At 42.7% G+C, this 72,089-nt stretch overlaps 1 protein-coding gene and 1 long non-coding RNA gene across 3 annotated transcripts in view; one reads left to right on the plus strand and one right to left on the minus strand.

Moving 5' to 3' along the window:
• NMS (neuromedin S) overlaps positions 1 to 189 on the plus strand; it is a 13,092-nt gene extending 12,903 nt beyond the window's left edge. For both annotated transcript variants that reach the window (XR_004261836.1, XM_032255281.1), the window contains one exon: positions 22 to 189. Coding sequence is in view for 1 of the 2 variants with exons in the window: in XM_032255281.1 (XP_032111172.1) it covers positions 22 to 34 (13 nt within the window). In the remaining variant the exon portion in view is untranslated. The remainder of the gene's footprint in view (positions 1 to 21) is intronic.
• Positions 190 to 40,069: 39,880 nt separating this feature from the next.
• On the minus strand, positions 40,070 to 58,958 carry LOC116534784. The gene is made up of 3 exons (XR_004261873.1): positions 58,948 to 58,958; positions 56,785 to 56,790; positions 40,070 to 40,227 (listed from the first exon to the last, which is right to left on the minus strand). It is a non-coding gene; the product is annotated as an uncharacterized LOC116534784 (long non-coding RNA).
• Positions 58,959 to 72,089: the final 13,131 nt, after the last annotated feature.

A 72,089-nucleotide genomic window follows, 5' to 3' on the forward strand; every position in this document is an offset into this window, starting at 1 on the left:
CATTTCTCTTTTATTTTTTAGGATTCAACGGTGAAAGCAAGCTGGATCTGATGAGGCTGTCCAGGGATTATGTTGAACAAAAATCAAACTTCTTTCCACAAACATTTAAAGATATTTCTCTTGCTCTGTATTCACTAGATATTTAGCTTTATAAAAATAAAGTATCATTGTGTGATATTGTGAAATAGATATTTGGTCTTTGTCCATATTTCTTGACATACAAGTTCTGAAATTCTTTTTTTTTTTTTTTTTTTTTGAGACAGAGTTTCACTCATGTTACCCAGGCTGGAGTGCAATGGCACGATCTCGGCTCACCGCAACCTCCACCTCCTGGGTTCAGGCAATTCTCCTGCCTCAGCCTCCCGAGTAGCTGGGATTACAGGCACGCGCCAACATGCCCAGCTAATTTTTTGTATTTTTAGTAGAGACGGGGTTTCACCATGTTGACCAGGATGGTCTCGATCTCTTGACCTTGTGATCCACCCTCCTCGGCCTCCCAAAGTGCTGGGATTACAGGCTTGACCCACCGTGCCCGGCCAAGTTCTGAAATTCTTGAAAATTCCAAAATGTTTAGTGTGTCTTTGTATGCTGATGATTGGCAGTGAGTGGCAGTCCCTAGGTAGCTTTGGGATGGGGTTGGTCACCAGGAAGACCAAGGCAGGACTGGAGGATTGGGAGTTCAGCCCAATCCCAATCTCCAGGGAGAAGAGGCATCGAAAGTTGAGTTGGTCACCAATGGCCAGTGTTTTAATCAGTCATGTCTACTGTGAAATTAAAAAATTCAAACTTAAAGCTACTGGAATTTTAAATGATTTGCGCCTTGAGAGAAATGTGACTGTGTGGTCTCAGTCCTATAACATGCAGCTGCCACTTCTGCTTCTCCAATGATAGATGAACTTCTTTTCTTATTTTTTGTTCTGTAAAATGACTAAGAAAGACTGGATGGCACCAGAGATAAGACCCCTCCCCTCTTAATTACTGACCTTTGTTAGAGATTAACTTCTCCCTTTATTATCTTGCTCTCAACTCAGGCCAGAGGACGCAGACGACCCCATGATGATTATATCCTCAATGTGGAATGTTAAATACCCATTCCGAAAAATAACACAGCCTAAAACCAGTCCAATGGTTGTAACTATGCACTAACCATGTACGGACAATGTTAACATCCTATTGAACTTCCTGAAACCTTGCCAATATCAACAACCTTCAAACCTCTCCACTTCAGAATGCCAATTTCATTAACTTGGAGTTGGCATTTCCGGGTGGCTACTTTCGAGCTTTGAGCTCAAATAGAATAAACTCTGTATTTAATCATATTTTCTTAATCTCATTATTTAAGGAGGACACTATGTAACCTTAAGCTTCCATAAAAACCCCAAAGCACAGGACTTTAGATAGCTTTTAGATAGCTGAACACATGGAAGTTGCTGGAGGGTGGTACACCCAGAGAGTGCATGGAAGGTTCAAGCCTTTTTCCACATGCCTTGCTCTATGTATTTTTTCATCTGTATCCTTTGTAATACCTTTTGTAATAAACTAGTAATGTGTTTCCCTGAGTTCTATAAGCCACTCTAGCAAATTAGTCAAACCTAAGGAGGGGGTCATGGGAGTCCCAATTCATAGCCTGTTGGTCAGAAGTACAGATAAAATAACCTGAGGCTTGCCACTAGCATTGGAAGTGGGACACCATCTTGGGGACCGAGCTCTGAACCTTTTGGATCTGATAATCTCCAGGTAGATGTTGTCAGATTGAATTGGAGGACACCAACTGATATCTGCTGCAGAACTGATCGCTTGCTTGGAGGAAAACCCCACAGGCACTGGGTATAAGAGCAGAGGAAACACTGTTTTTTTCACTCACACTGACACATCATTTTAATTTCCTATTGGAAAGTCTTGGGTGGGGGCGGTGAGAGGATTGGGTATATTTTTTTTAAATAATAGGACATATCTTAAAAATTCACCATTCTTGGCATTGGCTTATCATGGCCTACTTATCTTGTTATTATTGAGGATAGAGGGCTGGGTTTGGGATAGGCGGGATGGCCTCAGATCCTGACTCCTCTGCTTTTAGCTGGATGACCCTGGACAGGTCACTTCCTGTCCCTGTGCCTTAGTTTCCTCCATGGTAAAATGATGTTGGTATGGTAATAATAGTAACTTCTCCACACAGACTTTGTGAGGACTAAGAAGATGGTCCATGTGGGAGCATCTTGGCATGTGAGACACAGTGAACAGTCAATAACCATTGGCTCTGATTACATTCAGATGGTTTTCATCATGCAACGTGTACCAAAGGGACTCGAGAGCTGTTTCTTTATTGCTGACAAAATTAACTTAAGGCACAGCAACCCCAGACTCTCTTAAGAAGCCACATGGCTCATGCAATTGCCCAATGGGTTATTCTTGCCCACTACACAGAAAAAATCAATTCATTGAAACTGGGACATTACAGTAGGGAAGGAGTTTAACGCAGAGCTAGCCAAGTGGAAGGATCAGAGTTATTACTCAAATCTGTCTCCTCAAAGACTCAGGGTCTAGAGTTTTTATGGGTAATTTGGTGGGAAGGGGGCTAGGAAGTGGGTGCTGCTGGTTGGTTGGGGATGAAGTCATAGGGTTATGGAAAAGGGTCCTCATGCTCTGAGTCAGCCTCTGGATGGGGGACACAAGGCGAGCTGAGTCATGAGTCAGGTCTGGATGGGGTCAGTCAATTGCCAGAATGCAAAAGTCTGAAAACCATTTCAATCTGAGGTTCTACAATAGTGTTGTTATCTGTAGGAGCAATTGGGGAAGTCACAAATCTTGGGACCTCTGGCCACATGACTCCCAAGCAATAAGAAATTACAGAAATGACGCAAACATTTTAGCAGAATTCAGGCCCCTCGCAAAATCATAAACTCATGGCAAGAAGGGGGTTAGTTGGAAGGAGGAGCTATTATCCTTGCTTCAAACTACGGGCCTGGTGCGGTGGCTCACACCTGTAATCCCAGAACTCTGTGAGGCTGAGGTGAGCACATCACCTGAGCTCAGGAGCTCGAGAACAGCCTGGCCAACATGGCAAAACTCTGTCTCTACTAAAATATACAAAAATCAGCTGGATGTGGTGGCACGCACCTGTAACCCCAGCTACTCAGGTGGCTGAGGCATGAGAATTGCTTGAACCCAGGAGGTGGAGGTTGCAGTGAGCTGAGATTGAGCTACTGCACTCCAGCCTGGGTGACTGAGCAAGACTCTGTCTCAAAACAAAACAAAACAAAACAAAACAAAAACAAACGATGAACTAAATTTCTCCCATGGTTAGACTGGCCTATGCCCAGTAAGGAATGAGGGCATCCGGCCTGTGGGGTTAGAAGCAAGATGGAGTCATCCATGCTAGACTTGTCTCACTGTCATAATCTTTGCAAAGGTGCTTTCACTCAGCTTTTCTTCCCAGCCTCCTCTGTAAATACCTGTGTTTGCATTTGACTAGAAGGAGTCTAGAAGACCTCCCAAGATTATCCTATGGAGGAGACAAGGCAGATGTGTGTTCAATGCAAGGAGGGATTCCAATGACATGACCTAAATAACACTGGCTAGTCCTTCTTTTAACTTCTCAAGTGCTTCATCAGACTTAAAAGTCCTCCTTTTAAAATGTCTGTTAGAATTTGTTTTTATATTTTAGCATTTGTAAGCCTCTGTACTAAGTCTGAAGCCTATTTCTCGAATGGGATGTTTTAAGATCCCTCAGTAGATCTTGCCACACAGAGATGAGATGAGCAAACCTAGTTCTTCCTGGTATTTTTCTGAGTGCACAGGTGCAGGAGACGGGACTAAGCCACTGGCCCAGTGCTCGGCATCTGTAGGGAGCAGCGCAGGTTTGATGAGCAGAGCACAGTGTTTGTGTGAGAAGCTGCTAACACCAATCTTCAGAAACAATCTCAAGATACGGAGGTTGACCAAGGATGGTAGTTTCTACCCCAAACAGAGCCTCAGAATCTTCTTTGCTAAACCAGTAATAATAAATCCCACCTTAATGCCCTTGGCACAAGGCCAGGGGTATGATGATTAAAGAGGGTGGGGCAGGCCAGAAGACCCCTGTTTCCAGGAACACTATTTGAACTAAGAGCTCTTCTTTGGCCAAGCCTCTGTGTGATCCTGGGAAGCTGGAGACAGACTTTGCCTTCCCAGACATCACATCATTCCTTTGCCCACATCAGTGTCCAGCGACATTCTACCAGTGCCAATGAATCCAAAGATGAAATGAGACTCTAACTGACAGCTTCTACACTCTGAGAACTAGGTCTCCCCACCTATCGAGCTGGGCTGCTTTTGGCCTGGTTTCCCATAAAAAGGAGGCTTATAAGTTTACTCTGCCTTAGTGTCCTTTCTAATAAGTTTGAATCCAAGGCCCGGATTCAGTCACTAGACGGGGGATGCTCCCCTACTTAGTGCTGGCTCTCACTAGACCAGGAAAGGCCACGCCTCAACCCATTGCACAGGGTCACTGTGTGACCCTCAACAAGATCAGGGTTCTATATCTGGCCAGGACAGAGCTGTGAAGGGAACTTCTTAGAACCTTGCAGTGGGCAGAGGTCTCATTGATCATTCAGCCCTGTCTTTTCATGGGCTGCCAAGGAAAACAGCCCCAAAAGGCAAAGTCACCTCCCCAAGGCCACACAGCAACAGGCAGCTAGGATGAAGCCTGGGTCTTTTATTCAAAAGCCTAGGTGCTTTTTCCACTGTAATATTACTGCCCTGTATTATTTAATAGTTTTCTAGGACTGCCATAGCAAATAAACAAGACTTGGTAGCTTAAAACAAAAGTAATTTATTCTCTTACAGTTCTGGAGCCTAAGAGTCCAAAATCAAGGTGTTGGCAGGGCCACACTCCCTCAGAAGCACCGAGAGAGAGCCTGTCCTTGCTCCTCCTGACTCATGGCAGCATCACCCCCATCTCTGCCTTGCCCTCCTGTGGCCTTCTCTCTGTGTCTGTGTCTTCTCCCTTTCACGCCTCTTGTAAAGATACTCATCATTGGATTTAGGCTCTGCCCTGATCTAGGATATTATCATCTTCAGGTCTTTCACTTTATTACCTTTGTAAAGATCTTCTTCTCAAATAAGTTCCCATTCACAGGTTCCACAGGTGAGGCTGTGGACATATCTTTTGGGGGCCGCAACTCAAGCCACATCCTTAAGATTATTCTTTGTTGCTCCTCTCTGGAGCTCAGAGCCCTCTTGTCGGCCCCTGTTCCAAGAGTTCTCTGCAGTCCCTCACATCCCCAACCCATTCTTCCACTCTCTTTTCAAATAGGTCCGCTCAGTATCTCACTTATGCAAACACTTATTCATTAATTCTTTCTTTCAATATTTGAATGCCTGCCAGATACAGAGTGTATTAATCGTTTATTTTTACTCTGTGTTTTTGATGTTTTGCCATCTTGGGGCCTTGCTGACGCTGGAGAGACTGCTTCTCCCAGGGCTAATCCCTGAAAATGGCAAGCACCTTGTGTAGGAATGTGCCTTTCAAATGCACACTAACCAATCCAGAGCCCACACCCCCGGCTACCTTCTCTACAAGGCTCTCACCCAGGGCCAGGTGCCAAACAACTAGGGACAGTCCCTATGCACCTAAATTTGCTGAAGTTATTTAAATTAGCCAATGCCAAACCCTCTTAAACTGGCTGGCTTTTTCCTTCCCATGAAAACCACAATAAAGGCTCTCATCCTTTATTGGGAATGGGAGGCAGCAAAAGGTCCGCTCTTGTTCACTGTGCCACACAACTCCTGAAAAATTGTGTATTAACTGCATTGGTATGAATATAATTCTATCTATTCTATTTGAGCTGCTTTCAAAAGGGATCCTCAGTCTATAGGGAGATTCGAAGAAGGTAGAAAGTGCCCCCAAACAAGGCGCCTCTGAAAATTCATGGTAAGGCTGGTTCAAGGCTAGTCTTGGTTTTGGAATGAGGGAGGTTCTCATGAGAGAAACCTCTCATGTTTTCCTCTCATTACTTCTGCCCCCCGACTGATCCTAGGACTTCCCCAGGTCCCCTCTACCCCTCTGCATGGCATGGAAGGCCCCTTCCTCTTGGGAACTGTGAGTATAACAATCTTTTCAATGGCAATTTTCCCCTGATCTCTTGGCCTCACCATATCTGAATACTAATAAAACCTGTATTTTAAACTACCAATCCCAACCGGGATAATGGAGCTACATAAGGTGTAGGCTGTGCTCTTATCCAAGCCGGTCCCGAGTAAAGCCCGGTGGCTTATTGCAAGTGAGTGGGTATTCTTCTCCCTGTTATCCCCAGAATCAGAAGGAGAAGAGACCCTGAAAACCTTGGAGGACTTTGTAAATCCAAACCCATGGCCAGAGCAGACAGGCCCCCCAGTTCTGGTGGGGATTATCTGTGTTCTTCTTCAGCATCTCTGGGGCAGGAGCTCACAGCTTCATGGGACATTCAGTTTGTCTTCAGACAGATAAAAATAGTGGGACTGTTCCCAGGAACCAAACTGACCTCTAGTGATCACTTCTTGTTTCCATTTATTCAAAAATGTGCTGTTTAATGATTCATTCTAGAAATTGTATTTTAACAGGGTACCTGGGCTCTTGAGTACGTCAAAGCAACATTTCTTGACTTTAGGGAGTGCAGGTACATCTCTTGGAAGAGATGTTTTGAGGTGCAGGCCCTGGCCACTCCTTGCCCCAAACATCGCACTCCAGAGAACCTCTCTCATTCCAAAACTAAGACTGGCCTTGAACCAGCCTTACCATGAATTTTCAGAGGCGCCTTATTTGGGGGCACTTTCTACCTTCTTCGAATCTCCCTATAGACTGAGGATCCCTTCTGAAAGCAGCTCAAATAGAATAGATAGAATTATATTCATACCAATGCAGTTAATACACAATTTTTCAGGAGTTGTGTGGCACAGTGAACAAGAGCGGACCTTTTGCTGCCTCCCACTCCTGCTGTGCAACTCACCTGTGTGTGCCCTTAGCTCTGGAGTCAGAATGCCTAGGTTTAATCCGGGCTGTCAGACCTCTGTTAAGTTATTGAACCTCCTTCTCCACCCTCAATTTCTATCACTCGTAAAACTGTGCTATGCTACCACATAAACTTGGGGATCTGAGTGATGTGCCCCATCACTACACAGTCCGCTGCAGGCATTTCTGGCTATCCCGAGTCTGGTTCCTTTTGCCTTATAGGCTCTGCCCAAGACGGGCTCAAGAGCCAGTGAGTCCTCAACTGTTTTGTGAGTGGATGGGGAGAGATGACCGTATGTCAGGAGAGAGAATTTCTACGGACCAGGCTATTTCTTTTACTAGAACACAGTCATATAACCGTGTCTGCAAAGGAAGCTGAAATCACAATCTACCTGTGCGGGCTGGAAGGAGAGGCCAAGTAGGCAGACAGCGAGTCAGTCTCTGCATAGCGAAGTATTATCCCTAGGGGATGAGAAAACTTAGACTCACAGAAATTAAAAACTTGCTCAAGGTCTTTCACTAAATGGCTGAGGGAGACTTCAAACCCAGGTCCAACTGGCATCAATATCTTTAGCTTGTCACCATCTAGACTGTCTCCCAGGGGCACAGAATCATCCCTGGGCTGGGCCCAGCAATCGGATGAGATGAGGGTACAGGACCCAGTTGGATGTGAATTCACAAAGCCCCAAGCCCTATCATCTGAGTCTTTGACTTGTTAGGTGGAGGTGATGTATCTTGCGTAAGAGCACAAGGCATGGGTTTGGCATAGCCAATAAAGCCAGGGTGGAGTCTGATGTGGGGCTGAAAAGAAACCCTGGTGGGCAGCATATTTGGGGGAGGTTAAGCAGGAACCCTCCTCCACTTTTGCTGAGAGTTTCAGTCTGGCTTCCTGAGTCTTTCTAAAAGTATTTATCTAGTGTAAGATGAGAAAGAAAACAAACATGCCTGGCCTGAACCAACCCGTTTGGAGAGTTGGAAGAATTCCACTTGTGGACAATTTTATTTGCTCTCAATTCTCTGATTCCCTTGCTAACTCTCTGTATTTCAGTTTAATATTAAGCCCATCAATTTGCCTCAAGAGATTAAGTCACAATCAATAGAAACTGAAGGAAAAGATGGTAGGAATGATTTTATTTAGACAGTTCATCTCTGTCTTCTGGATGTTGGTGAAATAAAACTTAGGAAATTGTTGTAATAAAGCAAAGCTCAGGGGAGGAAGCTTTCAGCGCATGGCAGCAACGTGGATGCTGGGACACTGGGCAGCAAGCTGGTACACCATGTGGCTGCAGACTCAGAAGGGGAGGTGGCTGAGGGACGCATTCCCATTTGCAACCAGGACCTTAAGCAGGTAGAGAAGAGTGAGAAGAGTTTGTGGGAAGGAGAGCTACAGAAGAGTAACCTTACCCTTGACTGGCACTAAGATGATGGACAGCAATATAAAGTGTACGTTTTTATCAGGGGATAGGTTCCTCTCTTATAACTGAATCCAGGTTTGGCTGCTCGCCACTCAAAAGGCAAACTCAAGAGACAAAAGTTGGTGAGAGGAAAAGCAGGCTTATTCAGGAGCTGACAACCTGAAGAGATGGTGGACTAGTGTCACGAAAGCCATCTCAAGTTTTTCAAGCTGGCCAGAGGGTTTTTATGGGAGGGAGGATTTGGAGGAGCTATATGCATGGGTTGACTATATGTGGGTTAGTATGTCTAGTCTTGATGACCATCTTAAGCAATGAACCATCTGCTGATCCGGCTGGCACCAGCTTGACTGCAACAGGAATACACATTAACGGCTCAGCATTCTTCCCAGTGTGGAATATTCTGCAACCTTAATTCTGTGCTTCTTTCTTCAAGACCAGTTCCTGAAGCTCTTTAAGCAGAGCATATAAATAGCTTTGCTATTCTATTCATTTAATGCTGGACATAAAAAGCCCAGCATAAAATGAAGCGGGAAAAAAAAGAAAAAGAAGAATTGTTCTTCAAGATGGGGTGGTGGTTTTTCTGTTACACTCTCACCCTGCTAGAATACAGAGACATTTTGGTAAGACTTGTATTATCCAGAACAAAAGATCCAATAACATTGAGGGTTAAAGAACAAGGTCCAGGCGTGGTGGCTCACGCCTGTAATCCCAGCACTTTGGGAGGCCGAGGCAGGTGGATTACCCGAGGTCAGGAGTTTGAGACTAGCCTGACCAACATGGAGAAACCCCGTCTCTACTAAAAATACAAAATTAGCCAGGCATGGTGGTGTGTGCCTGTAATCCCAGCTACTCAGGAGGCTGAGGCAGGAGAATCGCTTGAACCTGGGAGGCAGAGGTTTCAGTGAGCCGAGATCGCGCCATTGCACTCCAGCCTGGGCAACAAGAGTGAAACTCTATCTCAAAAAAAAAAAAAACAAATAAATTTTTCTCTCTAGCTTACAGTCTGTATGTAGATGATCCAGATGGGTGGAACAGCTCTATTCTTTAAGCCATTCAGAAGTGCAGGGCCCTGGAAATCATTGCCCGATTCTACCCTGTATTGTGAAGGCTGGATTGCCACACCAGTCTGTGCTCCAGCTTGGCGACACGCATGCAGAGTGCTTTAAGACCCAGACCTGGAAAGGGCAAATATTACTTCCTTCCCATGGAGATAAATCAGCAATAGGACCACACTCGGGAAATGTCCGCACTGGGTGGCCATGTCCAACTACAACCCTGTTGCATTCGATTTAGAAGATAAAGGGTTTTGGTGGGTTACCAGATGACTAGCACGGATCTCAACACTGAGGAAGGGGAAAGGATCCTTTTAGCATGGAAACGATCTTGTGATATAGTAGGAGGAGCTTGTGGGTAGTACAAAAGTCTGTCAAGTGGCTGGTAGGCACCCTACCAGCAGGATGCACAGTGGTCCCTCTCCACCTCATCTGAGTAGAATCTGATGGAATAAAATGACTGTCTACTAAAACCAGGGAATAGGGAGAGAAGCAGAATTCCGCAGACCAGGCTGCTCAGAAGAGGAAGAGAGAGACTCTAAAGGAGATGGTTCATGGCCCAGTGACTGCAAGAAGAGTTGGAGATGTGATGTGGAGCTTCTCCAAGAAGCCGAGTGAAGGGCCGTGTCTGCTGAAGAGGTCCTACGTGAGGAAAGACAAGCTGAGCGGTCAAGAGATCCCATTTCTGAACATCCCTGTGACTATTCTCAGAAAGGGCGAAAAGGGGTGATTGGACCTTCAGTAAAGAACTGTTTTGAAATTATTTTGGGGCCAGACACAGCGGGTCACCCCTGTAATCCCAGCACTTTGGGAGACTGAGGCTGGTGCAACACCTGAGATCAGGAGTTCAAGAACAGCCTGGGCAACATGGTGAAATATGTCTCTACTAAAAATACAAAAACTACCCAGGTGTGGTGGCAGTCACCTGCAATCCCAGCTACTTGGGAGGCTGAGGCAGAAGAATTGCTTGAAGCCAGGAGGCAAGGTTGCATTGAGCTGAGATCACGCCACTGCACTCCAGACTGGGCGACAGAGCAAGACTTTGTCTCAAAAAAAAAAGAAAAGAAAAGAAAAAGGCATTATTTTGGATCCTGAGTATGTGAGTGACTCATTTATGAATGAACCGTTCTTCCCCCTTCCACCATTGCACCATGGGGAGGGTGCCGTGGTGCTGGGGCTGCACTTCTCTACTCCAGCTTAGTGAGGAAGAGATTCTCAGTAGAAGCTCTGTGGACCCACACAAGGTTGATTACCCTGGATGTTTTCCTCTGGTAACCTGGACTTTACTCATATCCCCCTACCACTCTTATAGTTCCCGATCTAATGTCTGTCTTCATTTCCGCACATTTAAACACCATGAGAGCAGGAATCCCAACGTTCTAGGTCAGTACCGTGCACAGAGTTCTTAACACCTGCTCAACACATAGCAGGCAATTAATAACTACAAATTGAATTTCTATGAGGCCCTCTGGATTGCTGCCAAACAGAATGGCTTGGGTTGGCACTAAGGAAGAGGCAGGTCACATCACTGTCAGGGCAGCTAGAACACTCCAGGGTTTCAGAGCCACATCAGGGCTTTAGGCAGAGCATCCCAGCTTCCGAGGCCTTGCCTGTGGCAGACTCAGCACTCCACCCAGCCAAGCACTACTGGGAGCTCAGGCTGACAGCCTGGCCGAGCCCCTCAGTCACTGGGATTCCTCAGAGCAGACCCACCCCATGGATCCATGCAGTACCCTGGGACACGGTCACTGCACACACTGCCAGCTGCCACAGCCTGCACTGAAAAGATTAGTACTGTACTGCCCTGGCATCCCCTACCACCCTCCCACTGCCTCCCTCTCCTCCACCACCCTCAGACCAGGAGGAAATCTCTCTTCATCTCCAATCTCATTTCTGAAAACTGCATCTCATTTCTTTCTGTTCCCTGAGAACTTCCCTGGGAAGAAGATGGGGTTGGAGAGGCTGCCTAGTCTCCAGTATGCCTTGAAGGGAGATATTCCTCACTGCCTTAAGTATTTCCAGACCAAGTGTCCTTCATTCTCCCCTAAATGTCTACTTTCTTGTTGATAAAGGAAAAGTGATCATTTTTTCTGGTGAATCCATCCTGTATCTCCTCAGTTCGGTCATCTACAGCCAGCCTGGCTGTACCGCCTCTTTTCTTGAGTGATGTGGCAATTTGTTCATGGCCTGGCTGTCTTCATGGCCTGTGCCATCCAGCTTAGCCTCCGTGACCTGTGGATACACTGCTGACACTAGGGCCTTGGACTTCTTGATCTCACCAACAGAGGCTTTCACCCCTTCATTCTGGTGCCCACTGGCTCTCTGCCCAACCTCAGGACAAGCCTCTTGAAGACAAGGGCTGCATCTGATTCATCTTTAAGTTCTGAGGACTCAGAACAGCATTCACCTTCATAGTGTTCGCCAGGTTCTTGATAAATGTTTGAGTGGATGAATAGATGAATATGTGAAAATGAGTGCCCAGTCCACGTTTGAGCTGCTGAAGTAATATACTAGCTTAATAATCCAGACAGACTAATTAATCAAGTCACAAAGCTCTTAACAATAGTTTGCCTTAAGTATCCATGCAAGTTCCTTAGGTGGGGAATATTAGTATTATTAATAATTTCAGAGACGGTAACTTGATTAAATGAAAGATTACTGTGCTTGATTCATGGCTGAGAATATCTGGTCTTTGGGGGGAATTGTTACAAGAAAATACCTAATGATGTGAGGATGTGAAGGTAGGGACTTATCTGAAATGAAAGAAGAAGCAATTATTGAAAATTTAGTCTTTAGAAAAGGGCTGAGAGTCATCTGCCAAAGCTAGACATTGTTTGAAGATATGTTTCTGTAGCTCACAAATGATTGCACCAAGAATCAAGACCTCTGGGTTCCTTTCTGTGACCTGGGATCTGAAATTGGTAATCAGGTCAAATAAATATATTAAAAACAAACACACTAACAAAAAACATCACCACTACCCCCTTCTTCAAATAGAGGACAAAGGGGTCATTTTCCTTCTGCTAAAGTTTAAGCAGATGAAGGCCATCGGGGTGAGCCTGTAGTCCAAGAAAACAGTATTTTTCAATTCAATGCATTGAGGGTGGGCACTCTGGAGGAGCCAGAAAATTGCTGTTTGGTAAGAGGGAGAAGATTTGTTTGTTTTTTCCTACTTTTATTGTCAATTCAGAGATATATGTGCAACTTTGTTACATGGGCACATTGCATGATGCTGAGGTTTGGAGTACAAACGATTCAGTCACCCAGGTACTGAGCACTGTTCCCATTAGTTAGTTTTTTCAACGCTTGCCCCCTCCTTCCCTCTTCCAGTAGTCCCCAGTTTCTATTGTTACCATCTTTATGTCCGTGTATACCCGATGTTCAGCTCCCACTTATAAGTGAGAACATGTAACATTTGGTTTCTGTTCCTGCCTGAAATTGCTTAGGATTATGGTCACCAGCTGCATCCCTGTTGCTGCAAAGGACATGATTTCATTCTTATTTGTGACTGCATAGCATTCCACGGGGCATATGTACCACAGTTTTTTAAAATCCAGCCCACCATTAATGGACATGCAGGTTTATTTCATGTTTTTATTATTGTGAATAGCACAGCAGTGAACACGTGAGTGCACGTGTCTTTTTGGTAGAATAATTTGTTTCCTTTAGGATATGTACCCAGTAAAGATATTGCTGGGCTCAATGATAGCTGTTCTTAGTTCTTTGAGAAATCTCCAAACTGCTTTCCACAGGGGCTGTACTAATGCACATTCTCACCGACAGTGTGTAAGGGTTCCCTTTCTCCACAGCTTCGCCAGCATCTGTTGGTTTTTCGACTTTTTAAAAATAATAGCCATTCTGATTGGTGTGAGATGGTGTCTCATTGTGGTTTTGATTTGCATTTTTCTGATCCAGGATGTTGAGCATTTTCTCATATGTTTGTTGGCCACTTGTACGTCTTCTTTTGAGAAGTATCTGTTCATGTTTTTTGCCCATTTTTTAATGGAGTTATTTGTTTTTTGCTCATTCCGTTAAGTTCCTTATAGATTTTGGATATTAGACCTTCATTGGGTGCGTAGTTTGTGAATATTTTCTCCCATTTTGTGGGTTGTCTGCTTATTCCCAGTAGTTTCTTTCACTGTGCAGAAGCTCTTTATTTTAATTAGGCTGAGAAAGAGATTTGTACGGTCTGAGCTTTCACTGCAGACTCTGACTGAGGGTCTGAGGAAGCGGGATCAGTCCTGTGCCAGCTGCTGTTTCTTGTCACTCAAGAGGGAGTTGTTATTCCATTTTCCAGCTAGAGCATGACCTTGGGAGAAATGGCATTATCTAAGCCTATTCTCCCAGCTGGATTAACAGCTGAGCTGCTTTCACTTTTTTCAGCTCAAACTTCTTTTTATTCTTTAAGACCTGCATAGTTTTAACTAGTTAATTGGATTTAGTCAAATGTTAACTATTCCCTTTTAAATCGTGTTAAAGCTAAAGGTCCACATCTTCCTCTGCCATTGATCATGAACCACATACAGGATCAAAGGCCCTGTATATCCTAATTAGGCCATATGCAGAATAACTGTAGGGTGGTTCATTAAAACAATTGGAACTAATGAAATTCAGGCTAAAATCAGAGATGACTTATTCCCAGCAAAAGTGGAACATCTACCTGCAGCAGCATGACCAGCTTCTCATGACTGATTATCTCCAATAAGGCCCTAAAGCAGTCACTAAGAGAAAGTACTTACGCACCCTTTAGCTCTCATTTCTTAAAAAAGAAACTAGAAAATCAGTTTAAAGTTGGGCATATTAGAAGCCTAGCTATTATAGCTGATTAAAAAACAACTCTAGGCCGGGAGCAGTGGCCCATGCCTGTAATCCCATCACTTTGGGAGGCTCAGGTGGGAGGATCACCTAAGATCAGGAATTCAAAACCAGCCTGGACAACATGGTGAAACCCCATCTCTACTAAAAATACAAAAATTAGCCCAGCATGGTAGCAGGCTTCTGTAATCCCAACTACTCAGGAGGTTGAGTCAGGAGAATCACTTGAACCCAGGAGGCAGAGGTTGCAGTGAGCCGAGATCATGCCATTGCAATCCAATCTGGGGGTACAAGAGCGAGATTTAGTCTCAAAAATAAAAATGAAAACCTCTACTCCAGTGGTTCTCCCATGTTAACCTGCTTCTGAAACACCTACAGAGGTCACTAAAACACAGAGTGCTACATTTCATCTGTAGAGATTCTGATTCATAGGTCTGGAGTGGGGCTCAAGAATCTGCATTATGAATAAGTTCCCAGGTGATGTTGATGATGCTCGTGCAAGCACCCCACTGTCTACCTAACTGATTGCTTGCCTTAATTTAAATCACACATGACACATCCTTTGTTGGCCATTTTATTAGTTATTTATTGCTGCAAACAAAAGGCCCCAGGGAAGGACCTCCATAATGGTAGTGTGATGTATGCATTTATCTGGTCAAAATTAGCAAACACAAACATTTAAAATCTCTGGAGATTGATCAAAAAGTTTACAGTAAATTGCGAAGGATTAATTTCACAAAATCAGTAAGAACTGTGGAAGCTGACGGTTTTTAAACTAGGGACTACATCCATCTCCCTACAGCCCTGTCTTGCGGGAGAACTGTTCCAGTGGACCCAGAAACCAAGTGGCAGTTCACATATCCCTAGCTCTCTGGGTAGGAAGAGCTATTCAAAGAGGTTTTAGAAGATAGCGAACTTTGGCAGACTGCATTTTTTAAAAATCATGCTGCAGAAGGCCTAACTCAAGTGGGTGGCTGTGGCTGGGTGGCAACAATTTCTTTACCCTCAATTCCCATTATGCAGAGAGGATCCTGGAAGGGCAGCTGTTGAAAAGAGTAACCTCATTTCCAACTGAGCTTTCTAATGTGGCAGAGCTGCTCTATTGTGAGCAGATTTGGAACAACCAGTGGATTCCAGCACATCTCATTTACCAGGACTCTAAGCAGAAGATCTAGACTGAGGAATGGCAACAGCATGGGCACCAGTTTTCGGCATTCTCTCCTCACCCCTTGACAAGCATCTTCTTCTCTGTAGGGAGGACCAAGATGGGACAGGCAGAGTTCTCCATCCCTCTCTGTAGCTCCTACCTTGTAACATACATAGCACAGAGGGAAGTCAGAGAAAGCGTCAAAGACAGACAACATCTTGCCTTTTCTAAAGGGACTTACTTCAATTGGATCATACTGTGAAGCAATTTATGTTCCAGGGTGTTGTCAAAAGCAACAATTGTACAGTCAGTTTAATGAGACCCACCAGAAACTTAATCAGAAGATCAGGAAAGGAGATAGTAGGACATATTACATTTGAAAGCACAATAGTCCCCAGTGGACAAAAAAAACTATATTACATGCCCAAGGCTGCATCACGTAAGGAATTACATCAGACTCTGTAGATTGTGGAAAAACTGGACTTCACTGACTAGTTCAGCCAAGTTGCTAAACAAATAAGGAAGAACAGTTTGGGTTGGGGAAGAGATCAATATCCAGAGTTGCTACAATGTAACATCTGAACTGCTCAGTTTTCAACAAAAGTTATAAGAAATTAAAACAAACAAACAAACAAACAAACAAACAAAAAAAAACAGAAAAGCGTGACACATACACTAGCTCCTACCTAGGAAAGAAAACAGGCAATAAAAACTGTATTTGAGAAGGTCCAGATGCTGGAACTGGCAGATAAAGAACTTCAAAACAACAATTATAATATGTTCAAAGATATAAAGGAAAGCATGCTTAAAGATTAAAGGAAGGTATGACGCCAATGTCTCACTAAATAGACAATATCAATAAGCAGATAGAAATTATTTCTCGAAACCCAACTAGAAATTCTGGTGTTCAAAAGTACAATAAAGGAAATGAAAAACTCATCAGAGGGGCTCAAGAACAGATTTACACTAACAGAAGAAAGAATCAGTGCACTTTAAGATTGATAGATATAAATTATGTGATTTGGTGAATAAAGGCAATAAAATAATGGCAAAAAACCTAAAAGAAATAAGAGACACTATTAAACATATCAGCATATGTGGAATGGAAGCACTAATTTGCAATTGCAAAAATATGGAACCAGCCTAATGGTGGATAATGAAAATGTGGTATATACATACCATGGAATACTATTCAGCCATGAAAAGAAACAAAATAATGGCATTCACGGCAACCTGGATGGAGATGGAGATCATCATTCTAAAAGAAGTAACTCAGAAATGAAAAACTAAATATTGTATGTTTTTACTTATAAGTGAGAGCTAAGTTTATGAAGACACAAAGGCATAAGAATGACACAATATTGGTCAGTCTGGGTGAAAGAAAAATTGAAAAAAAAAAAGAAAAAAGAATGACTTAATGGACTTTGCAGGACTTGAGGGAAAGGATGGGAGTGGGGTGAGGAATAAAAAACTACACATTGGGTATAGTGTACACTGCTCAGATGACAGGTGTACCAATATCTTAGAAATCACCACTAAAGAACTTATCCATGTAACTAAAATAACAATAATAATGATGATGATGATGATGTCAGCAAGTAATTCTGTGTCTAGAAAAACTATTTTCCAAACATAGATATAAAATAGGCAGAGCACAGAGGATGTTTAAGGCAGTGAAACTATTCTGTATGATATTACAATTGTGAATACCTGTCATTATACATTTTTCAAAGCCCATAGATTGTACAACATGAAGAGTGAACTGTAATGCAAACTATGGACTTTGGGTGATAATGATGTGTCGATGTAACTTCACCAGTTGTAACAAATGTACCATTCTGGTGCATAATATCAATAGCGAGGGAAGTTGTGCATTTGGGGACATAGGGGTATATGAGAACTATCTCTAATTTCCATGTGATTTTGCTGTGAACCTAAAAGTGCTCTAGAAAATAATGTTTATTAATTTCTTTAAATGGAGGTAAAATAAAGACATTCTAAAATAAACAAAAACTGAGAGAATTTCTCCTAATCAGACTCATCTTACAAGCAACATTGATATGGTTTTTAGCTGTGTCGCTGCCCAAATGTAATGTCAAATTGTAATCCCAAATGTTAGAGGTAGGGCCTGGTGGGAGGTAATTGGATCATGGGGGCAGTTTCTCATGAATGTTTTAGCACCATCTCCTTGGTACTCTTCCAGTGACAGTGAGTGAGTTCTTATGAGATCTGATTGTTTTAAGTGTGTAGCACCTTCCCACCTTCTCTTGCTCCTGTTCCTGCTATGCAAGACGTGTCTGTGCCCCCCTTCCCCTTTTGCCATGATTGTAAATTTCCTGGGGCCTTCTGAGAAGTCAAGCAGATATAACTGCCCAGCATCATGCTTCCTGTACAGCTTTTGGAACATGAACCAATTAAATATCTTTATAAATTACCCAGTCACCAGGCACGGTGGCTCATGCCTGTAATCCCAGCTACTCGGCAGCTCATGCCTGTAATCCCAGCTACTCGGCAAGGCTGAGGCAGGAGAATTGCTTGAACCCAGGAGGTAGAGGTTGCAGTGAGCCGAGATTGCACCACTGCACTCCAGCCTGGCGCCTGGTGACAGAGCAAGACTCTGTCTCAAAAAATAAATAAATAAAAAATAAATTACCTAGTCTCAGTATTTCTTTATAGCAATGCAAGAACAGACTAATACATAACATTACAGTACATTCTTCAGGCTGAATGCAAGGGACACAGACTGAAATTCAAACTCTCACAAAGAAACAGAGTACTGTTAAAGGTAAGTACGTAGGTAATTACAAAATAGAATATGTTAGAGTAGTTCTTCTCCTTTATTTTTTAAACTTATTTAAAAACAATTGCATCAACTAATATTATATAATTGTATCAACAAGCCTATAACAAGTAGAAACATAACATATTTAACAATAATAGCACAAAGGAGACAAATGAGAACAAAGCTCTATTATTGTAAGGAAATGACACTAGACGCTAACTTGAATCCACAGGAAGAAATTAAGAGAATAAGAAATGGTAAATAAGAAGTTTGATATAATGAGCTCTATATATACATTCTTACTCTCCTTTCTATAGTGAAATAATTATAAAAATGTATGGATGAGTCTATAATGTACATAGATTCAATATGTTTTAAAATAATAGCACCAGAAAGAGGAAATAGAAATATATAGAAGCAAATTTTCTAAATGTCACTGAAATAATTATCAGAAATCTGAGGTAGATCTGTTAAGATATATATTGTAAACACTTACCTAGAGTGATCACAAAGAAAACAACTAAAATCACTAAAGGAATTAAAATGGTTACTATAAAATATTCTCTTGGCTGGGCGTGGTGGCTCACACCTGTAATCCCAACACTTTGGGAGTTCGAAGCTAGCGGATCATTTGAGGCCAGGAGTTCAGGACCAGCCTGCCCAAGATGACAAAACCCCATCTCTACTAAAATTACAAAAATTAGCTGGGCATGGTGGTGCATACCTGTAATCCCAACTACTCAGGAGACTGAGGCAGGAGAATCATTTGAACCCAGGAGGCAAAGGTTGCAGTGAGCCGAGAGCCAAGATCATGGCACTGCATTCTACCCCACCCTGGGCAACAGAGCAAGACTATGTCTCAAAAAAATCATATATATATATATATATATATATGTGTGTGTGTGTGTGTGTGTGTACACACATACGCATATTTTCTTAATTCAAAAGAAAGCAATAAAGGAAAAACTAAAAAACTAAAAAGACATGAGACATATAGAAACAAAAAGCAAAGTGGTAGCAGTAAATCCAACTATATTAATAATGATATTCAATTCAAATAGATTAAACAATTTCATCAAACACAGAGATTGTTAAATAGTATTTTTAAAAATTCAACTATATGCTAGCTACAGGAGACACACGTTACATTCAGAGATACAGATAGTTAAAAGTAAGTGGCTAGAAAAGGATATACCATGCAAACAGCCACTATAAGAGAGCTGGGAAGATTACACTAATTATCCGACTAAATAGACTTTAAGAAAAGAATTATTACTAAAGAAAAAGTGGCTGTTTTATAATGAAAAGTGTAATCCATCAGGAAGATGTAGCAAATCTAAAGATATATGCATCTAACAACAGAGCTCCAAAATATATAAAGCAAAAATTGACAAAATTTAAAGGATAAATAGAAATTTCAACAGCAATAGAAATTTTAATATTCCACTTTCAATAATGAATGAAACAACTAGGCAGAATATCAACAAGGATATAGAAGACTTGAGCAGCACTATAAACAAATAGACATAAAAGAGATCCATAGACATTCCACCCTCTAACAGTAAAATATACATTCTTCATAAGCACCCATGGAATAATCTCCAGGGTAGACTATATGTTAGTTCAAAAAGCAAGTCTCAGTAACTTTAAAGGAATTTCTGTTATACAAGGTGTTTTTTCTGACCATAATGGAATTAAACTAGAAATTTACAATAGAAGGAAATTTTCGAAATTCACAAGTATGTAAAAATTAAACAACATATTCCTAAGTAACTGATGATACGAAGAAGAAATCTGAATAGACATATAATGAATAAAGAGACTGGATTAATAAATTTAAAACTTCCTACAAAGAAAAGCACAGGTCCAGAGGGCTTCACTGAAGAATTCTATCAAACATTTAAATAAGAATAAAAGTCATCCACAGACTCTTCCAAAAAATATAAGAAGAGAAAACACCTCCCAACTCATTCTATGACACCAATATTGCCCTGATACCAAAACCAGACAAAGATATCACAAGAAAACTACAGACTAATATCCCTTATAATTACAGATTTAAAAAAATCTCCATAAGATGCTAGAAAACCAAATCCAGGACTATTTAACTAGGATTATACACCATGGTCAATGAGTTTTATCCCTGGAATGCAAGGTTGGTTTACTATCACAAATTCAATCAATATCAGCCATCATATTAATTAAAAGACAAAAGACAAAATTCACATAATCAACTTCATCAATTCAGGTAAAAAGCATTTGACAAAATCCAATATCCTTCTATGATTAAAAACAATCAGTAACATAAGTCTTAATTTTTAAAAATTTCCTCAACAAAAGACAACTACAAAAATATCACATCTATGTAATGGGGAAATAATGAATTACTTCTCCTTAAAGTGAGGAACAACACAATAATATCTACTTTCAACATTTCTATACAACATTTAACCAGAGGATCTAGCCAGGGCAAGTAAGCAAGAAAAAGAAATTTTTTAAAATCCAGATTTCTCATTCTAGAACAAGACAGCATAGAATCTTACTTTCTCACCTCTAAACACTACTAGATGCCCTGGAAATTATCTAAGAGGCAATGCTAAAAGGACTCTGAATGCTGGAAAGAATAAGATAGACTGGCTAGGAACTATATGACTTGAGAAGTGACAACATGGAGGAATCCCTAGGTTTTATTTTTATTTTTCATTTACTGCTGGATTGGGCACTGGAGAAACCTACCCAGAACTATACATAGGCATAAACACAAATTCTGAGAAAAGCCTCAACTCTGCCCAAAGGATCAGGAAATAAGAAGTCTAACAAAGACCTAGTAAGATACTCCTCAAGAAGACCAACCTCAAGGCACATAATCGCCAGATTCACCAGGGTTGAAATGAAGGAGAAAATACTGAGGGCAGCCAGAGAGAAAGGTCAGGTTACCCATAAAGGGAAGCCTATCAGACTCACAGCAGATCTCTCAGCAGAAACCCTACAAGCTAGAAGAGAGTGGGGGCCAATATTCAACATCCTTAAAGAAAAGAACTTTCAACCCAGAATTTTACATCCAGCCAAGCTAAGCTTCATAAGCAAAGGAAAAATAAAATCTTTTGTGAACAAGCAAGCACTCAGAGATTTCATCACCACCAGGCCTGCTTTACAAGAGCTTCTGAAAGAAGCACTACACATAGAAAGGAACAACCAGTATCAGCCTTTCTAAAAAATACCAAAAAGTCAAAAGCATCAACATAATCAAGAATTTACATCAACTAATAGGCAAAACAGCCAGCCAACATTAAATGGCAGTATTAAACTCACATATATTATTAATTCTAAATTTAAATCGACTAAATCCCCCAATCCAAAGACACAGATAGGCAAAAAAAGCCAAAACCCATCGGTATGCTGCATCCAGACCCATCTCACATGCAAGGATACACAAAGACTCAAACAAAGGGATGGAGAAAGATTTACCAACCAAAATGGAGAGCAAAAATAAATAAATAAATAAAAAGCAGGAGTTGCTTTAAAGCAACAAAGATCAAAAGAAGCAAAGAAGGATATTACATAATGATAAAAGGATCAATGCAACAAGAAGAACTAAAGATCCTAAATATATACACACCCAATACAGGAATACCCAGAAATATAAGACTTATAAAGAGACTTAGACTCCCACACAATAATAGTGGGAGACTTCAACATCAATATTAGACAGATCAGTGAGACAGAAAATTGACAACGATATCCAGGATTTGAACTCAGATCAGGAACAAGTAAACTTAATTAACATTTATAGAACTCTCCACTTTAAATACAAAAAAAATACACTCTTATCAGTACCACATCACATCTATTTACAGGTTTCAATGAAATATTGATTGGCTGCTTGTTTGTTATTTTCTTCCCTCATTTTTTTTTTCATGTCTCTATTATTAAGCACAATTATAGTCATACCCATTTTTAGACTGCATTCTAGCCCAGGCAATAAAGCAACACCCCCGTTCTTCTCTCTCCCTCTTCCTCTTTCTCTTTCTTCCTCTCCTTCCTTCAAAAAAAAAAAAAAAAAAAAAAAAAAAAAAAAAAAAACCAAGTAAGAAGCCTCTATCCTCACTCTTTAACCAGGGCCACTGGTAGGTGGACCAAGCTACCAATAGCAGTAGCAAAGTCCTGGGCCATGTAGCCACATCTACACCACCAGAACACTGGTGGGCAGCTCAATCCATCAAAAAGATATTGCAATCCTAAACGTGAATACATCAAACAACAGAGCTTCAAAATATATAAAGTAAAAACAGACAAATCCATGATAATAGTCGGGAAATTTAACACCCACTCAGAAGTGGATAGAGTTACTTGACAGAAAATCAGTAAGAATGTAGGGAAATACTAAAAAATATCATCGATCAATAGAATCTAATTGATATTTATAGAACATGCCATTCAACAGTAGCAGGGTGTGAAACACATTTCTCAAATATTCATGAAATATTTACTAAGATTGACCATATTTTGAGTCATAAAACAAACCTGAACAAATTTAAAAGACATGAAATCATATGGAATAAATTGTCTGACCATAATGGAATCAAACTAGAAATAAATAATAGAAAAATATACCCCAAAATTTTCAAACACTTGAAAATTAAGCAACATACTTCTTAATACTCCAAAGATCAAAGACAAAATTTCAAAGGAAGTAAAAAAGCATATAGAGGCCAGGCATGTTAGCTCACTCCTGTAATTCCAGCATCTTTGGAGGTCAAGGCAGGAGAACTGCTTGAACCTAGGAGTTCAAGACCAGCCTAAGCAACATAGTGAAACCTCGTCTCTACAAAAAAATCAAAAAATTAGCCGGGTGTGGTGGTGTGGGCCTGCCGTCCCAGCTACATGTGAGGCTGAGGCAAACGGATCCCTTGAGCTCAGGAACTGAAGGCTGCAGAGAGCCAAGGCTGCATTCCAGCCCAGGTGGCAGGGCAAGACCCTGTCTCAAAAAATAAACATGTAAATAAAAATTTACAAAGTACATATAACTGAGTGAAAATGAAAACACGATATATCAAAATTTCTGAGATGCATGTAAAGCAAAGCTAAGAAAAAAATTTAGCACACCAAGTGCTCAGATTAGAAAAAGATCTCAAATTAATAATTTAACTTTTTATTTCAAGAAACTTGGCAAAGAAGGGAAAAATAAGCTCAAATCAAGCAGAAGGAAGGGAATAATAAAGATTAGGGCAGAAATCCATGGAATTGGAAACAGAAAAACATAGAAAATTAGTGAAACAAAAAGCTGGCTCTCCTAAAAAGAATCGTTAAGATTGATAAACTTCTAGCAATATTTAAAAAAACTCTAGCCTGGGAATTGGAATTTTTTAAAAAAATTCCCTAAGGGATTCTAATGTGCATCTAAAGTTGAGACCCACTGTTAAGATCTTCAGGCCTGTTGACTTGCTCCTTGGCCTGATGAGAGAAGAAATTAGGATACACAAAAAACATTGTATATATCCAACAGTTTCAGCATTAAGAAAATACTGAGCCTTTCCCATAGACATGATACCAATTAAATTCTATATATATAGTATGGTACACAGTTTATCCTCTTTGACTTGCATTTTTTTTACTGTAAAATGGGGATGATAATACTTATCTTGAAGGACTATTGTGAAGATTGAATAAGTGATATGTACAAAATGTCCAGTCCAGTGCCCGACAGATAAATGTTTTTGGCTGCTTAGTAGTGGAAATCCCAAAACAATGGACAATTGTTGTCTCACAGAAGAGCAGTCCTGAAGGTTAACCTCAAAAGTGCAGGATCTTCCCAGCTTTGGGCATCTCCGTCCTCAGCAGGTCAAGACTTAACTCTTGGGTTTGCAAGATAGCATCAAAAGTAGCCAGGACAATATTGGCCTAAAGAACAAGTCTTTTCTCCCTTGTGCCACCTGCAACAAAATCCTACCCCAAACTACCCATCTGTCTGTCTCATTGGCTAGAATGGAATCTACCTCACTTTTAAACCAGTCCCTAGGTAGGGAGAATGATGTCACCATAAAGAGCTTAGAAGAGAAGGAGACTTTTAAAAAACACATGATAGTCTCAGAGATTGGGAGTGAATTGTTTGGGGTGTGGGGCCTGGCCATAGGTGAATTTTAAAGCTCCAAGGAGATTTTAATGTACATCCATGGCCAAGAACCACTGGTTTTCAGGCCTATTAATACCATCATGGCTCAGCTGGTGCGAGAGAATGCAGTGAAATGCCTGCACTAGCTGCCACAGTGGTTTCATGTCAGAGCCTCCCATCCTGGAAGAGTGGAGAATGACTTAGACATTTGCTACTCAAAGTGAGGTTTGTGGACCAGCAATATCAGCATCACCACAGAGCTTTTTAGAAATTCTGAATCTTGGCCAGGCATGGTGGCTCACACCTGTGATCCCAGCACTTTAGGAAGCTGAGGAGGCAGATCACTTGAGCCCAGGAGTTTGAGACCTGCCTGGAAACATAGTGAGACCTCATCTTTACAAAAAATTTAAAAATTAGTCTAGTGTGGTGACATGCACATGGTCTCAGTCACTTGGGAGCCTGAGGTGGAGGGGTCTCTTGGGCCTAGGAGGTCAAGGCTACAGTAAGCTATGATTGCACCAGTACACAGCAGCCTGGGTGACAGGGTGAGAACCTGTCTCAAAAGAACAACAACAGGCCGGGCGCGGTGGCTCAAGCCTGTAATCCCAGCACTTTGGGAGGCCGAGGCGGGTGGATCACGAGGTCAAGAGATCAAGACCATCCTGGTCAACATGGTGAAACCCCGTCTCTACTAAAAACTACAAAAAATTAGCTGGGCATGGTGGCGCGTGCCTGTAGTCCCAGCTACTCGGGAGGTTGAGGCAGGAGAATTGCCTGAACCCAGGAGGCGGAGGTTGCGGTGAGCCGAGGTCGCGCCATTGCACTCCAGCCTGGGTAACATGAGTGAAACTCCGTCTCAAAAAAAAAAAAAAAGAACAACAACAGACATCCCGATTCTCAATCTTCAACCCATATCTACTGAAATCAGTCTGAATTTTAACAAAATCCCCAAATGATTCTCATAGCCATTTAAAGATGAGAAACGCTGGTATCAAAGACACCTCTGCAGAATTTTGATGTTGCATCTCACTTGTCTGAACCTTGCAATTACATCACAAATCATTTCTACATCTTACCTCCCGTAACTCCCTGTGTTCATCTGCCTCACTGCCTGGAGGCAGACTGTCTGACTTCTCTTAGCCTATCTGCCTCTATTTCATTTGGAGAGGTAGACATAACCAATCCTTCTGGGCATCCGACATGAGACTCTACCGGGGGTAAATGTCATTTGGTTATTGTCTCAATAATCACGTGACACTACCTACCACAGGTCAAAATACCTATTAGATGCTTTGAAGAGTCAGAACTGAATAACACATTGTATTTGTCAGGGTTCTCTAGAGGGACAGAACTAAGAGGATACATGTATATATGAAGGGCAGTTTATTAAGGAATATTAACTCACACAATCACAAGGTGAAGTCCCACAATAGGCCATCTGCAAGCTGAGGACTGAGGAGGCCAGTCTGAGACCTAAAACATCAAGAATGTGGGAGCCAACAGTGCGGCCTTCAGTCTGTGTCCAAAGGCTTGACAGCTGCTGGCGAATCACTGGTGTAAGTCCAAGAGTCCAAATGCTGGAGAACTTGGAGTCTGAGGTTTGAGGCACGAAGCACCCAGCACAGGAGAAAGATGAAGGCTGGATGACTCAGCAAGTCTAGTCCTTCCAACTTCTGTCTTCTTTATTCTCCTGGCGCTGGCAGCTGATTGGATGGTGCCCACCCAGATTCAGGGTGGGTCTTTCTCTCCTAGTCCACTGAGTCAAATGTTAATCTCCTTTGGCAACACCCCCACAGACACACCAGGAAAAATATTTGCATCCTTCAATCCAATCCCCTGACACACATGGCTCTTCTCTCTAAGCTTAAAAAGTAGAAGACAGGATACAAAAACACAAAAACGACATATTTATAGCACTTTAAGCCTACAAGGTGCCTTTGCCCTTTCAAAACCAGACTCAGAGAAGGTCTCTGGCTACTCAGCACCATGCAGCTGAGTGTGTGGTAGAGTTAGACTTTAGAATCAGAACTTTTTACTTCAAGCCAAGATTGTCAGATAAAATATAAAATAACAATAATAATAATAATTATTATTATTTGTGAGATGGAGCTTCACTCTTGTCACCCAGGCTGGAGTGCAATGGAGCAATCTCAGCATCTCAGCTCACTGCAACCTCCGCCTCCTGGGTTCAAGTGATTCTCCTGCCTCCCAAGTAGCTGGAATTACAGGTATGTACCACCAAGCGCGGCTAATTTTTTTTTTTTTTTTTTGTATTTTTAGTTGAGATGGGGTTTCACCATGTCGGCCAGGGTTGTCTGGAACTCCTGGCCTCAAGTGAGCCACCATATATCTCAACTGTTGTATAGGAAAGAGACTAGAAAAGGCTCTAAGGATAAGTTCAAGGTGAATTTTCTTCAAAGTAATTAAGTTATCATTGGCCCAACTGAAACTCCTTGGAAAACTTTATGTTCATTCACCCAGTCTCAGCTTTTCCTAGAATAGCTGGAGCACTGGCCCCTAATTGGCACTCTGGGTCTCAGGCTGTGGGAAGGCACATCTCATAGGCCTAGACTGTTCCTTTTCCATGTGTCCTGCAGGTCAGTCAATATCCACATCCAGAAAAAAAGTAAATTCCTTCATGATTAACACTTATTGTTTTAGATGGAGTTTCATTCTTGTCACCCAGGCTGGAGTGTAGTGGCACTATCTCGGCTCACTGCAACCTCTGCCTCCTGGGTTCAAGCAATTTTCCTGCCTCAGCCTCCCCAGTAGCTGGGATTACAGTCATGTGCCTCCACGCTCAGCAATTTTTTGTATTTTTGGTAGAGATGGTGTTTCACCATATTGGACAGGCTGGTCTCGAACTCCTGACCTCAAGTGATCTGCCCAGCTCGGCCTCCCAAAGTGCTGGGATTATAGGCATGAGCCACCACTACTGGCCAGTACTTTAAAATGAATTTTTATGTTTAACTTTGTTTTAGATTTACTAATCTAATCATTCATTCAACATATTTATTGAGACCTACTCTTAGCCAAGCCCTATGCATTGTGCTTGAGGAACAAACAGAAAGTCCAGGACTTGCCCCAAATGAATTCCCATTTCAGGGTGAGAGACAGATGCACATGATATTGTGATGATGCAGAGACAGCAATGTGGACTATGGTGGAGAGAAGCGTGGTCTCCGCTTGGGTGGCGCTTCTGGAAGATTAGACAAGCTAAGCCAGTTGACAAGGAGCTGGCCAAACAAAGGTGGGGAAGTGGAGGCCAGCAGCTGGGAGTGCGAGAGTTGAGGAAGGTGTCCTGATAGAGCACAGTACGGAAGTAGAAAATAAGACAGGGTGAGCACAGAATCAGAAAGGCTGGGTTTGGCTTTTGCATGTCATTTACCAGCTCCAGCGTGCACATGGATTTTTAAGGAAAGGCTGGGAGTAGAGAGTTGGGCTGCAGCATGACACTGTCTTCTGCTGACTCTATTTCTATTCTGGGTCTTAATTTTACTGTCCATAAATAATGTTCCAGATAATCTTGCAGATTTCTTAGTTCTCATGATGGATTTTGCTTTACTCCTCTGCTCATTTGTTCATACAGCCTCGGTACTGAATTCAGACTGTTTCTCTGGTTGAAGCTGGAGAAGAAGATTCTGTTTCTGCAATTTTGAACAATAATGTTATTCTTTAGAGCCACGTTCTTTTTTTTTTTCTTTCCCTTTTTTTTTTTCTTGAAACAGAGTCTCCCGCTGTCACCAGGCTAGAGTGCAGTGATGCAATGTCAGCTCACTGCAACCTCTGCCTCCCGGGTTCAAGCGCTTCTCCTGCCTCAGCCTCCTGAGTTGATGGAACTACAGGTGTTCACCACCATGCTCTGCGAATTTTTGTATTTTTAGTAAAGATGGGGTTTTACCATATTGTCATGATTGTCTTGATCTCTTGACCTCGTTGTCCACCCACCTTGACCTCCCAAAGTGCTGGGATTACAGACATGAGTCACTGAGCCTGGCTGGGGCCATGTTCTTGAGTGGAATCAAGGTAACTCCTTTACTAAAACAAGCCCTGGCTGCCTAAAAAAAAATGTTTCTACAATTTCAGGAAATGCAATGCAGTGAAATATAACTGCTGTGATAGTCAGGACAGTTAAGACACTCTGTCATTCAGGTACCAAAAGGTAACCCATGTTTTTAAGAAGAAACAGCCCTTTCAACAAAAGGTCAAGTTGCTTCTTTAAAATTACATTAGTTTTTGTGTGTGAGACTAATAGCTATCATTCCGAGAAACTATTTGATACCACATAGATCTGAGTTTATGTGCTGGGAAAACCGAAACAAAACCACATAATTAAGCAGGGACCCAAAATTCTGTGATCTACAATAAAAAATGGTGTCAGAGGTCCTGACTGATCGATGTAAATTAAATTAATATATTTCTGGGCCCCTGGTACCTTGAGGGCCTAAAAGAAAGGTAGGATAGTAGAGTTGCAAACCTCATGCTTTAGCTTCAGAAATTGTGGATTGGAACACAGCTCTCCACAGCCGTGGCATGGCTTCAGGGGTGGCATTTGACCATCTGTGCCTCAGTTTCTTCATAGGCCAAGGAGAGAGATGAGATCACCTATTTTGTAGAAAAAGGCCAAAATTAGAGATATTTGTAAAACACATAGAATAACCCTTGGCAGATATTAATTTCCAAATAAGGAACAGCTCATTCCTAAATTAGGATTGCATCCTAAGTATCCAGTGAATATAATTTTTTTTTAGTAGACCTTTGAAATTGTTATATCTCCCACCAAACTCTGGTGGCTTTAAGATAATACATGAGTTCTGAACTTTTATTTTTTTTTTAACTTTTCTTGTATCCTTAGTTGCATCTAATTCTTTATGGTATCTTCAACAATTAACAGGTTGCTTTATGTTAATTCCTAGGAAATGTTCACTCAGGTTATCTGTACATTAAGATAAACATGAATCTTCAACATCTCATTAATGTTAGAGAATAGAAAAATCTCACTAAGCCTGTGGGATGGAATTGAAAATGAAAACAAATGAATTTGACCAGTCATTTAGCAACCTGCAGAAGAATTCTCCCTAAGGGCAATGCTGAGCAGAACTTTCAAAGTTATAGCATGTGCTCCTGCGTTAAGGAGTTCTTCTACGGAGAAGAGATGAAGGAGCTCAACAACTACTCCTTTAACTTGATTTTCTAATTTAGTTTGTGTATCCCTAGGGCAGTTCAGGCAGTGTTCTTCATATAAATCTCTTAGCTGGAAGAATACCTCTAGTGTCAAATTTCTCCTGGAGATAGACAATATTTCAGCTTCATTCTTAGATTTGCTGGGAGGAAAAAGTCCCTTGGATTAAACATATGTACCCCTGTAAATATAAATAAACTTGGAAGATTACCATACACATATAAGACAGTAAAAGGAATTTTATTTGGGGTAGGGTACAGACATGAGAACATGAAGGACCAGGGAGAAAGGTCACTGTGAAGATACTGAAGGGAAGCTCCAAAAGACCAGAGTTAGAGGAAGTAAAGTTTTACTCCACTGGAAATATTTGTGTGTCTCAGGGAAACATTATGAAGCTGCAATTCCTTCCACCTCTAATCACCAAGAAGGGCCTGAGTTAAACAGCTTTGAGGAGCATTCTGCCTTGCAAAATTTGTTCTTTGGGATTTGGGGATACAGAATAGAATGGAAATGGAAATGAGAAGACAAGAGGCCTAAAGTTTAGGTAGGATGGGGTGTTTTTCATGCTATTTTGAAAAGATAGCTGTGGGTGCAGCTACAAAAAGTATGGCAATTGATGAAACAGAAACCCTTTTTTAATGTAAGTCTTCATGTTTGGGCATGGTCGCTCATGTCTGTAATCCTAGCACTTTGAGAGGCTGGGACGGATGGATCACTTGAGGTCAGGAGTTTGAGACCAGCCTGATCAACATGGTGAAACCCTGTCTCTACTAAAAATACAAAAATTAGCCAGGCGTGGTGGCGCAAGGCTGTAATCCCAGCTACCCAGGAGGCTGAGGCAGGAGAATCACTCCAACCCGGGAAGCGGAGGCTGCTGTGAGCCAAGTTCAAGCTACTGTACTCCAGCCTGGGTGACACAGCGAGACTCCATCTCAAAAAATAAAAATTAAATTAAAAAAAAAAAATCTTCCTGTGGTCTGTGAGTTCCGTGACTAGTGTATGAGAAATACAAGAAGGAGTAAAGTTATTTTTTATTTCCTTGGTGGAAGGACTGTGTTTCTGGGATTTTGACATTTTTCTAAGACTGTGCTACTTGGGCAGTGGCTGTGTACGCATGCTAATGATACTGTGTATCTCACGTCCAAGTGACTTTACATCTGCAGAGGTAGCTGTGGCAAAGAAGAAGGAAGGCAGGACCTGGGACAGGAGACTGGTCTTGAGCCTGTCACTATGAGCTGTACGAGGGAGGAAAGGGCAATGCGGTCATAGGAAAGAGCCCCCTCTACCTGTTTGGTCACTTCTCTAGCTGCAGGAGCAGCAGCAACCTTCTCTCTTCAGTTGGCTGTTGGCTGAGAGATCAGCATCAGCTAATCAGTTGCCTTGTAACCCAAAACCAAGAGGTGTTGGGCTTTTGACACAATACGGTAATTTGTTTATTTTTATTTTATTTTATTTTTGGAGTGAGACTCACTCTGTTGCCCAGGTTGCAGTGCAGTGGCACCATCTTGGTTCACTGCAATTTGTGCCTCCTGGGTTCAAGCAATTCTCTCGCCTCAGCCTCCTGAGGTAACTGGGATTACAGGCACCTGCCACCATACCTGGCTAAGTTTTGTATTTTTAGTAGAGACGGGGTTTCACCATGTTGGCCAGGCTAGTCTCGAACTCCTGACCTCAAGTGATCCGCCCTCCTTGGCCTTCCAAAGTGCTGGGATTACAGGTGTGAGCCACTGCACTCAGCAAGAGGAGTATTTTAAGGCCATAGATTGATAGAAAATACTTGCAAAACACGTATCTGATAAATGTTTTGAATCCAAAAAAGTGCAGAGCTCAGTTAAAACTCTACAATATGAAAACAAACAATCCAGCCAGGTGTGGTGGCTTATGCCTATAATCCCAGCACTTTGGGAGGCCAAGGTGGGCGGATCCCTGAGGTCAGGAGTTCGAGACCAGCCTGGCCTGAACATGGTGAAACCCTGTCTCTACAAAAATATGAAAATTAACTAGACGTGGTGGCTTATGCCTACAATCCCAGCTACTCAGGAGGCTGAGGCAGGAGAATCGCTTGAACCCAGGAGGCAGAGGTTGAAGTGAGCCGAGATAGTGCCGCTGCACTCCAACCTGAGCAACAGAGTAAGACCATCTCAAAAAAATAAAAAAAAAAGAAAGAAGGAAAGAAGAAAGAAAACAAACAAACCAATGTAAAAATAGGCAGAGATCAGCTAGGCTCGGTGGCTAATGCCTGTAATCCCAGCACTTTGGGATGCCGAGGTGGGCAAATCACCGGTGAAACCCTGTCTCTATTAAAAACACAAAAATTAGCTAGGTGTGGTGGTTCATGCCTGTAATCCCAGCTCTGGGGAAACTGAGGCAGGATAATTGCTTGAACCCAGGAGGCAGAGGTTACAGTGAGCTGAGATCGTGCCACTGCACTGCAGCCTGGGCAACAGAGTGAGACTCTGTCTCAAAAAAGAAAAAAATAGGCAAAGATCTGAACAGACACTTCAGCAAAGAGGATATATACATGGCAAGAGCATATGAAAAAATGCTTACCATTATTTGGCATTATGGAATTGCAAGTTAAAACAACAATGAAATACTATTACACACCCATAAGAATATCTAAAATCCAAACAACTGACAGTACTAAATATTGGTGAAGATGCAAAACAATAGTAACACTCATTCACTGCTAGTGGGATTGTAAATGGTACAGCCATTCTGGGAGGCAGTAAAACAGTTTCTTACAAAGTACATAATCCTATAATTTAGCAATCACTCTCCAAAATGTTTACTCAACTGATTATGTTCACAAAAGTCCTGCTTGTGAATGTTATAGCAACTTTATTCGTAATTGCCAAAAACTGGAAGTAAAAGCTGGGCATGGCGGCTCAAACCTGTAATCCCAGCACTTAGGGAGGCTGAGGCAGGCAGATCATGAGGTCAGGAGTTTGAGACCAGCCTGATCAACATGGTGAAACCCCGTCTCTACTAAAAATATAAAAATTAGCCAGGTATGGTAGTACTCGCCTGTAATCCCAGCTACTCAGCAGGCTGAGGCAGGAGAATCACTTGAACCCAGGAGGTGGAGGTTGCAATGACCCAAGATCACATCACTGCACTCCAGCCTGGGCAATGGAGCCAAACTCCATCAAAAAAAAGAAAAAAGAAAAACTGGATGTAAGCATGATGTCCTTCAATAGGAGAATGGGTAAACAGACTATTGCACATCAATACGATGGAATAGTATTTAGTTTAAAAGGGGAAGAAAAAGAGCTATCAAACCACAAACAAACTTAAAAGTTAAGTAAAAGAAGCCAGTCTGAAAAGTCTGTATATTTTATATTTCCAGTTACATGACATTCTGGAAAAGGCAAAACTATAGAGCCAGTAAAAAAAAAAAAAAAGATCAGTGATTACCAGGGATTCAGGAAAGACTGGAAAAGTGGAATAGAGAAATCACAGAAAAATTTTAGGGCAGACAAACTATTATAAATATAATGATGGTAGAGATATGACCCTCTCTCTCTCTCTCTCTGTGTGTATATATATATATATATATATATATATATATATATATATATTTGTTGGGAAAAGCAGCAAAGGAGAAAGGACTTACAGAGTGCCTACATAAATTGGTTATGAGTAACATATAAACAAGGAGCAACAAACTGTGGAAGGCCGCAGGAGGCCTCTGAGGAGGAAGGCCTGTTTATGCCTCATGTTCCGGTGCAGGGTGACCTCAGCTTTGCTACCATAAACATTGTGCTCAAGGATGTAAAACCCCTTCGTAGCACTATGACGTAGCCAGACTTGTAGCCTCCTTGTAAGGTCCATGTTCCACCAGCTGTGCGTAGATAATAAGCTAAAGATAACTACAGGTTCTTGTTTTGTGAAACTCCCAAACTGCCACTGTTATCAGTCCTTAGTATGACACACCAGTTCTGGCTCACTGATTCACTCCACCATCACTCCACCCCTACCCTATAGATCAAAGTGATTGTAATCAATAAATAGTGTGGATGATCAGAGCTTGGGGCCTTCACTGTTTCCTCCAGAGTAATAAGTGATGGCCCCTGGTCCCACTGTCTCTCTTATTCTGTCTTTTTCTCATTCCTTTGTCACCACCAAACTTGGAACACCCATGGGTGATGCAGGGCTGGCTCCCTACATTCTGGTGCCCAACATGGATAGGGCTCATGGATGCCTACATTCTGGCACCCAGTGTGTGGGGCTCATGGATTCCCAACTTATATTTATTTATTTATCAAAAATATCAGAAAACACACATATTTATTTATTTGTCAAAACTTTACCAAAGAAAGAATAAACTTCAGGGTATGCAAATTTTAAAAAATCATTTAGTTAATCAGGGATCCTAGGATGGAATAGACTGTGACAAAACAATTTTTTAAAATTATTTATTTATTTATTTATTTTACTTTAGGTGCATACCATATCTGGCATTTCTCCCCGTGTTACCCCTCCCCATCCTCCCCTCCCTCCCCACCCCCCATTGTCTCTCCCCTCTCCCCCCAACTGCTCCCAGTGTTTGATGCTCTTCTCCCTGAGTCCATGTGTTCTCATTGTTCAACACCCACCTATGAGTGAGAACATACTGTGTTTGGCTTTCTGTTCTTATAACAATTTTTTAACTGTATTACAAATACAGATGTTCCTTGACTTAATGATGAGGTTATGTCCTGATAAACCCACCATAAGTTGAAAATATCAGAAGTTAAAAATACATTTAATACACCTAATCTACCAAACATCATAGCTTAACTTACCCTACCTGAAACATGTCAGAACACTTACATTAACCTACAGTTAGGCAAAATCATCTGAAAACACAGTACACTGTGGACAATCAGTTCTTTACCCTTGTGACTGGGTGAGAGACTAGGAGCTGCATCTTGCTGCTGCTGCCCAGCATTGCAAGAGAATATCGTACTGCATATCCCCAGCCCAGAAAAAAAAATCTGAGTTTGAAGTACTGTTTCTGCTGAATGCATATCACTTCTGCGCCATCATAAAGTAGAAAAATCATAAGTCAAACCATTGTAAGTCAAGGACAATCTGTTTAGAAAACAACCTAAAGGAAGAGGGTAGGGAGAAAAGGTACTAACCTTAGTAACTTTGGAAGTGAATGGGTCTGTAAGACTAAAGGCAAAAACCTGCACATAAGCACTGTACTCTAATTGATAATGCTGTTTCCCACAGGAGTATAGGTTAACCATTGCACTTGAACACTGGAATTGCACAATTAAACAATTGAATGGCAGACAGTGAAAGCTGGATTTCTCGTTGTCATAGGGGGAAGGTATAGGGAAGCAAGGGAAGATGGCAAGAATGATTCACATGATAATAGATCAGAATTGGAAGCATAAGTGTGAACTCATATTTACCTTAATATGTAGATGGCTGCATAAAGAAATATTATAGATGTATATGTGCATGAGTTGATATACACGCATATATTTCATTGCTCTGTTAGGTGAAAGAAATGATACCCCAAAAGCAATGAGCATGCCTAGCACCCAGTTCTAGATTTCTAATACCATTCTCCAAAAAATGAACCAGGGTTTTTGGGGGTAAATGACTGATTCTAAGACTGGAATAGGAAATACACAAGATGAGCCTGGAGCATCTTGTAGTATCATAAGATAATGGAGAGCTAAAAACAAAACAAAGTCAATGTTGATGGAGTGTGTCAATGGAACACAGGAAGGAGGAAATGAATAGCGCTCCCAGTGAACAAAGCTGGAACAATTTGAACAGCTAAAGAAATCAAGTAGTATATCAAAGTGTAAACAAATATCCTTGTCTCCATACTAATATGAAGTAATATTGAATGAATAAATAAAGTAGAGATGAAGAGACAAACCTCCTGTGCAGAATTCCAAATAATATATATAGATATTCTGCCTTCAAAAAGTTGGACTATAACTTCTAATTTCTTAAGTGTGGGCTGCATGAAGTGACTTTCTTCCAAAGAATACACTATGGAAAGGTGTGTGTGTGGGGGAGTATAACTTTACCATGGAGAGTCTAACAAATACTACCTTAGCCAGGTGATTTATGACAATATGATTTTGATTTGAAATTATGTGATGGGCCCGGCGCAGTGGCTCATGCCTATAATCCCAGGACTTTGGGAGGCTGAGGCAGGTGGATCACCTGAAGTCAGGAGTTCGAGACCAGCCTGGCCAACATGGTGAAACCCTGTCTCTACTAAAAATACAAAATTAGCCTGATGTGATGGCCTGGGCCTGTAATTGCAGCTACTTGGGAGGCTGAGGCAGGAGAATCACTTGAACCCAGAAGGCAGAGGTTTCAGTGAGCTGAGATTGCACCATTGCACTCCAGCCTGGGCAACAGAGTGAGAATCAGTCTCAAAAAAGAAAGATGAAAGAGAAAAGAAAAGAAAAAGAAAAGAAAAGGAAGGAGAAGGAAGGAAGTAAGGAGGGAAGGAAGGAAGGAAGGAAGGAAGGAAAAGAAATTATGTGGGCCAGGCACAGTGGCTCATGCCTGTAATCCCAATACTTTTGGAGGCCGAGGTGCGTGAATCACAAGGTCAAGAGATCGAGGCCATCCTGGCCAACATGGTGAAACCCTGTCTCTACTAAAAATACAAAATTAGCCCAGCATGGTGGCCTGGGCCTGTAATTGCAGCTACTTGGGAGGCTGAGGCAGGAGAATCGCTTGAACCCGGAAGGCAGAGGTTTCAGTGAGCTGAGATTGTACCATTACACTCCAGCCTGGGCAACAGAATGAGAATCAGTCTTAAAAAAGAAAGAAGAAAGAGGAAAAGAAAAGAGAGAAAAAAGAAAAGAAAAGAAAAGAAAAGAAAAGAAAAGAAAAGAAAAGAAAAAGGAAGGAAAAAGGAAGGAAAAGGAAGGAAGGAAGGAAGGGAGGGAGGGAAAGAAATTATGTGGGCCAGGCACAGTGGCTCATGCCTGTAAATCCAACACTTTCGGAGGCTGAGGTGGGTGAATCACAAGGTCAAGAAATCGAGACAATCCTGACCAACATAGTGAAACCCTGTCTCTACTAAAAATACAAAAATTAGCTGGGCATGGTGGTGTGTGCCTATAGTCTTAGCTACTTGGGAAGCTGAGGCAGGAGAATCACTTGAACCTGGGAAGTAGAGGTTGCAGTGAGCTGAGATTGTGCCACTGCACTCTAGCCTGGCACAAAGTAAGATTCTGTCTCAAAAAAAAAAAGAAATTATGTGATGAAAATGCCACTTTATTTCTGTGATCTTCTCATAACTCCAGCCTAATCATGAGAAAAACATCTAACATATCCATATTGATGACATTCTACAAAATACCTGAAAATTGTCAAGGCCATGAAAGTTAAAGAAAGTCTGAGAAACTTCCACAGCCAGCAGGAGCCTAAGATGATGTGACGGCTAACTGTAACGTAGCATCCAGGATGGCATTCCAGAACAGAAAAGGGACACTAGATAGGAGGCTAATTTGGTTTTAGGATTTTGAAGCATGGACTTTAGTTGAATAGATCAATATTGTTCATTATTTATAGCAATTGTACCATATTAAGGTAAGAGAATATAGAGGAGAATATAATGTAAGAGATTAGGGGATACTCATGAGGGAAACTGGGTTAGAGTATATGGGGGGCTGTCTGTATTATCTCTACAACTCTTCTGTAAATGTAAAACTCCTCGAAAATAAGGTTTTTAAGAAAAAGTGCACCCCCCACATATACATACACATACACATACATGCGCGCGCGCGCGCGCACACACACACACACACACACACACACACACACATACATATATACATCTCACTTAAAGAAGAGAATATTTTGGCTGGGCCCAGTGGTGCCTACCTGTAATCCCAGCACTTTGGGAGGCCAAGGAGGGTGGACTACCTGAGGTCAGGAGATCAAAACCAGCCTGGCCAACATGGCGAAACCCTGTCTCTGCTAAAAATACAAAAATTAGCTGGGTGTGGTGGCAGGCGCCTGTAATCCCAATTACTTAGGAGGCTGAGGCAGGAGACTCTCTTGAACCTGGGAGGCAGGGGGTGCAGTGAGCCAAGATCGTGCCATTGCACTCCAGCCTGGATGACAAGAGTAAAACTCCGTCTAAGAAAAAAAATAAAACAGGCCAGGCGCGGTGGCTCATGCCTGCAATCCCAGCACTTTGGGAGACCAAGGCAGGTGGCTCACCTGGGGTTGGGAGTTCGAAACCAGCTTGATCAACATGGTGAAACACCGTCTCTATTAAAAATACAAAATTAGCCAGGTGTGGTGGTGCATGCCTGTAATCCCAGCTACTCGGGAGGCTGAGGCAGGAGAATCACTTAAACCTGGGAGGTGGAGGTTGTGGTGAGCCAAGATTGTGCCATCACACTCCAGCCTGTGCAACAAGAGCAAAAACTCTGACTAAAAAAAAAAAGAAAGAAAGAAAGAAAAAGAAAAACAAAGAAAATAAGAGAATATTCTCAGCTGGAACTTCAGAATGTGCAAAAAGCCACCTCTCTAAGGGGACACTTAGAGAGGATCAAAGAAGACATATTTAATACCAGAATTAGGAATCTGATCAACTCTTTTAAAAAATAAAGTGGAAGAAAATATGTACAAAACTTCTGCAGTTACTTGAGACCCTTCAAATAATATCTGAAGTAGCAGAAATTCAATGGGACCCATTAAAGATAGGTGGATGAATTAAGACATGGATAACTACTACTTTGTTTATTGCTATATTTTATAATAAAAGTTACATCGTAACATTAATCATTTTATTAAAAGAAAGTATAAAGATTTTAAACTTTATGGTAAAGATAGGGTTTCAGTGCATCAAGATGAAAAGTAGAGAGAGAAACAGAGGGGGAATAGAAGGGAGATCCAGCAGTGTAAGTTATGTGTCCTTTAGAAGTAGGTTTCGAGTTGATGTAACTATATATAATTATCAAGAAAAGAATTAATGTCGTTTGGGCTTCATTAAGCAACTTGAGGAACATAAATTTTAGTGTATTATTCAGATAGCACTTAACCAGAAAAACAAAAGAAAATCTACTCTAGAATTAGTGTGAATGAAACAAACAAGAGTGTTAAAGAAAAAAATACCAGCTGGGCATGGTAGCTCATGCCTGTAATCCCAGCACTTTGGGAGGCCAAGGCAGGTGGATCGAGACCAGCCTGGCCAACATGGTGAAACCCCATCTCTACTAAAAATAGAAAAATTAGCCAGGTACGATGACGCATGCCTGTAATCCCAGCTACTCAGGAGGCTGAGAGAGGAGAATCACTGGAATCCAGGAAGCAGATATTGGAGTGAGCTGAGATCATGTCACTGCACTCCAGCCTGGGCAACAGGGAATGACTTCAACTCAAAAAAAAAAAAAAAAAAAAAAAAAGAAAAAGAAAAGAAAATAATACAAATACATTTAGTAGTAGCAATCTATTTTTTAAAAAAAAAAGCTAAAATTACCTGAAGACCACAAATTAAATTAAAAAGGTATTAAGAAGTGCAATGGCACATTTACAGCATGTTTAAATTCATACACACACATATATATATATTTCAGACATATATATACATCTGACAAGTCTGAAATTGCTAAACCTACAAGCACAAGAGGTATTATAAGTGCTCTGAAGGAATCTCTTTTACATTTTTCCTGCCACCTCCACAGTATCTGGCTCCCAGACACATAAAAGTTTCTCTTGGCCAGGCGTGGTGGCTTACACCTGTGATCCCAGCACTTTGGGAGGCTGAGGTGGGAGGATCACTTGAGCGCAGAAATTCAAGATCAGCCTGATCAACATGAAGAAACCCTGTTTCTACCAAAAATACAAAATTAGCTGGGCATCATAGTGGTGCACGCCTATAATCCTAGCTACTTGAAAGGCTGAGGCAGGAGAATCACTTGAACCGAGAGGTGGAGGTTGCAGTGAGCCGAGATCATGCCACTGCACTCCAACCTAGGCAACAAGAGCAAAACTCCATCTCAAAAAGAAAAAAAAAAGTTTCTCTCAAGTTTACAAATGCAGCAGCTTTGTTGATTCTCATTTGCCTCATTTTTGAACACTTCATAATTCCTTAGCACATTCTTGCAAGATTGGGCAAGGTCAAGAAATCAATGAGACTCAGAATGCTTGGGTTTGCTGCTTGCTACGACGGGAGCACACTCCTAGCATGGGAGAATATTTCATGGTGTGCCATTCTCATGTATTTAGATTTACAGCAACGTACCTTCATGCTCCTGAATAAGCATTCAGGTCTTCTGCATCTGAGCTGCTTCCATGGTAGATTTGAGAGAATGAGTAATAGTTGAGCAAGGGACTGAAGTTTGCTCCAAACTCTTATGGATTTTGCTCAAACAAGACTGCACATAAATTTGTCAAGCAGTGTACATTTGGGATGGGGAGATTGGAGTTTATTCAGTTAGTTATATTCGTAAATGTTTTCTCAGCTAGCCAAAAAGTTCTTTAAGCATATCCATTATGTTTTATTCGTAACATTTTATTCATTTTATTTAATGGAAATTTGGCCATTAGAGAAAAATATTCTGAAAGGAACAAAGTAGATTAGATCTGTGATATGGTTTGGCTTGTCCCCACCCAAATGTCATCTTGAATTGTGATCCCCATAATCCCCATGTGACTAGAGAGAGACCTGGTTGGAGGTGCTTGGATCATGTGGGCAGTTTCCCCCAAGCTGTTCTGTATAGTGAGTTCTCACAAGATTTGATGGTTTTATAAGGGGCTCTTCCCCCTTTTCTCCTCGCTCTTTGTCTCTTGCCACTATGTGAAGAATGTCCTTACTTCCCCTTTGCCTTCTGCCATGATTGTAAGCTTCCTGAGGCCTCCCCAGCCATGTGGAACTGTGAGTCAATTAAACTTCTTTCACTATAAATTACCCAGTCTTGGGCAGTATCTTTATAGCAGTGTGAAAATGGACTAATATAGCCTGATACCCAGGTCTTTCAGTCTCCCAAACATGTCCTGAGATTTAATAACAATTGAACCTGCTTCTCCTTAAGAGCAGTGGGCACAGGGGTAGGAAAGAGGAATCTTCACTGGTACAAATTGACTTGCGAAGCTATATTACATTTTGACTTTAGAATCAAAATAAAGCAAAACATGTGACTGCTTGCAAAGGAATTAAGACTTCAGAAAGTTTAGCTTATAAAATAATACAACATGGAAAGAAACACACACACGCGATGTTACAATGGTCTGATCATGGTGAAAAACAGTGGTTTGGGCCGTGCACAGTGGCTCATGCCTATAGTCCCAGCTACTCGGGAGGCTGATGCTGGAGAATCACCTGAACCTGGGAGGCAGAGGTTGTAGTGAACTGAGATCGCGCCACAGCACTCCAGCCTGGTGACAGAGCAAGCTCCATCTCAAAAACAAAAACAAAACAAACAAACGAAAATTCTTGCCCAACTAATTTAAATCTCATCCCCTCTGCATTAGTTTGTGAGAGCTGCCATAACAAAGAGCCCCAGACGGGGTGCCTTAAAGAAGAGAAAATTGGTTTCTCACTTCTGAAGGCTGGAAGCCCAAGATCAAGGTGTTAGCAGGGTTGGGGCCTTCTGAGGCCTCTCTCCTGGGCTTGTAGATGCTGCCTTCTCCCTCTCTTTCCGTGGCCTTGCCTTTGTGTGTGTCTGTCCCCTGATGCCTCTTCTTCTAAGGACACAAGTCACATTGGATTAGGGCCCACCCTAATGATGTCATGTAACCTGAATTACTTCTTTAAAGGCCTTATCTCCAAATATAGTCACATTCAGACATATGGAGGTTAGGACTTCAACATGTGAATTGAGGGGGATACAATTCAGCCCGAAACACCCTCCCTTTCCCAGCGCAGGGTTGAGGAGGTGCCTCAGGAAAGGGGAGAAGGTGGCCTAGCTCTGGGATACCACCACTTCCTCCCTGTCAGAGCCTAACTCCTCTGATGTTGGGGCCTGGGAAGGACAATGGAAGAGAAGGGGTGGACACTTCTTACCTGGTCTTCCACAGTTGGTGTCCTCTACTGCTTTTCCTGCCAGTAGTTCCCAGCCTGGCCTTGTTCCTCTTTAGGAAACAGCACACCTGCAGTTTCCTCAGTGGGGTGTAGTGAGCATCCCACTGCACAGCCCCCCAGGAGCTGGCTCCCCTTCTTCCTCCACTCCACTCCTCACTCCAGCAGAAGCTGTGGTGCCCCTCAAGTGCCAGAGACCCTCCCAGAGACCATGCCGCCCTCTTTGAAGGCACCAGACAGAGGGATTCAAACCAGGTGATTTCCAGGCTTCTGAAAAACTGCTCTTTCCTTACCAATCAGATGATGACCATGCAGGCTGCTCCCGTTCCCTGCTCAGGGTGGCACAGGGCAAACCTGCTCATCTCCCATGTCAGCAGACATCTAATTAATAAGGTGCAAAGAATTCACCCACATTTTAGAAAGTCCAATGGAGGTGTCCGGCCTCAACCCATCATTTATTGAGAATGTGAGTTTATTTCACCTCTGACCTTTGTTTAGGCTTCACATGCCAATCTCTAAATAAGAAAAGTCCCACTCCATACCCCAAAACCATCATCGTCAAGGGGAGTCAGGATCTATCCGTGCTCATTCTTGCTGTGATAAATGCGGTCCTTGAGAGTCTAGGGAAGTCAGTTAACAAGAGACTGATGCTGGTGATGAACAGCTGAATACGATGAGATCTGAGCCATATTTGGAGACTGACTTTACAGTAACAATTTCTGAATCTCTACCTTCCTTCCTTCCATCCTACCATGACTCATCTTGATATTTTAAGTCATAACAAAGCTTTTGTGCTCATTTCCCAGGGCTCAATAATGGAATCTTAATCATTTGTGAGGCTTCTAAAATAATTTGACATGACAAAGCAGCCTGTGTTCACTACCACAGAGTGGATTCAAGACTTTCAAAAATCCTAGACAAGGCCGGGCACAGAGGCTCACTCCTGAAATCCCAGCACTTTGGGAGGCTGAGGCAGGTGGATTACTTGAGGTCAGGAGTTCAAGATCATCCTGGCCAACACGGTGAAACCACATCTCTACTAAAACACAAAAATTAGCCAGGTATAGTGGCGAGCACCTGTAATCCCAGCTAGGCAGAGGTTGCAGTGAGTTGATATTTTGCTACTGCACTCCATCCTAGGTGACAGAGTGAAATTCTGTCTCAGCAAAACTAAAAGAAAGAAACAAAACAGACAAAGCAGGCCTCTGTCCTTGTATAAGTTTGAGCCAACAACGGTGTTCACAGAGAACTTTGGTGACTTTCTCACGTGGTGACAATAGCCCTGTTCTAGGTTTTGGAAGATCCTGATGTATTTTTCCCAGCCCCCAATTTTTTTGGTCTTCAACTGGGAGACACTGAGCAGGAATCCAATCAAATGAAAATGCCTTGCATTGTTGCTGTGATGATAAGCCATATTGTATTTATTATATATTTAGAAGACTTTAAGAGCCAGGTGCCAGACAAAACTGAAAAATGGTCACACATCCTGAGTCAGACAGCGACCAGAGGCAATGACTGGGACATCGACAACAAGCAAGACTCTGTTGTCTCCCAGAGCTCTGGAGGCTAAGTCCAGATGGATTTAGATGAGCAAAACCTTACTGAAGGCTCCTTTAGAGGCACTGCATGATTAAATGCCAGCACCACCCCAGTGTGAATAACCAACATAGACGATCATGACTTATGATGTCACGGTATCCACATATTCTTGGTCTCGCCTGCACACAGGGGTCTTTCCACTCAAAAGGAACACAAAATACAGAATAGGAGTCTTCCTGCTTATCACAGGATTATGCCTTATAAGTGTTAAGGAAAAATAAATCTTGGGACCCAAACTCACTAAGCCAAAGGGAAAATTCAAGCTGGGAGCTGTATCACACAAATCTGCCTCCCATTTTGTTCCTAAGTAAGATAGCTCCAAAATGAAAGGCTACATACCTCCCTCACAATTTGCCCACTAGGAAATTGCCTGTGGGCCCCAAGATCTCTACCCTAAAACAGTTCTGTTGAATTTCACCCTGACAGTGTAAATGGATAGCTGATTTTCACAGTTGCAGAACAGAAAGTCATCCTTCTGCTCACCTGAGACAAGGGCATATCTGAGATTGTTTCTTCTGCCTTCTGGTTTTTGTCTTATGTAGAAATGCAGATTCACGGAGCTAGGTGGATGCATCAGTGATTATGCTGCCAGAGGGGAAAGGGACACTAGCCCTATTTCATTTCAGATCAGGTGTGCCCCAGGTTCTTCTCCTTCACTTACCCAAGAATGGGAAAGGGGACACCTTGCTGGCAATGGTGAGCACCTTGGAGTAAATACCAGACCCAAAAAGTTTTTGCAGAAAGTGATTTATTTAGGCAGAGAGAAAGGGAAAAAAGGAGAAGGGGGAGAGAGAGAAACAGCTAGCTGTCACACTGAGTGAGGAGAAAGAAAAGCTGCTCTCACACTGAGTGAGAAGGATTCCCAGAGGGGGAAATTCAGGGAAGGAAAGCTCCTCTCACATTGAGTGAGAGAATCTAGGAAGATGGAAACCAGGAGAGAGAAAGCAGCTTCCGCAAAGGTCGTGGAAGGGGACCCACGTATGGAATCCAAGGAGGTGTGGAAGAAGGGGACTTTTAACCTAGGAGGAATTCCCACCTTCTCCAAGCCTCCTAGCCATTGAAAAGAGTTCCTTTAAACTTCCACTGGAGTGATTGACCTTTGATCCTTTCCCATAGGCGCAAAAGTTAAACAAAGCCCTTTAAGTCCCCCCAGACGAGATGTCTCAGGGAAGGCAGGTAAGGCATGCCGCTGGGAAGTGCCTGCCCTAGAAACTACGCCCCCTTGTGGACTCTGGAAGAGAACGCATTCCCTCAATTATTTCTCGACCCTCTTTTCACATGCGAACAGCTGATGGAAGACTCAAAAGAATGCAATTGCTTCCCTCTTATTTACCCATACCTTAAAAAAAAATTCTTCCTCTTTCCCAGTGTCCTCTCTTTCCACTTGAAATATTGAAGCTCTCAAAACCATCTTTGGAGAAAGACACAGCCTTGTCACCTTGTCACCCGGTGCCTGCTCAATCTTGGCAAAATAAACTTCTAAATTGCTTGAGACTTGTCTCAGCTACTTTTTTGGTTTACATAAAAGTAATGCCTTAGATTCAAATCTAAAAATGCTTACAATTAAAAGACATTCTAAAATCTAGTAATTCTTATTTAAAGCACAGCACTCTAAATTAAGATTGGGCTTGTGTGACCTGGTTCATGATCGAGAGCCTGATCACCCCCAAATCAGACCTCCTAAGCCAGGGCTTGGATTTCTTCACCACTTCATTGGGAATGAGCTCCAGAGGGATGTGCAGGAAGACATGGAGGTGCCACAAAGGAGCACGGCCTGTCCAGCGCCTTGTTGCTATACATGGCCAACTGGACATGACTGAACTTCATCTTGGACACGGTGGCCTTGCTTTCCTTGGCTTGGGAGGCACCTTGCTGGTCAGCTCCAGCACTTGACCTGAACGGACTGCAGCTTGACAGCCACACAAACATTTTTTTTCGAGATGAGGTTTCACCCTTCTTGCCCAGGCTGGAGTGCAGTGGCGAGATCTTGGCTCACTGCAATCTCCGCCTCTCAGGTTCAAGCAATTCTCCTGCCTCAGCCTCCCAAATAGCTGGGATTACAGGTATCTGCCACCACGCCAGGCTAATTTTTTGCATTTTTCGTAGAGACGGGTTTCACCATGTTGGCCAGGCTGGTCTCAAACTCCTGACCTCAGTTGATTCACCCACCTTGGCCTCCCAAAGTGCTGGGATTACAGGCATGAGCCACTGTGCCCAGCTGAATGTTTTCATTTCAAACCCTGGACACATGACCTTCATTATAACCTATTCCAGGATGCTGCCTCAGGAGGCTTATGCAACACGCCAGGTATCAGTTTGCACCTTCCTGTATCCTACACATTCAACCACCACCTCACATGGACGATGTCATGGTCCCAGGATCTTGGTAAGACAGTTGGGAAGGAGTCCTTACCAGACCATCCACAATCCACAGAAGACATACCAAATCCTGTATGTGACAGCTCTCCCTTCTGCCACATGTAGCAGACTTCCTAGCAGAAAGGGCAGTGAAACAAGATTTGACTCATAACTGAATCATTTTCGTGTGACTCATGACACAGCTGTGAGTCAGGACCCCTGGCTTCAGTCGTTTGCTCTCCGTGTAACTTGATTAGGTGGCTCAACATCTGGGGTCCTCAGCTCTTCATTAGGAAGACTGGAGGCAATCCAGCTTGCTCCACTGGGTTGTTGTGAGGTCAAATAAGAAATAGGGTGAAAATGTCTGTGGTTGGCAGGGCGTGGTGGCTCACACCTGTAATCCCAGCACTTTGGGAGGCCAAGGTGGGGCAGATCACCTGAGATCAGGAGTTCAAGTTCAGCCTGGCAAACATGGTAAAACCTTGTCACTATTAAAAATACAAAAATTAGCCGGGGATGGTGGCAGGTGACTGTAATCCTAGCTGAGGCAGGAGAATCACTTGAACCTGGGAGGCAGAGGTTGCAGTGAGCCAAGATCAAACCACTGCACTCCAGCGAGGGAGACTCTGTCTCAGAAAAAAGAAAAGAAAAGGAAAAAAGAAAATGTCTGTGGTTGGTAATCACTCAGAGTCAGTTTGATTCTTTGTGAGCATTATCAGTATAGCCAGGCTGACCTCAGGGGAAGGCAGCCGTGTCCATGGTGAGATTTTAGCAGGGAAAAGAACTGTTCCTCCCCAACTTACCTCCCCACCATTGATTTCCATATGGAATGCCTTGACTAGACATTCATACCATGGATTTCTGTCTTTTTTCTTTCTTAAAAGCCAGAGCTATAAATATATGCTTCTGAAATTTTCCCAGACATGAAGACCTTGTTCAATACTCTTAACTCAGCAGGTTATAAAGTACAGTCAAAATATTCAATAAGGATGTGGGAAAATTTGAAAGCACAATGAAATCAATTTTGTTATGTCAAGGATATACACCTGTCATGTAGAATGTCTAATTTAATCCTTTAAAGTTAAAAAAAAAAAAAAAAAAGCCCAGGCTCAGTGGCTCACACCTGTAATCCCAGCACTTTGGGAGGCCAAGGCGGGTGGATCACTTGAGGTCAAGAGTTTGAGACTAGCCTGGCCAATATGGTGAAACTGTGTCTCTACTAAAAATGCAAAAAATTATTCAGTGTGGTGGTGGGCACCTGTAATCTAAGCTACTTGCTGGAGGCTGAGGCAGGAGAATCACTTGAACCCCAGAGGTGGAGGTTGCAGTGAGCAGAGATTGCGCCATGGCACTCCACTCCAGCCTGAGCAAGAGAGTGAGACTCCATCTCAGAAAAAAGAAAAAAAAAAAAAGTGGGCAGATTCCGAGGCAGGACCAGCATTGGGTCTATATCCTGGTCTTGATATTCCTCCCTTTCCCACTCCCCACTTTCTACAGGAGCGTATTCAAGAAGTCCAAGATGGTGAAGTCAGGAGTTTGAGACCAGCCTGGCCAATATAGTGAAACTCCGTCTCTATAAAAAATACAAAAATTAGCCGGGTGTGGTGGCAGGCACCTGTAATCCGAGCTACTCAAGAGGCTGAAGCTGGAGAATCTCTTGAACCGGGAGGTGGAGGTTGCAGTGAGCTGAGATTGTGCCATTGCACTCCAGCCTGGGATATAGAGCAAGACTCCGTCTCAAAAAATCAATAAAATAAAAAATAAGAAGTCGAAGGTGGGCCTGGAGGACAAAAGAATGATTTACCCCAATAACAAGAAACATAGGCAGGGTTTTACTCAGGGGAAATGCATGCCGAGAAGGATGAAGTCCAACTTTTTATTCTAAATGTTAATGCAGCTTCTGAGTTGGTCTAAACTGATCTTGCAATCTCTATTAATCCTTTCATCCCATCTTAGAAATATAGTTCCATCAGTTGCTCATAGCTTTTCATCTTAAGATGAAAATTAATTTTGTTTGTTATATTACGAAGTTTTTCGTCATTCGATGAGATGAAGTGTTTTTAAAACTCTTCATCTCAGATTTGGCCAGGCATGGTGGTTTATACCTGTAATCCTAGCACTTTGGGAGGCTGAGGCAGGCAGATAGCTTGAGCCCAGGAGTTCAAGACCAGCCTGGGCAACATAGTGAGACCCGTGACTCTACAAAAAACTCAAAAATATCTAGGTATGATGGTACACACCTGTAGTTCCAGCTACTCAGGAAGCTGAGGTGGCAGGATCACCTGAGCTCGAGGAGATTGAGGCTGCAATGAGCCATGATCATGCCACTGTACTCTGGCTTGGGCAACAGAGCAAGATCCTGTCCCAAGAATAAATAAATAAATAGGCCAGGTTCGGTGGCTCACGCCTATAATCCAATATTTTAGGGGGCCGAGGCAGGTGGATTGCTGAGGTCAGGAGTTCGAGACCAGACTGACCAACATGGCGAAAACCTGTGTCTACTAAAAATACAAAAAAAAAAAAAAAAAAAAAAAAAAAATTGCCAGGTGTGGTGGCATACGCCTGTGATCCCAGCTACTTGGGAGGTTGAGGCAGAAGAATCTATTGAACCCAGGAGGCGGAGGTTTCAGTGAGCTGAGATTGTGCCATTGCACTCCAGCCTGGGCAACAAGAAAAAACCCTGTCTCAAAATAGGTAAATAAATACAATAAAAAGGCCAGGCAAGGTGACTCATGCCTGTAATCCCAGCACTTTGGGAGGCTGAAGCAGGCAATTCATCTGAGGTTGGAAGTTCGAGACCAGCCTGACCAACATGGAGAAATCCTCTCTATTAAACATACAAAATTAGCTAGGCCTGGTGGTTCATGCCTGTAATCCCAGTTACTTGGGAGGCTGAGGCAGGAGAATCGCTTGAACCTGGGAGGCAGAGGTTGCAGTGAGCCGAGATCGTGCCATTGCACTCCAGCCTGGGCAACAAGAGCAAAACTCCATCTCAAAAAATAAATAAACAAATAAATAAATAAAATCAGTTTATTTTATTTATAAAATAAGAGAGATCAGTTGTACTGTCTAGCTAATCCTCAGAATCGTGAGTTAAATAAAAATGATTATTTCAAGCCACTAACTTTTGAGGTGTTTGTTACACAGCAAGTGCTAACTGATATACCCTACATCATATTTGATTAAACCTATTCATTTACTTGTCTCTCTATTCAATAGTGAGTACCTTAAAGTAGGAATTTTTTGTTTTATTTATCTTTGGACCCATAGCATTTACCACTGGGTATAGACCAAGTTGGGAGCTCAATAAATGTTGAGCTCAATAAGTGTTCATTAGGTGCCTAAGTGAATGAATATAAAAATACTTGACTCAATTAGCTTCCTATTGATTAGGTGGGTTATTATGCAAAGATGAAGGGCAGCACTAATGCTTGTTATTTTTCTCCTAAATTTCTAGATTTTAATTTATTTCCTTCACAAGAGGTAAGAGTTTGAGGGAGAATAGTCTCAATTATTTTGGTTATGTTTTTGGCCACCCTGCTCCATGTCATTGGGTATTCCAATGTCATTGGCCAGGGACACCATAGAAAAAGCTGCTGCAGTCATTGGTGCTTTGGCTCAGAAAGTTCATTCCTCTTCTTGCCTCCTTCAGATCACTGGACCCTTCCCAAGTACCAGCTCCCCTCAGTTCACAAGTGCTTGACTGGGTGCCATTGACCTTGACTCAGACCCAGCCACCCTATAGAGCACTGCCACCCAGTGTCCCACAGACCAGGGAGAGGACTTGATGCAACAAGTCACAGCATGTGGCTCAAGGCCCTGCAGTGCCTCCAATCAGATCCTTAGCTGTTTGGCCCAGCTGGTTAGGACGGGGAAATGGGTCACCCCCCCCCACTTTCTGACTCCCTCAACTTTAGTAACTTAAAGCGATACCAGAAGCAACAAACCCTTTTTTGAAAATGAGTGATTTTGTTTACCTTTTTTTTTTTGAGACAGGGTCTTTACCTTTTTTTTTTTTTTTTGACGAGGGAGTGCTCTGTTGCCTAGGCTGGAGTACAGTGGTGCCATCATAGCCCACTGAAAGCTTTACCTGCAGAGCTCAGATGATTCTCCAACCCCATCCCATCAGCCTCCTGAGTAGATGAGATTACAGGTGCACACCACCACATCTGGCTTGTTTTTGTAATTTTTGTAGCAATGGGGTTTCACCATGTTGCCCAGGCTGGTCTCAAATGCCTGAACTCAAGTGATCTGCCTTCCTCAGCCTCCCAAAATGCTGGGATTATAGGCATGAGTCACCACGCCCGCCTTTTGATTTTTTTTTTTGTCAGTCCCTTAGGAGAAAAACTAACTGTTGTTTTGAATAGTACAGAAATTAGATTTAAGAATATTGTGAAAACCTTCTAATATGTATGTGATTAGTTCAAGTGGAGTTTTCTTCCTTCACGAAGTTTGCTGAACACATTTTTTTTTTTAAATAAGGGCCTGCTATCTGTCATACTGACATCTTATTGTTTGGTCAGTCCTAAGAGCTCTGTTTTAAAGTGAATGCTAATCAGTTGTGCCTGAATTCTAAAGGGAGGAGGAGTAATGAGGCTTTTTTTTTTTTTTTTTTTTTTTTTTGGAGATGGAGTCTTTCTCTGTTGCCTAGGCTGGAGTGCAGTGGCACAATCTTGGCAACTTCTGTCTCCTGGGTTCAAGTGATTCTCTCGCCTCAGACTCCTGAGTAGCTGGGATTACAGGCACCTGCCACTGCGCCCAGCTAATTTTTTGTATTTTAGTAGAGATAGGGTTTCACCGTGTTGCCCAGGCTGGTCTCAAACTCCTGACCTTGTGATCTGCCCGCCTTGGCCTCCCAAAGTGCTGGGATTACAGACGTGAGCCACGTGCCCAACCATAAGTAGGCATTCTTAATCCTTCCCCTTTCTTATTACAGCCTGAGCTAGAATTTCAGGTGAATTTTGGAAGGCCCTTTGCCAAAAAAAGCAGTCCATTCAGTTGGTTGGGGGACTTAGATTTTATTTTTGGTTAACAGAGTTTTTCCCACAAAGTAGCAGACACCAGCTGTGTACCTTCAATTCAGTCCCCACACTCTCTACCTGGGGATAGCGTCAGATCTTGTTTGAAAAAAAGAGTCAAACTCTGTAAAATATTTGGAGAGATTTATTCTGAGCCAAATATAAGTGACCATGGCCTGTGACACAGCCCCAGCAAATCCTGAGAACATTTGCCCCCACATTTTTTTATTTGAATCTTTACATATGCTACAGCAAATGAACAAAGATGCTTAAGTAACTTTCCTGGCAACATGTAAATATAAAGCAAAGCAATGGATGTAGTTTATTGAAAATGTTTGTACTAAGTACATATTTTCATTGATTAAAAGCCTTGTCTGAGGTGGCTGGCACAGGGGGAAATAGCTAGACTGTGTTCCTTATACATTAAATGTATGTAGCATTCAAAATACTTTATTTATTTAATTTTTTAATTGCATTTCAGGTTTTGGGGTACATGTGAAGGACATGCAAGATTGTTGCATAGGTACACACATGGCAGTGTGATTTGCTGCCTTCCTCCCCATCACCTATATCTGGCATTTCCCCCCATGCTATTTCTCCCCAACTCCCCACCCCCTGCTGTCCCTCCCCTATTTCCCCCAGCAGACCCCAGTGTGTGATGCTCCCCTCCCTGTGGCCATGTGTTCTCATCATTCAACACCCACCTATGAGTGAGAACATGCAGTGCTTAATTTTCTGTTCTTGTGTCAGTTTGCTGAGAATGATAGTTTCCAGGTTCATCCATGTCCCTACAAAGGACACAAACTCATCGTTTTTGATGGCTGCATAATATTCCATGGTGTATATGTGCCACATTTTCCCTGTCCAGTCTATCATCGATGGGCATTTGGGTTGGTTCCAGGTCTTTGCTATTGTAAACTGTGCTGCAATGAACATTTCATGTGCATGTGTCCTTATAGTAGAACGATTTATAATCCTTTGGATATATACCCAGTAATGGGATTGCTGGGTCAAATGGAATTTCTATTTCTAGGTCCTTGAGGAATTGCCACACTGTCTTCGGCATGGTTGAACTAATTTACGCTCCCACCAACAGTGTAAAAGTGTTCCTATTTCTCCACATCCTCTCCGGTATCTGTTGCCTCCAGAATTTTTAATGATCGCCATTCTAACTGGTGTGAGATGGTATCTCAATGTAGTTTTGATTTGCATTTCTCTGATGACCAGTGATGATGAGCACTTTTTCATATGTTTGTTGGCCTCATGTATGTCTTCTTTTGTAAAGTGTCTGCTCATATCCTTCGCCCACTTTTCAATGGGCTTGTTTGTTTTTCTCTTGTAAATCTGTTTTAGTTCTTTTTAGATTCTGGATATCAGCCCTTTGTAAGATGGGTAAACTGCAAAAATTTTTTCCCATTCTGTTGGTTGCCGATTCACTCTAATAACTGTTTCTTTTGCTGTGCAGAAGCTTTGGAGTTTGATTAGGTCCCATTTGTCTATTTTGGCTTTTGTTGCCAATGCTTTTGGTGTTTTGGTCATGAAGTCCTTGCCTACACCTATGTCCTGAATGGTTTTGCCTGGATTTTCTTCTAGGGTTTTTATGGTGTTAGGTCTTATGTTTAAGTATTTAATCCATCTGGAGTTAATTTTAGTGTAAGGTGTCAGGAAGGGGTCCAGTTTCTGCTTTCTGCACATGGCTAGCCTGTTTTCCCAACACTTTAATAGTTAACTGCCTCTTCCTCAGTTCTTACCCATACCCACCAGGGATCTTTCTGTTTTCCTTGGCATAAAGAGTTATATTTGCAACCATAGATTCATCTCTTCAGCGAGCTTCCGTCCTCACCTCCTTAATCTCCAGCCCACACTTCCCACCAATGGCACAGGCATTAGGTGCCAGGTGACAAAGTCAAGTGTCTTCTCCTTGATTCACGTTGGTGGACCAGGTGGCAAATGCAGTCATCCTCACAGATCTTTCTAACGTGGGTTTTGGTTATGCTTGCAATGTGCAGGACCCTGTGCCATGCTGGACTCTGAGCTAAATGCCTGCTGGGAAATCTGACCTAGGGAGACAGCCACAAGGGTTTTGAAGTGTCTGTTGGGGCTCCCATCTTCTTTGGAGGGGGCTCTCATCTTGAATAACGGATGCAGTAGTCCCCTCTTATCCTGCAAGAGATAGGTTCCAGGATCCCCCGCTGATGCCAGAAACTGCCCTATACATAATTTGTTTGTTTGTTTGAGATGGAGTTTTGCTCTGTCATCCAGGCTGGAGTGCAGTGGTGTGATCTCAGCTCACTGCAACCTCCATATCCTGCATTCAAGAGATTCTCCTGCCTCAGCCTCCCAAGTAGCTGGGACTATAGGCATGCATCACCACACTGGGCTAATTTTTATATTTTTAATAGAGACAGGGTTTCACCATGTTGACCAGACTGGTATTGAACTCCTGACCTCAGATAATCTGCCTGCCTCAGCCTCCTAAAGTGCTGGGATTCCAGGCATGAGCCATCCACGCGTGGCCTCAAACCCTATATATACTACGTTTTCCCCTATATTTACATACCTATGAAGAAGTTCAATTTATAAATTAGGCACAGCAAGAAATTAACAGCAATAACTAATCACTTTTAAGGCACACAACACCCTCTTGCCCTTCTGCCTACACTTGGGCAAGCTGATAACAAAGCCTGAGGCTCCCTCCTTTGGTACCAGCAGGAAATTGGAAGCATGGAGGCCCTGGCCTGCTTTCAGCAGCCTCACTCCACCCACTAACCACCACAAAAATCCCAAGTCAGTCTCCTTTCCCTGTTCTTTCAAGCCACTCTTTTGGCCAGCAGTGGAAGTCTACGCTGCTTTCCCCAGAATGCCTCCTTAGGTGAGTAATAAGTCTTTGGTACCATGTTGGTATGTGTGTCTGTGGCAGCATCAATCTTAAATTATCAACCAGATTTTGGGTGAGGCTCCCTTCTCCCTCTGGGTGACCATGACATCCCCTTTCTTATTTTTTTCAGAAAGATATATTTGGTAACGTTGGATCGTCTCCTTATTTTCGCCATGTCTCTTATCTCTCTGTATGCCATCCTCAATCATTTCCTTAGCTCCTCTAGTTTACAAACTCTCTCTTCAAGTATCTCAGTAAATCCTTAACATGTTCTTTGAGTTTTATTTCAACAGTTACATTTTTACTTCAGGAACTTTGATCATTTTCCAATATGCCAAGTCAATGTTACAGTCACTCTTTTCTTATTTTGGAACTTTTGAAATCACTTTTGCAAAACTATGACTGAGACACTGAGGGATCTAACCTAACTCACTCCATCTTGCTTCTAGCCTTTAAGCTGGCCTTGTTCCTTCCTGGGCGTAGGCTAAACTAACTTTGGGAGGAACTTAGTTTATAGTTAAAACAAGGATGATAACAGCCCTTTCCCAAAACAAACTCAGGTTTGGCCAATGGGATGTAAGCAAAAATAATTGTACTGATTTCAGGTCTGCCTTATAAACATCTCCTACCCACAATCCTTACTCTTTCTGCATCTGCCTGCTGAATGGAGAGGACTCTGAGAATTAGAAAAGGCACAAAATAGGAAGAGTCTCGATCTCTACATGACCTGCAGAAACGAGAGCCCTCCTGTCAAGACTTACTGCAGTTTGATGTGAGAAAGAACCAAGCATTTGTGGTGCAAAGCCACTGAAGTTTGAGAGTCATTTGTTATAGCAGTCAACATGGTATAACCTTGCCCATACATACTAGACAGGGGACCAGAGAGCTTTGAATGACTTAGCCCCTGAGTTTGGGAAAAGAGTTCTTCCTTGAGTACATTGCCCACTCCCTGTAGAGAAGGATGAAGGCAGGAAGGGGAGTGGGCGTTGGGGTTTAGACCTGAGCTAAACCCAAGGCATAGGAGGACTAGACTCTTACTTGGGGACTAGACTGCCATAGGACTAACAAATCAGCCACGAGATTAGAAATTATGGTTTAGGAGTCATGCAGCTGGAGGCTACAAGATCCTGATACTCCCTAAACCACTTCTAGATAAGTGCTTGAGACATTTTGCAGACCCTGAACTGGATGGATCAGCTGGCACCACCCAGATCCATATACTGGCTCATCTGATCTTGTGGCCCTCACCCAGAAACCTACTCAGCACAAGAGGACAGCTTCAATTCTCTATTACTTCATCTCCTATCTGACCAATCAGCACTCCTGGCTCACTGGCTTCCTCGCCACCCACCAAGTTGTCCTTAAAAAGTCTGATCCCACTGGGCACAGTGGCTCACGCCTGTAATCTGAGCATTTTGGGAGGCCAAGGCAGGCTGACCACCTGAGGTCAGGAGTTCAAGACCAGCCTGGCTAATATGGCAAAACCCCATCTACTAAAAATACAAAAAAAGAAAATTAGCCAGGTGTAGTGGCAGGCGCCTGTTATCCCAGCTACCCAGGAGGCTGAGACAGGAGAATTGCTTGAACCCGGGAGGTTGCAGTAAGCTGAGATTGTGCCATGGCACTCCAGCCTGGGCGACAAGAGTGAAACTCCACCTCAAAAAAAAAGTGTGATCCCCGAATGCAAAACTCTGGTCACCCACACAGCCAGCTCTGTGTGAATTACTCTTCCTTTATTGCAACTCCCCTGTCTTCATAAATTGGCTCTGTCTAGGCAGTGGGCAAGGTGAACCTGCTGGGTTACACTTTCATGTCTTATTTTAAGCATTTATTTTATAGTTAATAGTTTAATTAGCTGAAATTCTTACAGGTCGAATCTTGCTGCTTGCTTTGTAAGGCTATGGGGACATCCTTTTCTCTTTGAATAGACTTCTCTAAATCTGGAAATTGATTTAGACAAGTAGCATATATTAGAGAAAACATACTTAAATAGTTAATGTGATCCATCAAAAGGAGATTTTAGACTGTGTGGGGTGGTTCACACCTTTGATCTCAGCACTTTGGGAGGCCGAAATGGGTGGATCGCTTGAGTCCACGAGTTCAAAACCAGCCTGGGCGACATGGCTAAACGCTGTCTCTCCAAAAATATAAAAGTTAGCCAGGCCAGGTGAAGTGGCACATGCCTGTAATCTCAGCTACTCAGGAGGCTGAGGCAGGAGAACCACTTGAACCTGGGAGGCAGAGGTTGCAGTGAGCCAGGATCATGCAACTGGACTCCAGTTGCATATTAAAAGACATGAAGGCCAGCAGCAGTGGCTCACGCCTGTAATCCCAGCATTTTGGGAGGCCAAGGTGGGCGGATAACAAGGTCAGGAGTTCGAGACCAGCCTGGCCAACATGGTGAAACCTCATCTCTACTAAAGACACAAAAAGTTAGACAAGCATGGTGGCAGGCGCCTGTAATTCCAACTTCTCTGGAAGCTGAGGAAGGAGAATTGCTTGAACCAGGCAGGTGGAGGTTGCAGTGAGCCAAGAAAACCCCACTGCACTCCAGCGGGGAAAAAAAGAGAAAAACTCTCTCAAAAAAAAAAAAAAAAAAAGTTTCTTTAAAAGAAACAACTTTCCAAGGACCCCTTTTCTTCTCTATCTGCCTAAAATAATTTCTTAATAACTCCTACAGCATTACAATAATTTTTGCTGTCACACAATATAAATCTTAATTATTTTATAACACTGGTCCTATCCTTTCAAAACATCACAGCTGACTCAACACTAGTTGGGTAAGAAATTCTATATTTTGCTTCACTGATTGTCAAAACTATAAAAAAGCTACAACTTTAAAAAGTTTCATGGAGTAGGCTGGGAAACACTGATGTCATATTGCAGAAAAATCTAGGCTCTGAAATAACAGCACGTCCCACCCAACCCAACCCCTCCCTAACTGTTTTCCCTTATCTCTGATAGCTGAGCAATTATGTTAGCAAAAGCAAGAGAATTTTAAAAATGAATGTGCCTCCTAAGAGCTTTCAGTTTATCAGGGCTGATTTTTAATATTATTAAGGCTGGGCACAATGGTTCACGCCTGTAATCCCAGCACTTTGGGAGGCTGAGGCTAGTGGATCATGAGGTCAACAGTTTGAGACCAGCCCTGCCAACATGTTGAAACCCTGTCTCTACTAAAAATACAAAAATTAGCCAGGCATGGTAGCACGTGCTTATAGTCCCAGCTACATGGGAGGCTTAGGCAGGAGGATCGCTTGAACCCGGGAGGCGGAGGTTGTAGTGAGCTGAGATTGTGCCACTGCACTCCAGCCTGGGTGACAGAGTGAGATGCCATCTCAAAATATATGTATATATATGTATTATTAAAGTATTAATATTTTAATATTAAATTTTCTTTAGATGATTCAGCTCCTTATAGAAAAGGATCCAAGTAGGGCCAGACTGTTGTCCACCTTCTTCTGGGGGACCTCTTAGCAAGACAAAAGATTATTGTGGGGTTTTGGCTCCATAGTTTGGGGAAGTAACTTGGAATGAATATTTGGCATCACCCGATCTTAGACGGTCACAGCTTCAAAGAGTTCACTCAGATCCTCATTAGCTGGATGTGGCAGAGCATGATTCAGGCTTTCTTCTTCTCACAAACATTCTTTTCAGACAGATATAGCAGTTTGTCAAGCAGGTATTCTACCACAGATGCCTGATAACTGAAAGCCAAACAGCCATTTCGCTAAGTATGGTTGCCATTGCTCAAATGCTTGTGACACTAGCCAAAAGGAAACCGCAAATCAGCCCTGGTACACTGAGAGCTCTTGGGAGGCACATTCAGTTTTAAAATCCTTTTGCTTTTGCTAACTTAATCACTCAACTATCAGAGATAAGAAAAAACAGTTACGATGGGGTTGGGTTGGGTGGGACGTGGTGTTATTTCAGAGTCTAGATTTTTCTGCAATGTGACATCAGTGTTTCCCAGCCTACTCTGTCAAACTTTCCAAAGTTGTAGCTTTTTTTATAGTTTGACAGGGAAGCAAAATAAAGCATTTCTTACCCATCTAATGTTGAGTCAGCTGTAATGTTTTTAAGAAGGACAGGACCAGTGCTATACAGAACCTAGCTAGGGTGCGTTTGCCCAGCACAGTAAGACCAAATGACTGCACCATGGTTTGCAGCAGAAGAAAGGAAGATGTTTATTTGCAGGGCACCATGCAAGAAGGACCAGGCAGCTAATGCTTAAATCCTGACTTCTTTGGTGGCTTACAGGTGTCAATGAAAAGAGTCAGACTCTGTAAAATATTTAAGGAGGTGTATTCCAAGCCAAATATGAGTGACCAAAGCCCAAGGCAGAGTCTCAAGGGAACTTGTGCCCAAGGCAGTTGTATTACATCTTGGTTTTTATACATTCTAGAGAGACAATAAGACATTAACCAATACATACAGGGTATGTATGCATTGTATTGGTTTCATCCAGAAAGTCAGGACAAAGTTTAAGAGGGTAGGGGGAGGGGAAGGTCATAGGTGGATTTAAAGGTCAGCATAAAAGAATGTTAGCTCTGCTTATAGGTGTAATTTTCTCCAGGCCCCTCAGGAAGAAATGTAGAACAAAAGAGCAAGACATGGTGGTCAGAGTTCAGTCCCCAGTTCCCTTTATCTGAGGTCTGCATGCTGGTGGATCTATTTGGTAAGGATCTGGGTTTCTGAAAAGCAACTTGGAGACATATGTTATTAGCTGTCGTTTTTATAGGAAACCATATGTCCTTTGATTCTAGCTTTCTTGGCCATTGTTTTTTTTTTTTTTGAGACAGAGTCTCACTTTATCACCAGGCACCAGGCTGGAGTGCAGTGGCACGATCTCGGCTCACTAAAACCTCCACCTCCCGGGTTCAAGCAATTCTCCTGCCTCAGCCTCCTGAGTAGCTGGGACTACAGGTGCACGCCACCACACTCAGCTGATTTTTGTATTTTTGGTAGAGACAGGGTTTCACCATGTTGGTGTGGATGGTCTCGATCTCTTGACCTCGTGATCCACCCCCCTCCGACTCCCATAATGCTGGGATTACAGGCATGAGTCACCACGCCCGGCTGTTTTAGGCTACTATTAACTTTTTTTGTTGTTACTAATTTTGAGATGGAGTTTCACTCCATCTCCCAGGCTGGAGTGACCTGACCTAATGGTGGCCTTGCTCGTGACCACCATCCCGGGAAGGTCTATAGCAGTCAAATCTGTACTTATTGTGCCTGTGTATCTCTTAGGAATCTCCCCTCTTTCCTTTTTCCCTTCCTATCAGCATATAGCTAGCTACATTCTGACAATTTAACAGCGGAATGAGCAGTGACTGGGCATCTGATGGGGTATCTGGGGCATTCCTTTCTGCATAGGTATCTTCCCCTACATTCATATTTAGCCTGCAGGTTTTGGGTGGTCTCTGCAGCTTCCTCCCTGAGGTGTTCCGTTTCCTGCTCGTGTCTAACTGTGTGCCAACTCTATAAACGCGAAAAACGAGAATGCTTGCCTCCCCGACCAAGCCTTGGGTGTCAGCACCAGCGAGTGTGGTGGGCAGGGAGGGTCAGGCATGGTGCTGGCTGAAGAGGCTCAGACGCTTTCTGGGGTTTTGTGCCACCCTGCCTCCTTAAAACACCACAATTCCTATTTTTCTACACCAACCACTTAGCATTTCCTTTCCCCAAAGCTTCCATCTCTATCCTGAAGGTTTATAGCCTGTGAGATGCAGAACTTGGTCTGGGTAGGGGTGGATGAGGCACTGCAGAGACTTTGAAAAGAAACTGGGCAGCGGCCACCAAGCATTGTCTCCACACTTATGTCAACTACAGATGACACAGGCCCATTAAAAATCAGGTTCCTTTAGGAGTGGTAATGAGGTCATAGTAACTTTTGGTGATTTGATGTCTCAGTCACACCTTTCCCATGTCAGTGGAATGGCAGAATTCATTTTTTTTTTTTAGATGGATTCCCACTCTGTCACCTAGGCTGGAGTGTAGTGGCACGATCTCCGCTCGCTGCAACCTCTGTCTCCTGGGTTCAAGCGATTCTCCTGCCTCAGCCTCCTGAGTAGCTGAGATTACAGGGGCATGCACCACAGCCCAGCTAATTTTTGTATTTTTAGAAGAGATGGGGTTTCACCATGTTGACCAGGCTGGTCTCAAACTCCTGACATCAAGAGCTCCGCCTGCCTTGGCCTCCCAAAGTGCTGGGATTATGGACTTGAGCCATCACACCCAGCCAGAATTCCATTTTAGAGAGACGTTATCATACTCAAGATAGGGAGCCACTGAGATAGTTTTTAATTGGGGATTCTACTCCAAACTGTGATTTCTTCTCTTTCCTCACTAAAAGTCTGCATCTTTCCCAGTACAGTATCAACGAACACCGTAGATCCACATTGGCTCCGGTCCCCGTTTTCTTGGCTGTTGCAGAGGAAAGAGCAAGGCTTTCGTTTAAAACATATCCCTTCAATTTTCCAGCTGTGTAACCTTGCACTTACTTAAATTCTGATCATTTCTTTTTCTTCAGAATATGAAAAATCCCTGCCTACCTCCCAGAGACGCAGTGAGAATCAGGTGAGAATACATGGGAGGGGTTAGGTCATCAGTGCAGGAATCGGTATGGACAGACGCTTACATTCAAGTCAAACGAACCTGCCTCATGAACTCACTTGAATTTAAGGAGAGAAATTGCAGCTTACTCATCAAATATTCTGTCTGAAAGATAAACGCCTGTTTTCTCTCAGTCAGCTTTTAGAAGTTGGAAGACTTCCAACCTGAAGAGTATCTCTCTCATGGCCCACATGGCCGTCTCCACTTCAGGTGTGTTGACCTGAATGGAAAAAGCTTAGGCAAAATCAACATAAGCGGAGAGTTTACTTGGGCCAAGCTTGGGGACTGCAACCCAGGAGCATAGATTCAAGTTGCCCTGAATATGCGCTCAAATTTGTAGCAGTTACAAGGGATTTTTTTTTCTTTTACTCTCACACAGTGACAATGTCATATGGGAACAAAAGGATTTTTAAAGGCAAAACTTGGAGGCAGGGAGCGGACGGAAACAAAGCTGTTTATCAGGAATTCTCATTGGTTCACAGAAATGACATCATCTAGAGATCGGCTATACGTTGTTAAGCCATAGAATGTAGAGTATCGGGTCTAATGTGGCATTATCAGGTTAATTTATTGCTACTTGTGGCAATAGCAAGCAGTTGATGAATACGGAGCTGTAAGCGGCGAGTAGAGCATGATTGCTTTCTCAATTCAATGTCTCTCTGGCCCTGATAATTAAAAGGAATTGCCTTCCTCATATAAAAGTTATTTTCTTTTTCCTTTTTTTTTTTTTTTTGAGATAGGGCCTCACTCTGACACCCAGGCTGGAGTGCAATGGTATGATCACAGCTCACTGTAGCTTCGACCTCCCAGGCTCAATCGATCCTCCCACTTCAGCCTTCCGTGTACCCTAACTAAATTTTTATTTTTGTAGAAGCAGGGTCTCACTCTGTTTTCTGAGCCAGTCTTGAACTCCTGGGCTCAAGCAATCCTCCTGCCTCAGCCTCCCAAAGTGCTGGGATTACAGGAGTGAGTCCCCGCACCTCACCTAGAAGTTTTGTTTTCTCAGATGCTTCATCAATGTAAGCCTCACCCCCATGCCAGGGTTTTCAATGTGTGTGTGGTTTTTTTTTGAGACTGAGTCTCACTTTGCTGCCCAGCGTGGAATGCAGGGGCATGATCTCAGCTCACTGCAACCTCTGCCTTCCAGGTTCAAGCGATTCTCCAGCCTCAGCCTTCCGAGTAGGTGGGACTACAGGCACCCAACACCACCCGCAGCTAATTGTTTTGTATTTTTAGTAGAGACGGGGTTTCACCATATTGGCCAGGCTGATCTCAAGCTCCTGACCTTGTGATTTGTCCGCCTCGGCCTCCCAAAGTGCTGGGATTACAGGCATGAGCCACTGACCCCGGCCCTATCATCACTTTATATCAAATGGTCAGGCCTCCAAGCTCAGCCTAAGATTGACCTTTTCTTCTCCAGATTTATCATCCCTAGGTTTGGCTGAGAACTGTAGAGTCTATTTTAAACAGTAGAAAATGGATATGACTTAAATCAACATGAGACTTATTCAGTGTGATTCTCTTCCTGCCACCTTTCCCTAAAAGCTTTCTAGGAGGAAAATAGATATTTAAACCACACAGACATTTTTCTTAGGTCCCAAACAAGGGAAAGGTGCATTTCACCTTATTAAATCATTTGTTTTTACCTTGGAGACACTGTAAATGTTGAAACTGATAGAGTATTCCTTGTTTCTAGGCAGCTCAGGGCTGAGTTTTTAACCCTCTTTGGCAACTAGGAAGGACTCGTCAGCAGTAATTTAAGTAATGACACTACTCCTGGCTTCTCTGTATTTTCCTACGTTTTATGTTCCCGCAGTCTTGAGTTTCTCATTTACTTATTTTTCATTGTATCATATTGTGTGTATCTTTATAACCTAGCATTTAAGGATAGGGTGAGAGGTAGAAAATGATTCAAATACCTACTATTTATCGAATAAGTAGACACCAATAACTGTGCACTAACTCATTCAGTGACCCCCAACAATGCTTTTATGAGGTAGACACAATTATTGGCCTCCCCATTTTACAGAGGAGGAAGCTGGAGAACCAGAGATGCAAAGTAGCTTTCCAAGATTATACTAGTAGTGAGCATGTGAGCTGGAATATGAACCCAGGAGTTCTGGCTCCAGAACCAAGGATAGAATCATGTACACGTGCAGAAAAAGATGGATGCAGGGTGGTGAGGAGACCCTGGGTTTCTAAGAGAAACTTCATTATCCATGTTGTTCAGCTGTTTGAAGAGGGCCCTAAAGTATGCATGTGGGTAATAAGCATAGACACACATGAATATGCGTGCTTCTTGCATCATCAGTGTTATGGAAGGTATGCAAGAAACTGCTAATTACAGTTATGTCTAAAGAATAGGGGAGAGGGAGAGAAACTTTTGCTTTTCTCCATATATTTATTTGTGTTGTTTATATGTTTCGATATAATGTGTAACTAAAGTATAATTATCACCTAGTGTAATAGAATATTAATGTGTAAGGGATCTAAAATCATGGGAGGAGGCAGGGTGCAGTAGCTTATGCCTGTAATCTCAGCACTTTGAGAGGCTGAGGCGGGCAGATCACTTGAGGTCAGGAGTTCAAGACCAGCCTCATCAACATGGTGAAACCCTGTCTCTACTAAAAATACAAAAATTAGCTGATTATTACCAGGTACATGCCAGTAATACCAGCTAATCTGGAAACAGGCAGGAGAATCTCTTGAACGGGAGGCAAAGTTTGCAGTGAGCCAAAATCATGCCATTGTGCACCAGCCTGGGTGACAAATCTAGATTCCACCTCAAAAAAAAAAAAAAAAAGTCATGGGAAGCATTTTCCCTTCCACACACCACGAAGGCAGCTGAGTGAGTGCTCTGTGTTCTGGCACTCTTGTTTCATGGTGTGTTTGGGGAGGACATGCAGGGAGGGGTCAATATTGAGGATTCAAGGGCATTTCTTTCAATTTCAGGAACTCTCCTGAAGTCAGTCTACAGCTGGTGTTTGGTTAGGACACGGAGGCTGATAGGGAGTGAGAGAATGAAGGTGGCATGATTCGGGTGGGAGGAGTAGAAGGGGGACGATTCAATGCCGGATTACATGTAGGGTATGAGAGAAACCGAAGCATTTGGGTTGAGCTATCAGAATGGGAACACTGGAGGGAGTAGATTGGGGTTGAGGTTCCCTGAACTGTGTCTGACATGTTAAATTGACACAGCTGACAGACATCCAGGAAGGCTGTTGGGTCTATGAGTCTGGAGTTCAAGGGAGAGTCCAGGGGTGGAGGCTTTACTTCCAAAGTCTTCAGCATACTGATGGCACTTATAGCCATAGGACCTATTGTTAGATATAGTGAAATCCAAGTTTCTCTTCAAAGAATCAGTATGTCAGTATGTTCAGCTCTTTTATTCTTTAGTTCTCCATTTTAAAGCTTAATTTACTTGTAGTTTCAGTAAACAACCTTTTCCACCAGGTCTAATTAGTAGTTCACATCCCTCCCCACCCCCTCAGTCCCTTGCTCCATCCTTAACCCAGTCACCTGCTCCGGTCACCTGCCGGGTCACCTGCTCTGGTCACCTGCTTTGACCTGAGTCACCTCTGGTCAGCTGCTCTGACCTGTCCCATAACTGTCTTTTCCTGCCAAACTACCCACCCTGCCACTCCAGCTGGTTCTCTTGCTATCTTTAAAATAGCCACTTGGAATTAGCTTAGACTGTGCAGTCTAACCCTAGCCAACAGGGGAATGACACAGCAGTAGGAACTACCTGCATCAGAAATAAGATCCCTTTCCCCTCCCCTGTCCAGGTGTGTGCTCACCATTGTTCCATCTATGAGACACATCCTTCTATAGAAGTAAAACGCCTTGCTGAGGAAATTTATATTTGAGTGCTACTACTTTTGCAGCACTGAAAATTTACATGTAACACTATTGAGATCACTCAAGAAGAGGGTGTAGGGATCAGTAGCATCCAAGGGAGAGAATACAGTCACGGGTTCTTAGTTTCTCTTTCCATTTGGGTCAGTAAAACCCCTTCCTTATTCCTTTTTTCTGGTTATCACTAGAGACATAAATTAAAAACCATGATTTCAGGCCGCTAAAAGTGTAAAACAAAACAACAAAATAAGGTGGGTTGGACAAGCTTGGTAGGTAAAGAAGAGGGCTAAGTACTGAGCCATTGTTCAGTTTAGGAAGAGAAGAAGGATACAGCTAAGGGGGCAGAGGAGCAGCCAGTGAGGTGGGCCAATCAGGAGAGCCCGGTGTTTGGGTAGCCAAGCAAAGAAAGGGTTTCACACAATCTCAGCAAGTCCACTGAGAGTAGAAGAAGATATGCCTAGAGAGTGAGTTATTGCATTTCCCGTTGTAGAGGTTAAGAGTGACTTCAACAAAGGCCTATTCATTGAGTGAACAAAAGCCTAAGTCAAATAAGTTGAATAGAATGGGAGGGAGGGGGTGGAGACAATGAGCCCAGCTCACTGGTATCCTGCTGGAAAGGCTCTGAAGGAACGTATCTGTAGCTGGAGGGAATTGTGAGGTCAAGGAAAGTTTTTTTTGTCTTTACCATTGAAAATGTTTTCGTATGTTCATATGTTGATGAGAATGATGTAGAGAAGAGAAAACCTACAGCAGGCACAGAAGTGGAATGAGGGATTGTTAGGACAAAGTTTAGCTGTGATAAAAGAGACAGGGGAGGCTGGGCGCGGTGGCTCAGGCCTGTGATCCCAGCACTTTGGGAGGCCGAGATGGGCAGATCACAAGGTCAGGAGAGCAAGACCAGCCTGACCAACATGGTGAAACCCCATCTATACTAATTAGCTAGGTGTGGTGGTGCATGCCTGTAATCCCACATGGGAAGGGAAGCTGAGGCACAAGAATCACTTGAACCCAGGAGGCAGAGCTTGCAGTAAGCTGAGATCCTGCCACTGCACTCCAGCCTGACAATAGAGCGAGACTCCATCTCAAGAGAGAGGGAGAGAGAGAGAGAGAAAGAGAAAGAGAGAGATGGGGGAGAGCTCCAATGTGCAAAGAAGTGGTGCCTTTTTTCTGAAGCACAGACGGGACAAGCCCAGGGCTGGAAGACAGTCCAGTCAATGGGTTCAAGTGCATAGGGATCCGAGGAGCTGGTGGTTGGAGCATGGGGAGGTGATCTTCTGAGTGCTTTGCTCTTCTGTGTATTAATACTTAAGATTCTCTTCTGAGAATGGGGAGAGGAAGAGGCACTGAGATTTTGAGAAGACAGGAGAAGGTGCAAAATAGTTATTTGGCACAGAGTGAGAGAGAATAGGGCAGGGAAATGTAGTTTGGGGAGCCTGCTGGAGGTGTGTGGTCATAAATGAAAAGCAAGCCTAGTCAGATTGGTTAAGCGTGTTTCTATGGCCATGCTGGGGGCACCCTGGAAGTAAGTGAGGCCATTTTGGTTCCTGCAGTGATGGGTGGGGTCAGGAGGGTACTGCTGGCATTCATTAACCGGAAAGGTCCAGGATGCTAGATGTCCTGCAAGACACAGGTCCTACCTCAGCTGTAAAGCCTGCTTATATTTAAACATAAATTTTGTCTAGTTTTAACCGAATTTTTCTAGATATACACCAAATTTGCTAGGAAAACAACTTTCTTTTACATTGAGGGTAAATTGTACTTTATTGAAATTTTACCAAGTTGTTCACTATTTTAGAAAATCAAGTCACTCTTTCTAACATATTTCAGTTACCAAAGCAACACAGTGTTAGTGCACATTAGTACCAGTGGTAGTCGCAGTGATTCTACTTGTGTATAGACACATGTGCTTAGTTAGCTCTTATTTCAAAGTATTTGAAGTAAAGAAAAATGAGTACTTTTCTTTTCTTTTTTTTTTTTTTTTGAGATAAAGTCTCACTCTGTCACCCAAGCTGGAGTGCAGTGGCACGATCTTGACTCCCTGCAACCTCGACCTCCCAGGCTCAAGTGATCCTCCCACCTCAGTCTCCCAAGGAGCTGGGACCACAGGCATGCATCATCACACCAGTTAGTTTTTGTATTTTTGGTAGCGATGGGGTTTCTCTATGTTGGCCAGGCTAGTCTTGAACTCCTGGGCTCAAGTGATCCACCTGCCTCAGCCTCCCAGAGTGCTTGGGCTACAGGCGTGAGTCACCATAACACTATACCACATTTCTAAAATCCACTTGTTGATTGTTGGGCAATTGGGCTTGTTCTATATGTTTGCAATTGTGAACTGTGCTGCTATAAACGTTTATGTGCAAGTATCTTTTTTATATAATGACTTTTTTTCTCTGGGTGGGTACCCAGGAGTTGCATGGCATTTAAAAGTCATTGAGAAGCCACTGGCAGGTTTAAACAGATGAATGAACACTTCTGTTTCTTTTTTTTTTTTTTTAATTTAATTTAAATTTTTTATGAGATTCTTTCTTTCTTTTTTTTTTTTTTTTTATTTTTTTTGAGACGGAATCTTGCTCTGTTGCCCAGGCTGCAGTCCAATGGCAAAATCTCTGCTCACTGCAACCTCCTCCTCCAGGGTTTAAGCGATTCTCCTGCCTTAGCCTCCTAAATGGCTAGGATTACAGGCACCCACCACCATGCCCAGCTAATATTTGTATTTTAGTAGAGACGGGGTTTCACCATGTTGCTCAGGCTAGTCTTGAACTCCTGTGCCAGATACTTTCTGTTTTGGAAGATTTTCAGTTATTGATTTAATTTCTTTTCTTTCTTCTTTCTTCTTTTTTTTTTTGAGACAGAGTTTCACTCTTGTTGCCCAGGCTAGAGTACAATGGCATGATCTCAGCCCACTGCAACCTCTGCCTCCCAGATTCAAGCAAGTCTCCTGCCTCAGCCTCCGGAGTAGCTGGGATTACAGCTATGTGCTATCACACCTGGCTAATTTTGTATTTTTCATATTTGTCAGGGTTTCTTCATATTTGTCAGGCTGGTCTCGAACTTGAGACTTCAGGTGATCCGTCCACTTTGGCCTCCCAAAGTGCTGGGATTACAAGCGTGAGCCACCATTCCCAGATAATTTAATTACTTTAATATAGTTCTATCCAGTTTATCTATAAAGACACTGTCTTTAGAATAGACATAGAATTCAGAGTCCAGAAATAAGTTATATTTATGGTCAATTGATTTTTTTAAATCTTTTTTGAGATGGTCTCACTCTGTCACCAGACTGGAGTCCAATGGCACAATCTTGGCTCACTGCAACCTCTGTCCCCCAGGCTCAAGCAATCCTCCTATGCCAGCTAGGACCACAGGTGCACACCATCACACCTGGCTATTTTTTTTTTTTTTGTATTTTTAGTAGAGACAGGGTCTTGCCATGTTGTCCAGGCTGGTCTCAAACTCCTGAGCTCAAGCAATCAGCCTGCCCCTGCCTCCAAAGTGCTGGGATTACCAGATGTGAGCCACTGTACTTGCCTAGTCAACTGATTATTTGACAAGGGTGCCAAAACAATTCAATGGAATAGTCCTTCCAACAAATGCTGCTGGGACAACTGGATAGCCACATGGAAAAGAATAAAGTTGGATTCCTGCCTCATGGAGTATACAAAAATTAACTTAAAATGGATCACAATCCTAAAATTAAGCGCTAAGGCTATAAAACTCTTAGAAGAAAATATAGGTGTAAATATTCATGACCTTGGGTTAGGTAAGAGTTTCCTAGATATGCTATTGAATGCACAAGCAACGACAACAAAATTAGGTAAACTGGGGTTCATCAAAATTAAAAGATTAGCTAGGTGCAGTGGCTGGCACCTGTAATCCCAGCACTTTGGGAGGCCGAGGTGGGTGGATCACTTGAGGTCAAGAGTTCAAGACCAGCCTGGCTGACCAGGTGAAACCCAGTCGCTACTAAAAATAAAATTATCCAGCTGTGGTGGCAGGTACCTGTAATCGCAGATACTCATGAGGCTGAGGCAGGAGAACCACTTGGACCTGGGAGATGGAGGCTGCAGTGAGCCAAGACTGTGCCAGTGAACTCCAGCATGGGCAAAAGAGCAAGACTTCATCTCAAAATGTGTGCATGCGTGTGCGCGTGCACACACACACACACACACACACACACTAAAAGATTTTGAGGCCGAGCGCAGTGGCTCACGCCTGTAATCCCAGCACTTTGGGAGGCCGAGGTGGGCGGATCACGAGGTCAAGAGATCAAGACCATCCTGGCCAACACGGTGAAACCCCATCTCTACTAAAAAATACAAAAATTAGCTGGGCCTGGTGATGTGCGCTTGTAGTCCCAGCTACTTGGGAGGCCGAGGCAGGAGAATTGCTTGATCCCGGGAGGCAGAGGTTGCAGTGAGCTGAGCTCGCGCCACTGCACTCCAGCCTGGCACCTGGCAACAGAACGAGACTCTGTCTCAAAAAAAAAAAAAAAAAACAATGGAGAGAAAGTGAAAAGAAATCCCACAGAATGGAAGAAAATTTTTGTAAATCATATATCTGATGAAGGACTCATATACAGAATATATTTTAAAACTCTCATATATAAGAGCAGATGAGGCCAGAGCAAGACAGAGTGGTGCAATCTTGGCTCACTACAACCTCCACCTCCTAGGTTCAAGTGATTCTCCTGCCTCAGCCTTCTAAGTAGCTGGAATGACAGGTGCCTGCCACCATGTCCAGCCAATTTTTGTAGAGACGGTTTTTCACTGTGTTGGCCAGGCTGATCTTGAATTCCTGACCTCAAGTGATCTGCCCGCCTTGGCCTCCCAAAGTGCTGGGATTACAGGCTTGAGCCACTGTGCCTGGCCAAAACATTTTTTTTTGGACGGAGTCTTGCACTGTTGCCCAGGCTGGAGTATAATAGCACAATTTTGGCTCACTGCAACCTCCGCCTCCCAGGTTCAAACGATTCTCCTCCCTCAGCCTCCCAAGTAGCTGGGATTACAGGTGCCTGCCACCATGCCCGGCTAATTTTTTGTATTTTTAGTAGAGATGGGGTTTCACTATGTTGGCCAGGCTGGTCTCGAACTCCTGATCTCGTGATCCACCTGTCTCGGCCTCCCAAAGTGCTGGGATTACAGGCGTGAGTCACCACGCCTAGCCTAAACCCAAAATTCTTATAATTCCAAATGAAAAGTCAAATAACTCAATTTTAAAATGGGCAAAAGATTGCAAAAGACATTATTCTAAAAAAAGATATTCATATGGCCACTAAGCACATGAAAAGATGCTCAGCATCATTATTCAGTGAGGAAATGCAAATCAAAACTATAATGAAATGCCACTTCCCACCCACCAGGACAGCTATACTCAAAAAGATGTACAGTAACAAGTACTGACACAGATGTGGAAAAATTGAAACTCTGGTACACTGTTGGTGGGAATGTAAAATGGGGCATTGGCTTTGGGAAATGAAGCTCCTCAAAAAGTTACACAGAATTACCATGTGACCCAATAATTCCACTTGTGGGCTGTACCCAAGAGAATTGAAAACATGTATTCACACAAAAACATTTTTTTCTTATACTTCTACAGAACTTCCTTCAGTCTTTTTTTTTTTTTTTTTGAGAGAAAGTCTCGCTCTGTTGCCCAGGCTGGAGTGCAGTGGTGTGATCTTGGCTCACTGCAACCTCTGCCTCCCAGGTTCAAGTGATCCTTCTGCCTCAGCCTCCCAAGTAGCTGGGACTACAGGCGCTAGCCACCACACTTGGCTAAATTTTGTGTTTTTAGTGGAGATGGGGTTTCACTATGTTGGCCCGGCTGGTCTTGAATTCTAGACCTCAGGTGATCCACCCACCTCTGCCTCCCAAAGTGCTGGGATTATAGGCGGGAACCTGGCCTCACACAAAAACTTTTATGTGAATGGTCATAGCAGCATTATTCATAGTAGTCAGTGTAAATAACCCAAATGCCTATCAACTGATGAATGGATAAACAAAACATGGTCTATCCATATGATGGAATGCCATTTGGCTATAAAAAGAAATGAAGTACTGAAACATGCTGTAACATGAGTGAACCCTGAAACATTATTATAAATCAAAGAAGCCAGATACAAAAAGCCACATTCCATTTTATACAGGATAGGCAAATCCACAGAGACAGAAAGTAGAACAATGGCTGCTGGGAATAATGGCTGCCTTGCGGAAAGGATACATGGGGAGGTGAGACTGCCAATGGGCACAGGGTTTCTTGGGAATTAGAGACAGAGCGGTAATAGTTCCACAACACTGAGAATATACTAAACACTACTGAACTGTACTCTTAAAGCAGTGTATTTTATGCCATGAGAATTATCTCTCAATAAAGCTATTTTAAAATAAAGCAATACAAACATACAAAAAAAAAAAAAAAAGCAACCTGAAAAAGTAGAGAAAAGAAATAGCCATCATTTCACTATGTTAGTTAGGGTCCAGGCAGGAAAAAAGAAGATATACTAGGTGTATTTGTTCATTCTTGCATTGCTATAAAGAAATAACTGAGACTGGGCAATTTATAAAGAAAAGAGGTTTAATTGGCCCGTGGTTCTGCAGGCTGTACAGCATGGCATCTGCTTCTGGGGAGGCCTCAGGAAGCTTCTAATCATGGTGGAAGGCAAAGATAGAGTGGGGGGTCTTACATGGCAGGAGCAGAAGCGAGAGAAAGAGAAAGGGGAGCGCTGTACACTTTTAAACGACCAGATCTCACAAGAACTTGCTATCATGAGAACAGCAAACTGTTCTTGAGAAACCACCCTCATGATTTCATCACCTTCCACCAGGCCCCACCTCCAACACTGGGCATAAACTCCAAGATTAATAACTGCAGAAAGCGCCCACCATCCCTAGAGCTAGGTAGAACAAAAGGGAGGGGATGGTGTTCCCAGAACCTGGAAGTTTGCTTACTATGGGGTGGGCCATAAGGAGTACTAGGACAGCCAAGATGGGGCAACTGGGCTGGTCCCACAGCCACGGAGAGGTGCTGCTGGGTACAAGAAAGGAAGCACGGGGCCCTCTCTGTGCTGCTGCTGCTGCTGCAGCGGGAGTGCCCACAAAATTCAGAAACAGGAAGTGCCTCTCCTCCCCACCTCCCCTCTTCTCACCCTGCTTCCCAGAATCAGAACCTCACAGGAGGCCAGTGGGGAGGGAAGTAGCAGTAATTGGTTTGTGGGTCCCAGTCCCCTAGTAAAGTTATGCTGGTTGGGAATAGGAAAGGAGAACAAATGGGTCCATGATTGTCCACCACAAATCTGACGCAAGTGAGGTAATGTTTTGTATCCTGATTTCATTTGAAGAAGAGACTGTTTTAGGTGTTGTAGTAATACTGTATATCATCTCCTATTTATACCTGCTTTTTTCTACTTGTCATTATATAATGACATGGAAAATGCATATGATAGTCTTGACTATTTTATTAAAGATCAAATAGAATTCCAGTATAGTATTAAACATAATGTGGTGTAAAGACCACCAATACCAGAATCACCTGAAATAGATACCCAAGCGGCAGGTTGCTGGGCTCTACCCCACATCTGCAGATTCAGAAACTCTGGGATTCTGGGAATAGGACTTGGAATCTACATTTTTAACACTCCTCAAGTAATTCTATATACAGCAACGTTGGTGAACCACTCCTTATGAAACCTACAGAAGGCTAAATAGTAAACTGCTCTCAAAATCAAAAGCTGTACTATATTTTAATTTTGTTTCTTTTCCTAGAAAATTGCTACTGACTTTCTTTTTTCTTTTTCTTTTCTTTTTTTTTTTTTTTTTTTTTTGAGACGGAGTCTTGCTCTGTCGCCAGGCTGGAGTGCAGTGGCGCAATCTTGGCTCACTGCAACCTCCACCTTCTGGGTTCAAGTGATTCCCCTGCCTCATCCTCCCTAGTAGCTGGGATTACAGGCATGTGCCACCACACCTGGCTAATTTTGCAATTTTAGCAGAGATGAGGTTTCTCCATGTTGGTCAGGCTGGTCTTATTTTTTTTTTTTTTTTTTTTTTTTTTTTTTTTTTTTTTTTTTTACAGGGGTGAGCCACTGTTCCCAGCCTCTTTTTTCTTTCTTCCTCTTTGTTGTTGTTGTTGTTTTTTTTTTTTTGAGATGAAGTCTCACTCTATTGCCCAAGCTGGAGTGCAGTGGCACAGTCTCAGCTCACTGCAACCTTCACCTCCTGGGTTCAAGCAATTCTCTGGCCTCAGCCTCTCCAGTAGCCGAAACTACAGGCATGAGCCATCATGCCCAGGTAATTTTTGTATT

Source organism: Sapajus apella, unplaced genomic scaffold (assembly GCF_009761245.1).
Source record: "Sapajus apella isolate SASKATOON/1434 unplaced genomic scaffold, GSC_monkey_1.0 scaffold89, whole genome shotgun sequence".
Classification (NCBI taxonomy): domain Eukaryota; kingdom Metazoa; phylum Chordata; class Mammalia; order Primates; family Cebidae; genus Sapajus; species Sapajus apella.